The 72,089-nt window shown below is 35.3% G+C and overlaps 1 protein-coding gene and 2 pseudogenes across 1 annotated transcript; 1 reads left to right on the top strand and 2 right to left on the bottom strand.

Annotated features, from left to right (window-relative positions):
- Positions 1-21,386: 21,386 nt before the first annotated feature.
- LOC141665200 (uncharacterized) lies at positions 21,387-26,918 on the top strand. The gene is made up of 5 exons (XM_074471179.1): positions 21,387-21,428; positions 21,537-24,341; positions 24,424-24,685; positions 24,770-24,885; positions 26,536-26,918. The coding sequence occupies exons 1-2, from the start codon at positions 21,387-21,389 to the stop codon at positions 22,863-22,865; spliced, it is 1,371 nt and encodes a 456-aa protein (XP_074327280.1). The 3' UTR covers positions 22,866-24,341; positions 24,424-24,685; positions 24,770-24,885; positions 26,536-26,918.
- Positions 26,919-36,119: 9,201 nt separating this feature from the next.
- LOC141665199 (beta-galactosidase-like) lies at positions 36,120-43,019 on the bottom strand (annotated as a pseudogene).
- Positions 43,020-43,031: 12 nt separating this feature from the next.
- On the bottom strand, positions 43,032-44,613 carry LOC141665197 (protein fluG-like; annotated as a pseudogene).
- Between the last annotated feature and the right edge of the window lie 27,476 nt (positions 44,614-72,089).

Below are 72,089 nucleotides of genomic sequence, written 5' to 3'. Positions count from 1 at the left end.
AACAAATAAGAAGATGAACATGATATGATTATGAAGAAAAAAAGATCGATTCTCGTACCTTGATCAATCGAATAACACAAGAATAAACTTCTAAGATCTTCTTGTCTTCTCAAACCCTAGCCTCTAAGAGCGGCTCCAATTAAAAAGACATAGAATAGGACATAACTTGTATATATATATATTTATAGGCCCACAAGCCCACAATTAATAGAATCCTATCCCTAATCTAATTAATAATATAATTACTAATTCTATTCCAAATCAAATTGTATTAAAAATTACTATTATTACTAATTCTAATCTATTTCTAACTAATACAAATATTAAATAGATAATAATTAAAATAAAAATACGGATATTACAACTACTAACAGAATCAACAGGATAAAGTTTGAGAGAAGATTACAACTACCAATCACAAAATATAACTTACAAACCCAAAATATTATTAAATAAACAATATCGATTCCGGCTGGGAACCGACAGATAACCCATTGTATTTTTAAACGCTTCTTTCTAGGCGCGAGCTCACTCATAATTACCACTACCTGCTATGGCAACCGGAAGCCCTCAACACGGTAGGGACCACCAGGTAAGCTCTTACGAGCAGTGCGCCTAAGCCTGACCATCTTCTTGCTTAACTGTCATGGTTAGATTAAACAAAACAAATGAGTATAAAACTCAGTAAGTAACTATGTAGCAGTTCTACAATATCAAATCACAATATGCTTTACCAAACTCAGGGCATTCTACTTTATTTGATCTAGGTGGCAGATTTCCATCTTTTGGGTTAAGGAAAGGTTTTGAAGGATAATGTGGGGCTTTCAAGGAATAAGGCTCAAAGCAGAACGAAAGCCGACATTCATCACAAATCATTAAAAGATCAGAATAGATCTTTCAAAAGAGGAAAGCAACAATATTTCAATATATGGAATCAATCATATGATCAACAAATTCAAGTATCAGGGTTCTGAGCTTTAAGCTTCACAATAACATAATCAACTCTTTTCAAAGCAATATAAACCATTTCCATTTTCAAGAATCAATTTACTGAACTGAAAGTTTCAGTTCCCTTTTTTAAATAATCATTTAGAACCCTTGATTGGATCACTTTATCTTTCCATTTCATTATATACGGGTGATCAGCCTGTATCGACCTCCATTCCGGTCTTTAAGGTACCAATCGGCATAATTTCAGCCTTAAGTTGGACTAGCCCCGCTAGCCTCTTACCATGACTGGACTAGTCCCACTAGCCTTTTACGTCCCAATCCAATCCAACAGGAATTTATTTGGAAAACCTTGAGTTGGAAAAACAAATAGGTTTTCTAAAATTCATTTTATCATTACCAAGCATTTGAAATCATTCGGACTCTTTCAAGTCGAAAATCAATCTTAATTCAGATTTTAAGGAAACAAAGTTCAGGGAGTGATTCAAAGATAAACAAGGAACAATTCATAAGGATTCTGTATCAAGGATAACAAGGCACTAAATTAGAAGGATCAGCATCTGTGTAGGGATCAATAGGGTGATCGGGAAAACAGGGTTAACAAGGATAATCAGAGGGTTCAATATAATCCATGGCTTAATAGATAACTTGAACAGAAAGGACATATTATCAAAGGGTTGAATCATTAAGCTTATCAATAACAGTTTATCAAGAACAAAGGCAGGGTATCTCCAATCAATATCAAGGTTTCATAATCAAACAGTTCAATACTCTACATGGTATGAACAACATTCTCTTTATAACCATTTACACAAGTAATCAGAGTTACTTGCCTGGATTTGCTTTCCTGAAGGTTGAACTACTGCCACCTAGTAAACCCTTTCCTTTCCTAGCCTGAATGCCCTCACTCTCCGAATCTACAATAAAACCAAACCTTAATCAGATTCTCAACTCTCGTTCTCGGAACGATCACTCTATACGATAACTCGATTATATCCTTGACTCGAGTATACGAATATAGCTTATACACATAAGCACATAGCATATAGCATAAACCCTTTCTCGCAACTTTTATATCCTTAACAACCAAAGCATACTTGCTTAACCTTGGCTATTTTCAATCACACTAACATAACTCTTTTTACTACTATAGCTATCACTTATAGCTCTTAATACCGAACGATTAAATTTTCTTTTTCTTTTATTCTTTAATTCGAACCATACAAATAAAACACAACCATATATATTCAATTTCAATCTCATATAATCATGCACAACTAATGCAAATCACAAGAGTCATTTACTCAATTAACCTCATCTTTTTTAATCAAAAATCCGAATCACAAACACATTAAGAGTCAAAATCAACAACTTCTTTTAATCATCAAAATTCGAACATAAACACTACCCCATCTTTATCATGCAATCAAGTTCTCACTAGCCGTTAATATAATTGACAAAAAAACCAACTTAATTCCTCTTTTATTCCTTAGAACCTATTCGGGTTTTCCATAAATCAAACATGCAAGAATGGATTTTGACATGCAAGGTTATATATCACATTTTCCACTTGTTTTAGTCCTTAACTAGATCATTCCATTCACTTAAACACCAAAACCAAGCATTACCTAATGACTTTAGCTTTAATCAATTCATTCAATCAACAAGCATCCACTTAATCACCAAATTATCCCCTTTTAAGTTTATTTTCCATTCGGCAAGAACATGATTTACAACTCAAGGACTAAACATTGACATGCACCACTTGATCTTCTTTAAAACTAACATGCAATCACTCTTTAGGCTATATAAGCTTAGTGTTCACCAAGATCAACTTACAAAAATCACATTCCTCTTTTAATTAGCATATAGCCGAATTAAAAACTCACATGCAAACCTTAATTTTTGATTTTCTAAGCAACAATCATTTACACACATCCATTTACTTCCTAAATCAATCAATGGAATCATTTTATCAATCACATATTCGAGTTTCAACACAAAAAAAACAAAACCCTTCTTAAGCTTTCAAGAAACCATAACATGCAAAGCTAAAATCAAATTATCATATCATAGAAACTCCACCGGCTCTCCTTTGGATCATGGCCGGTGGTGGTCGAACTTGAGAGAGCCCATAACGGGTCTCCTCTCGAGTTTATGACCCCAAAAGTGCTTGAATTCACTCTCATAGTTTTGCATCAAGAAATCATTTTCCTTGAACACCACCATAGTGATTAACCAACAAAACTTCTATAAACACTTACATGCAAATAGGAATCGAAGAGTATACCGAAAATAAAGTCTAAAGGTAGCAATATCTTTGAGTTTGGATGAGATTTGAGGGTTGCATGCAAGTGAAGGAGATGAGAGATGGAGAGAGCCGAGAGAGAGAGTGAGAGTGTTCGAGAGAGAAAGAAAATAGAAGGGGAAGTGAGTGCAGGGGAGGAAAAGAAAGAAAAGGGGAAAGGGAAGTGGGTTTATATACCACTAAAAACAAGGGCAAACTTGTAATTTACTAATTCCATTTTATGCTTATTGTCCCTTTTCTTTTTACTCAAATGCAACAAAATTTAAATATAAAATATATCTCTCACGGGAAGTCGAGAATTATTGAAAATGACAATTTTAATACGTAGGCCTCGAAATTAATTTTTAACCATTACTCATAATAGATTTTTGAGCAAACGGTTGATTTTATATGAATTTCGCAAGCTTGCTTTAATAATAACATTTTCCACATAAAATCAATTTAAAAATGCAAAGACCATCAAATAAATTCACTCAGCATTTTTAAAAAGTCTCTGGGACTACTAAGAAGATAACAGAACAAATCCCATGTTTTTATCTTACTCGAATGATTTTATAAAAATGCGCGAAGGTTAATTAAACCTTTATTTAAGTCACATAATCCCTTTAAAATTCATAAAATTGTCACAGAACACATAGTCATGCACACAGACAACAATCTCACATATATAATCACGTAACGACTCAGGTCTGATCATAGAATTTATCCTTCTTTAATCTTTATCCTCTTTTACGCGTACCGGGTCACGTTCAGCCTGACGGCTCGACGCTCAGCGTTTCGATTACGCTTCTCATTATCATTATCAATCAACACGTCACTTAGGAAGAAATATTTTATTTACACATTCATTTCATTCAATTACACATAATTCACATTTATATTCTTTAACTCCTTATTAGGACGGGTTCCGTTCTACCTGACGGCCCGACACCACAGCTTAACTTCTAAGCTGACTCTTTAAATTGGAACGTTTTTATTTACGCTTTCATATTCTAATATACAGAAAAGACAATTAATCATCACTTAGTCACATAATTATAATCACATCACATAACACATACTTTATTTACTTAATTACGTCGCAAAATTCTCAGTCGTCACAAAAGGTAGTTTACTTTATAAATTTACTTTTAACATTATATGGTTCTGGGGAGAAAAAACGCATTTCTTCCTGGTATACAGTTCAATAGGTGCCTTTGGTTTCTCTCGTTGGCTTGAGGTAGTTATTACCGTTTTTAAGCTTATCTGCTGAGTATATTCCTTGGTGCACTATTTAAGCATGCTACTTCTCTCTTTCTTTTATGTGAATTTACTAATATGATTTAAACCTTCTGAAGTGCTAGGCTGTTCTATATGCAGAATTTTGTAGAGAATGGATTGAAGCATTGAGGTTGTAAGAGGATGCCTATCCAGTACTTGGTTGGTTGTATGAGGTTGAAGCATTGAATTACATAGAGAATGGATTAAAGTTTTGAGAAGATTATGCTCGGTTGATTGGTTGTTTTTAGGAAGGAAGAAATAACAATATTTAGTTTTGGCTCAAAACTTATATAAATTTTTAATCAGTCTCATGTATTCTAGTATGAGTAGGAGTAAAGATGATAATTGTTACAAAGATAAAACTTCACAAACTGTATGTCTGTATTAATAGAGTAAAATTGTATTATTTTTTATTGAAATGAAATCGATATTTGTTGCGAAAGCATGTAAGTTGACAGTTCGGTCCTTCCAAAAGTGGACCCCACCAGTGGGTCCCATAAAATTTTAAGATATTTTAAGCCTCCACCGCAACACTTTTAAGTTTCAATTGTTGTGACATGTTTGATGATGCAATGTTACAACAATGGATTGACCGTTGTTGCCGTAGGGTGTATTGGTGTGGGTGTAGCCTGTAGGTTCGAATACAATCCTTAAAAAGTGTTGTTTCCTTTTCTTTTTTTTTTATTGATAGTAACATTTTTTTTGTTTCTTAAAACGTTGCATATGTGCAATTATAGCGTAGTGAGTTCAGTAAGAATGATCAATCTTTTCTTTTAATTTGGATTAACAACTCATAACATGCTTACTGTCATGGGGTCAGATTTTCAACTCTGAATTTTCTGATCCGTGCGGCCTACTCGATCACCCCAACATTCAAATAGTCAGCCTTCTCGAGAGGTTGTCGCCCAACAACGCCAACAATCCAAACACAGTTATATAAGTATGAAATCCATGCACAACCAAGATCCAATCGTGTGTGCAAGTGTGTCTAATTACCAAGCAAATGTAAAGACACAACAGATTTACGAGCCTGAATGCCCAACCTTTTATTGACCAACAATATAAGGATGCAACCCCAAGATATACTTACAGATTTTGCCTACTGCCTAGCATATAGTACAAGTGCATAATACAATAAGAACTTGTACAGAATTCTCCTTAAATTACATTCAGAAAATGTCTATCTATATATATGAGTGCAGGTCGCGGCCCCCAACAGCCCCAACAGACCCAACAGCACCAACAGGCCCCGCAGCCCCAACTGCTGGCAGTTACTAACAGTTCCAGAATTTCAAATGCCTTCAAATTCGAATTTCCCACCAAGTCTTGAGCCCCAACTGCAAGGTAGTTATCTCAGCATTCCACTAGTGCATATCCCAGCGCTTATACATATATGTATATCACATATATAATTCAGCCCCTATGTGCCACACATGTGCCCACGTTTTGACTAGCCTCTTAGTCATTCTGGACTCCAAGCTAAACTCACAGCTCACTGTTGCCCACACATAAATCAGCCAACCAAATTTTAACCCGAGTCGCCATATCTCCCAATCTGAGTCCCCACCCGGCGACTAGTCCTTGTCGCCGCCTGGCACCTAATCAGGGTCGCCGCCTGGTGACGCTCGGTCCCAATTTCACTTGGCTGCCTAGTGAATCTGAACCCAGAATTCCAATCCAGCCTAAGGGTCTTACATTTATCTAGTACATGGTGCTCCATAAAAATATGATCTGCCACTTATCGTAAACCTGAAATACTTCATTTAAAAACTAGCATGATAACCCGTGCAAAGCACGGTTCACATTAAATTTCATCTTTTATTTTCTCAAATGTGATGATAAAATTGGTTCATTTTTCGTAACAATCCACTTCACGTGTCTTAGTTCAGTCGTTGGTAACAGTTAATCGGTGTTTCCCGACTTTAAAATATGGATTATTCGGTAAGTAATATATATTGGTAACTCTAAAATAATTATCGAGTAGTTTTTTATTTATATATATAAAAGATTGTCGCTATTATCATTATAAGATAATAAAATGTATTTTAAATATTATTGTACGAGTATTGCTGATTAAGTGTACATCTCATCTATTAAGTCTACATGAAATTATTCATAAATTTTATTTTGTAATTTCAGTCACATTCATACAGTATATGAAAAAATTATAAGAAACATTATAACATTTTGAATCATTGTATTTTTGTATTTAGTTGATTAGAATTTGATTTAGTCTTAATATATGCTTTTAGGTTAGATTTGTAAAATAAAAATTTAATGCCTAGTCGAGTGCAAAAGTTGAGGTTGTAAATTTTATAATGAAATCTCTTCATGACAATCCCATATAACTTTTCAGTAGGTCAAAAGAAGTTTTTTTATGTGTTAAACAAGCTCAAAGTACAAGAACAATATTTTTCACAAGTCTCACATTTTTAACTACTTTAAATCTTAATTATGATATTTTTAATAAATCTACTATCACTTTTATCAATCTTATGACCTTATATTTACTTCAACTTATTTCAAAGGTCTCCTACCTCCTCATTTCGGTCACTATTGGTCTACATACTACCACTTTATTATATTTTAAATTTGCTCGTCTTCATATAGGTACATTATATTTCTTTTGACCGCCTCTCTTTCAACTTTGATGACTTTAAAATTTCTTATCATTCCTCACTCATACCATATCTCATTCATATCTGATAAATATTTCATTAAACTTCTCATATTATATTGATTTTAAAGCATGGTAATCATATTTATAACTGAGATGGTGGATAGAATGACGACATATGTGATGGTATACAAGACGATCTACACTTAAAATTTATGGTATTCCATCTAATCAGATTATTTTGCTTGAATTTTAGGATATGAAAGTGTTTTGTATTTTCTTTTGATTATCAATTTTGATAATGGATCTAAATTAGAGATATGATATGTAAATTACTTTTGATTTTATTTTAAGATTTTTTAGCCTAATAATATGTTTAACAAAATTCAATTAAAATAGTCGATCTAATGTATATTTAATTTATGTAAAATAAAATATGATATTCGTGTAATTTTTTTCATATAATTTGAATTTAAATCGTACATATTCATATTGTTTATTTAATCTACATATTAAATTTTTGAAAGTAGTATGTTTTAAAGATAATATAATAGGTGAGTTATTTAGAAATGTAGTTAATGATTTTGAGAAATGTATCAAATATTGTGTTGGTACAATGGTTGTAGATATGACATTAAGTCATTCATTCCTTCAGGTGATGGGTCAACTCCAATTCAATGTATTTTTTGACATTAATATGGTTAAAGGGCACATAATTAATTTACTAAATAGGCGCAAAACTCATGTTCACATATAATAAATATAATACATGGGTTCAACTAGGGCTGAGCATTCGGTCGGTTCGGTCCAAAACCGGACCGAATAGACCGAAAAACCGAATAGTCATTTTTTCTTGGACCGAACCGGACCAAAGTTATATTATGGTGTACGTAGAATAGGCATTTCGACGTAAAAAATCTGAAAATCTTACACATGATATGATTTTTAGGCGAAAAGTGGTTAAAGTCATGACTCGTATTCAGAGGTAAAATACCAATGTTATTGCGTATGAGTCGTTATTATATGTTTCAAGTGGAACAAGATTCAGTTCGTGCTTCTGTTAGAGAGTTTACGGAAGTGCAGTAATAGAGACTATTATACAAATGAGAATTACATTTCCGAATTACATGTTCGATGAACACATTTGACTTAAATATTTTCCTTTATATTTATGTTGTATTACTACTTTCACCAGTTACATCAATTTTCTCCCATTTAATAGTTTTATTTTCGGTTCATGCATGTACTATGTCACAAACTTGCATTATCATTTCCAGACGATACAAATTGTCATGTTTTCTAATTTTTTTGAAAATACTTTTTTAATACTTACAATACATTAAGTGACGTATACATCAAATAAATAACATTTTTATATATTGTGTAGAACTGCACTTCTAAAATTTATGATTATGAGTCCTCGTCAAAAAAATCATATTCCCCTATGATACCCTTGCGGGAGCAACTAAAACCGTACATTTTTTTAAAAATTAAAATAAAAAATATCTACTAAAAATAGGATTACATCACTGTCCAACAAAAAAATTAGACCAAAATAATTTTTAAAAAATTTAATATAAGAGTAAAAAACATGACATTGGACTAAATTTTACCCCTACAATTGTACATCACTCTATGGCAACAAGGGAAAAGAGGGAAAAAAGGAATATATATATACCCCAGAACGCCATTCTATGTGTTACTGGCAGAATTCCTGAAAAAGTGACGTTTTATGTCATTTTTATTCAAATTTAAATAATCTATATATTCTTAATGACTACTCCTTAATTTACCCATTTTTCAAATGGGTATCCATAACCCATATTAAGTATAAAATCACTAGATCCATGGATATATCCACAAAATTTACCCAATGGATAAATAAATTAACCCATGGGTAAATAAATTAACCCATGACCCATATTAAGTATAAAATCTATATATTCATGGATATATCCATATAAGTTTACCCATTTTTTTACCCATCAAAACACTAAACATGGAAAAATTTTGAATTTTAAAATTTAAACATCTTATCTAAGGAAAGATTTGCATGATTTTCTCACATCTGTTACAACACTAATTCAATGATAATTATTGGTTTCCTTATTCTCTCTCATTCTTTATTTACACATTCAATTATTTTTTTTTTGAAATTCAAATTTCCTTAATTATCTCATATCCAATCAAATTACCCAATTAATATTATATGTGTGCTACTCAAGATCCACAATTTTAGCCACGAATACGATAAAACTATCTATTCAAATATATCTACCTTCAAAAATCATTATTTCAAATTATATCAAACATTTATCTCTCTCATTTTTATATTATCAATTTTTTTTCTTTTTTTTCGACTTTTTACTCTCTTTTTTGTAATTTTAGTATAATTTTTTGTATTGATTTGATATGTCGTCTCTTTTACTCTTTCTTTTTTGTAATTTTAGTATTATTTTTTTGTATTGATTTGGTATGTTTGTATAAATATTCTTAATCTACATTTATAATTTGAAATTCAAAAAGCAAGCTATTTATGGAAAAAGATTTTAGACTAATCAATCATGCATGATTTACTCCTTTATTTGTTATATTTTTAAATTTTGAATTTCATACTTATCTATAGAAACTATCACTCCTTGATTTATAAATTGAGTTAAATTATTGATATATATATACGTCTGTTATTCTTCTTCTCTCAAATTTCAAATCTCGGAATCTCATTTTCTCTCTTTCTTTTGGCAGGTTACATGTAGATTTTAATTGAGTTTCATTTGCTAATGAACAAACAGGTTAGTACATCATAGTTCTTCTTTTTTTTGTTTTTCTTTTAATTCGTCTTTGCACTTCTTTCTTTATGTAATTTTAGTGTTGTTTTTTGTATTGATAATATGTTTATACTATTTCCAAGCATTGTTGGGTTAAGAATCCTTGGAGGTCTGTTAGTTATGTCATGAGCGATTTTGTTGTTATTTTGGTATTGCTGACGATGGCATTGCACTCTGAGCATTACGTAATTTTGTAAAATATTACAAAGGTGAGTTCCTGCAGGAGAATCAGCCACATAACTCACCATCAGAACCATGGAAATATTGAGAAGGATGAATCTTGGGTTCCTGTAAAGTTTCTTCACTCTCATACTCATAACTCAAGAATTGTTTTTTCACAGTTCCTTATAATAAAATGTGCATCAATATTTTTTATTTTGGTTTCAGCTACCAGAAAAGATATACAAAAATCTGTCAGTCCACATTAAACTTCTGAGATTCAAGATTCCTTTTCCCATATTTGCATATCTTCATATCTGGTGAGAAATCATCTCTGTTTTGATAGAAGCTAACATATGTCTCTAAGTTCTTAGAACATAAAAGCTCATAATTTCTACGTATAATCTGCATAATAACATATCAGCAAAAGTCCAGGGAAGAAAGGTTCACAGTTCAACCCATATAGTGATATATTTCACCTGAGTGACAAAGAATTTGGTGGTAACGTCGACATTGTGTTGGACTGCAATGCTAGCTTTCCTTGGCTACATAGCTAATACATTTGGCTAGGAATGCTGCAGTTAATACTATTAAATTACAGTGATATTGCACCTTATATCATGTATCATGCAAATAAGTGCTGATGCAACTGGCAATGATGGAGGAAGCTAATGCTAGATGAATGAATTGAAGTTTAACTGTAATGCCATATTTCAGTGTTAGTGTAGGTGATTTTTGCTAATTTGTAATTTGTTGCTTAATGAGCTTCAATTTTCTAAATTATGACCAAGTAATGTAAGATTGTAATAGTAAAGTAAATAGTGAGTGGATTCTTCTTTAGTGTATTTGGTCCAAGAGTATGTGAGACTGCATGCTATGTTTAATAATTGTATTAGTATCTTCTTCGTGAGGTTTGAACTATCAGGGCTTGCTGTGTTCTATTTTAATATATTTAAATTGACTTTATAAAAAAAGGACGTTTTTATAGTTACAGAAATTGTAAAGTATATTAAATTTAGTACAAGTTGATTCATTTTTATATTTTATTGAAAAAATCAAATTAAAAAGTATCATAGTATATAAATAATAAATTTAGTTTATATGCATACTTTTTATTGTATTTAACTAATAAAATTATTAAGTTCATTCAAATTATGTACAAAAAAATATTATAAAGATAAAAGTGCAATATTAAACTATGAAAAGTTTGGATAAGTTATGTAACCTTATGTAATATTAATTTTGAGGTCAATTATCTTTTAATATTAAAATCTCGAATATTGAATGAATTAATGAAAATCTCAAAAAATTTAAAAAAGAGATAGTGTGATATTTTTATGCATTTCAAAATATATGCATACACAGTTTACATTTTCAAAAAAATTATATTTATCTGCATTTCAAAATCATTGTTATATTTTATGTAATTTTAATTTCTTTTACAGCAAATTATGTCGAGAAAAGAAATATTTTAATTTTATAATATTTTTTCTAAGAATTAATTTTATAATGCCTAAAATAGGAGGTGTCAATGTTAGTTGAATATAAGTAATATTAAATTGAATTATTAATAAAAAAAATTTGTTAAAAAAATAATTTTAATGCACTAATGTTTACTTTTGTAAATTGTATATATCAAATAAAACATAGTGATTGTCAATTAACATATTTTAAAATAACTTATGTAGAGTATTTATATATATATATATATTTTCAAAGTTTAAAGTGTGAGGTGTTGCCATGACGATTAATATTGAACTAAATTGTATATCAAAATTCATCTATTTTGATATACTTTTCATTTGTCTATAGTATATATTTACCTTTTGACAATTAATGTAATTTATATAATTTTTTTTTTTACATCAAACTCTGTCGAGAAAATAAATATTTTGAATTTATTATTTTTTGAATAATTAATTTTATATTGTTTAAAATTGGAGGTGTGAGTTTAAGGTGACTATCTCTAATATTAAAATGATTTTTAAACAAAAAAATTTTGTTGCAGAATAATTTTAATGCACTAATATATATTTTTGCAAATTGTATACATCAATTATAATATAATAGTTGTCAAATAACATATTTTAAAATAACTTATGTAAAGTATATATATTTATTTTTTCAAAGTTTAAAGTGTGAGGCCGGGTGATATTGAACTAAATTGTATGCAATTTTGAATATAACTATATAATTTTTATTTGTATATATTTACCTTTTGACAATTAATGTTATTTTTGTAATTTTAAAATATTTTAATTTTATTATCTTCTTTTTTTGAAGAATTAATTTTATAATGTTTAAAATTGGAAGTGTTAGTTTAAGGTGGATATCAGTAATATTAAAATAATTTTTTAATAAAAAAATTTCGTTGTAAAATAATTTTAATGCACTAATGTTTTACTTTTGCAAATTGTATACAAATTGTATACATCAAATATAACATAGTGATTTTCAATTAACATATTTTAAAATAACTTATTTCAAAGTTTAAAGTGTCAGATACCGAGTAATGTTGAACTAATTGATATGTTTAACAATTGTATTAGTGTTTTCTTCGTGAGGTTTGAACTATGAGGCTTGCTGTGTTATATTTTAATATATTAATTGACTTTGTTAAAAAATAATTTACATAAATTGCATAGTATATAAATAATAAATTTAGTACAAATTTATACATTTTTACATTTTATTGAAAAAATCAGATTAAATAGTATCATAGTATATAAATAGTAAATTTAGTTTATATGAATACTTTTTATTGTATTTAACTAATAAAATTATTAAGTTCATTCAAATTATGTATAAAACAATATTGGATTGATAAAAGTGCAATATTAAACTATGAAAAGTTTGGATAAATTATGTAACCTTATGTAATATTGATTTTGAGGTCAATTATCTTTTGATATTAATATATCAAATATTGAATGAATTAATGAAAATCTCCAAAATTTTAAAAAAGAGATAATGTGATATTTATATGATATTTTTATGCATTTCAAAATATATGCATACACAGTTTACATTTTCGAAAAATTATATTTATCTGCATTTCAAAATCATTGTTATATATTATATAATTTTAAATTTTTTACAACAAACTATGTCGAGAAAAGAAATATTTTAATTTTATAATATATTTTTCAATAATTAATTTTATAATGCTTAAAATATGAGGTGTTAAGGTGGATATCAATAATATTAAAATGAATTTTTTATAGAAAAATTCCGTTAGAAAATAATTTTAATGTACTAATGTTTGCTTTCTTAAATTGTATACATCAAGTATAAGTTGTCAATTAACATATTTTAAAATAACTTATATAGAGTATTTATATTTTTTTCAAAGTTTAAAGTGTGAGGTGTCGCCTAACGTGATGGCGGGAAATATTGAACTAAATTTTATATCAAAATTTAGCTATTATTTTGAATATTTTAATTTTATTATCTTTTTTTTGAAGAATTCATTTTATAATATTTAAAATTGGAAGTGTCACTTTAAGGTGACTACCGGTAATATTAAAATGTTGAAGAATCAAAATTTGTGTCGACAGGTATTTCAACCATCCTTATATTACTTCTATGTCATCTGTGTCGTTTTCAAACCTGATTAGCATTTGATAACGTCATATTTTTTGTTAGAGCTCTCATCTCCCTTTATAATCTAACTAAAGTAGGTTATAAGGTTAATATCTAAAACAAGTGCATTAATGCATCTGTTTATGTAGATATTTGGTTATTGTTGCAATTTCGTCAATATTATTTTGTGTATGATGTTCCATGCACGGGTAATCTTAGATTTATGTGAAAAGTTTAAACATGATATCGGTTTAAAGCATGTTGAATGGGATTTTGACTCACAACAAGAAAATGGTTATCAAAACAACTTGATAATCATCACACGCTGCTCAAACATAGGGGAGTAAAAAAATGTGGTATCACTGATACACATACTATATTATTTTTTTATTACTTATTCTTCTATTTTTTTTTATTTTGACATTATTAGTGGCGAGTTTAAATACAACATATCTTATAAATATTCTATAATTTAATTTTTTATAAGGGGAACTAATTAATATGCTTTCTATCCGGGTGATTATGTTATCGATGTGCACATTTTTATACCTATATCACTTTCATCACCCTCAAATGCAAGTTACGCGTGACCGGTTATATTGTTACATTTCTTACCGTGTTAGACACAATATTCATGAAACAAGTTTTCTAAACTCTCAATCATATTCTTTGGATTACAATTGACAGAGAATATTGTGGATACACAAACTCTCAGTCAATTAATCAATGAAAATAGTGCATATCTGTTTAAAAGTTGAAAATATTATGCAACTCTACCATAATCAACTTCATTTAACTGTACTATATATTCACATACTTGGGCTCTCAACCTATACTCAAACATCAGAAAAACATAATAGAGATACACATTCTTGATTTTCTCAAATATAAATTGAAGTTTTATATTATTTTATTAAGTTTCTCCTCTTCTTGCATTCAGATATGAACGACCATCAACATTTTTCCGTTTTGGATGCTACTCAAGTAGCTTGAAAATTGAAGGTTCGAGTGACAAGAATGTGGATATCAAGGAATAACCATAGGGAGGCAATCAGGCATAATCTTATTCTGTTGGACTGTGAGGTATGATTTAATTATATTAGTTGCATTCGAACCATTGTTCATATCTCTTGGCGCATATTCTGCATATTAACATCCTAATTTTAATCCCGATGATGAGAAATCCTGATTTCTTCTACAACAAGATATGAACAAGATCATGATATGTTCCTGAATTTCTCCTTCATCAGGATATGAATCAATATCAGGATATGAATCAGGGTTTGTTAGCATCAGGATTAGAATCATCATGTGATTACAATCTTAACTTTCAATTAGATTCTCCATGATTACAATTCACAGATAATATTATGGCTACACAAATTCTCAGTCAATTAATCAATGAAAATAGTGCATATCTGTTTAAAAGTTACAAAGATTATGCAACTTTACCATAATCAATTTCGTTTAACCGTACTATATATTCACATGTCTGGGCTCTCAACCTATACTCAAACATCAAAAGAAGGTAATAGAGGTACACATTTTTAATTTTGTCAAATATACATTGAAGTTCCATAGTAATTTATTAAGCTTCTCCTCTTCTTGCATTCAGATATGGACGATCATCAGCATTTGTCCGCTCTGGATGTTACTCAAGTAGCTTGGACATTGAAGGTTCGAGCGAACAATCCCATTTCTCACATCTATTGGAGCATACTCTACATATTAACATCCTGATTCTAATCTTGATGCTGAGAAATCCTGATTTCTTATGCAACAAGATATGAATCAGGGTTTGTCAGTATCAGGATTAGAATGAGGATGTGATTACAATCTTAACTCTCAATTATATTCTCCATGATTACAATTCACATAAAATATTATGGAAAATTCAGCATTAGTATTAGAATCAGGATGTGAATACGAATAGTATATTGTTTCATATCTATGTTTTTAGTTAAGTTTTTTAATAACATTTGCATAACACACATATGCTTGCAATCTTGTCATTAGCTATTTGGAATCAATTTGTGATTTCCATAACATCTACTGTTCAAGAGACTTCCAACAAATCTTTTAGAAAACTGGAGAATCATTTTACAAATTATAGAGCATTGATATAGATCTGTGCTGATAAAAAAAATATTTTAATTGTATAATGTTTAAACGACGAGGCGTCGCAATAATATTAAAATACTTTTGAATAAAAGTTTTCCTTTAGCAGAATCATGACTTTTGTTTTAATGCACTAATTTATATGTTTTGTATATATATTCAGGTAAAACATTATGGTTTTCAATTCAACAGTTTTAAAATAACTTATATTAGTATTTATATCTTTTAATTTTCAAAATTTTAAACTGCGAGGTGTCGCCGTAAGGCGACGCCGAGTAATATTGCACTATTTTTTTATATTTAAGTTATATATATAGTAATACAGTTAAAAAGTAATTGTCAAAAATTGATTTCAAATTCACATGTGTAAGCAATATATATAGAAATGTAACATTGTAGTTTTCAATTCAACTGTTTTAAAATAACTTATATTGAGTACTTTCATTCTTTAATTTTTCAAATTTTAAATTACGAGGTGTTGTCGTAAGGCGATGCCGTGTAATATAGAACTAATTTTTTTTTATATTTAAGTTATATATATAGAAATACAGTTAGAGAGTAATTGACACAAATTAATTTCAAATTCATATGTTTAAGCAATATATATAGAAATGTATCATTGCAGTTTTCAATTCAACAGTTTTAAAATAACTCATATTAAGTATTTATATTTTTTTAATTTTCCAAATTTTAAACTGCGAGGAGTCGCCGTAAGGCGACGCCGAGTAATATTGAACTAATTTTTTATATTTGAAATTTATATACAGAAATACAGTTAGAGGAGTGATTGACAAAAATTGATTTCGAGTTCACATGTTTAAGCAATATATGTAGAAAAACATATATGTGAAAATTAACTTTAATAGATTTTTTTAATCTCAATATACAAATATAATCCACTGTCAACTTTTATTATTGAAGTAGACACCATTGTATAATACTATACAAAATTGAAATATCTGATTAGTAATGTTTAGACAGTAATAAAAATCAACCAAGTTTTTTTATATGCCAAATCTATTCACATACTGTGTACCAATTTAATGCAAAGTTTAAGCAGAAACAAGATTGATAAAAATATTCTCATACTTTAAAGAATCCTCATGGTGTACTATTATGTTATGTAATATTTACTGGATTTTTTTAAAAAGTATTTAAATAAAAAAATATTTACTCAGTTTTGTTGTACAAATTATTAAAATATTGACTACTAAAAATGTAAAAGAGAAATGTTAAAATATGAGTTAAAAGACTTTTAATTGGTTAAAATGTGAGAGAAAGAAAACTAAATTAAAATACTGAGATTTAACGTTAAACTATAATATCAATTTTATATTTCAAAATAAATGGAACCTAAATAACTGTAATAAATAAATTAAATAAAATTAGAAGATAACCGTTTATGTTATAAAAATTACAAACTTCGTGAAAAAAATTCAAAATTGAAGAAATTAGGAGCGTGTGTGACAAAAAATCGCTAGTTGTGTCATAAAAATGAATTAAATGTATAAACATGCTATTTGTGCTATTTCTGTACGAGGGTGAGGTTCATACGCAAAAAACCAACTCTTGTGGGATGGAGAAAATTATTTATGAATTAAATAATGTTAATCATCGAATGGAAGATACCTTTTTTCTTTTGAAGAAAAACGTCTCTGTCCTCGGGAATTATATAGCCGGGACAGGGAGCTAGTACGTATTTTAACGTTGGTATAAATTATTTTAATTATTTTTTTTATATAAACATTTGATATTTGGTGTTTAACAAAAAAAGAAAAATTTTAAAAATTAATTATGAAAGTGTGTATATTATTTATCTCAAAATAAATGTCTAATATTGAAAAATAACATTATATAATTGAATGAGACAGAAGATTTAATATTTCTATTGAGTTTTTTTACGGGCATCAGTCGACAACTGCTCTTATATCATTTACTTACTGTGTCTTATTTCGTAATTGAATAAAATGAATTTTAATTTGAATTTATAAATTTTGAGTTATATGATAAAATATCTTAAACTATATATCATATATTCTAAAAAAACAATATTGTATAATTTTTTGATTGTAAAGTAAATGAATACTATAATGAAAATTGGATTAATATAATAAATCAAACAAATCAAGAAATACCGAAAAAGTATTATGTACCCAACTTTTGTGCAAATAAAACTAGTATTGTATGAAAAAACCTCAAGTATATATATATTTTTTTCTACAATGACATTTTAATTCCTTGTTTTCCATCACGGAATAAACAAAAGTAGATTGTAAAACCAAAGAACTTCAAAAACAGTAATTTACTTTAAACTAATACTTTTGTGTGTGGTGGACTGTTGGTAGTTGATGTTTAAAAATACATATTTTTTGGGTGTAATGGCTGAAAATACCTATTTTTAAAACATATGACTGAAAATACCGTTTTGGTTACGTATTTTGTAATTGGGTAAGTGTAATACGCATTTGAGAATTGGGTATCCAAGAAAATTACTAAAGATACGCATTTATAGTTTGGGTATTACCATTAGAATACGCATTTGCCAAATGCGTATCTTAAAAAAAATAAAAATAAATAAATTGGATAACATTTGACAAATGCGTATTTAGTACAAAACATGATACCCAAATGACAAATACGTATTCAAAGCGGTATTTTCAAGCTTCCAAAGCGGTATTTTCAACCATCCACTTCCGGAATGGGCTTTTTCAACCATTTACACCAAAAAATTGTTATTTTTAACATTGTTTCACTGTTGATTAATAAGAAAAGTATTTTTATGTGCGGGTACTGGGTACTGTGTAGCAGAAAAGGTAACTACGTAATTACTGCATATATTAGATTTAATTTCGGGGAATTCCAGTGCCCGTTTGGGAAATCTTAAAATAAGTAATTTATAACTTAAAATTATTAAGTGCGATATAAGTGATAAGTTGATAAATACTTATAAGTTCTATAAGTGTTTGAATAAATTTACTTATAAGTCAAAAGTTTTTTACTTAAATGAATTAAAATAAATAATTATTAAATACAATTATCTTAGTTCATGAATCTTAAATTAGAAAATATTTAAAAATTTATATTTTAAATCAAAACTTTAGAAAAAAGTGAAAAAATGAAAATAAGTTAGAAAAAAGTACGTCACTTTAGCTTTTAAATTGGGTCGACAAACACTCGTCAATAAGTTATTACGAGTTTATAAGCCTGACTTATAAGTATACGGCCAAAGAGACCCTAAATTAGCCCTATTTCACGAGTATCGAATCACTCTAATGCCCCTGTATCAAACTGTTAAAACCTAAATTACACTACTGTAAAAACGAAAATTTTACTGCAGCAACCCATTACTTTTCATGGGAGAAAAGATAGATCCACAAAAGAAAGCCGAACTACTTACCCTTGAAACCACCCTAGACTGTTTAAGTTATTCTCAAGCTTCATTTACCGGTTGCAAGCAGCCGGTTGCCGCTCATAATAAGTACTTCAAACATTACACTCTCCAGTATAATTTCGGTCTATCTCCCGGTGAATCTCATGGAACAAACAGCAACTATATAAGCATGACCCATTATCTCCGATCGCCACCTTTTTAGCTCTCCTCCTCATTTCTTATTCAATATCAGTAACGAAAGATTGTGCATCGGAGATTGCGTTCGTGACCGGAAGGTGCACATCTTTACGCTCAGTAATTCGATTGTTTTGGCTATTTATTTTTGCTTAGATAATCAAATTGATTACCGAATGATTTAATCAGAATGCGTTTCGATAATCAAATTGATAACTGTGTTATTGATAATATTAAACTATATTTTTGGATCATTTCTAATCAGTTATGAATTATCGCTAGGATTTGCCTTACTGTTTTTGATCATAATATATTACGAGAATTTCTGGACCAGGTTTTCGTATCAAAACAAGAGGTTATATAATCCTATGATTTAATCATAATGCATTTGTTTTCGAGAATTTTGAGACTAGATTTTTGGATCATTTGTATACACTTGTGAATTATCGCTAGGATTTGCCTTACTGTTTTTGATCATAATATTACGAGAAATTCTAGACTAGGTTTTTGTATCAAAACAAGAGGTTATATAATCTCGCAGAGTATAACTAGTGTTTTAATGGAGTAAAATGCTAAAATTAGACAAATAATGTCAGTTTTAGTTTCATCACAATGCACAAGTTTTATATGATTGCTTCAATCGTTTTTGTATCATTCTCGAAGGTAATCATGTTTTGTTAATTAAATGTTTCCTGAAGACAGTGTTAATTATACCATTACAGTTCTGTAAATCCAATCGTGTGATGTTTTTTGTCAATGAAATGTGCTTTAGAGTTGTAGCTTAAGTTGCTTTAGAAATGACTTGATGTATTATTTTGTCAATGAGATGTGCTTTAGATGTTTTTTTGATGTCAGACTTTGATTTGTTGTTAAAAACGAGATGTATATTGCTTGTTTAATTTGTTGCCTAAAGTTTGTTTTCTCAATAGTAATTAATCTTGTAAAAGGTAGCTTGCATAATTTTAGTACTAGTACTAGGTAGCTTGTATCACTAATCAATTTGCTTGCATATTAGTGATATACTAGTACGTGCTTCTTTTCATTTTCACCCTTGCAAATTGATCCTGTTTACCTCAACGCGTAACTGTTAGAATCCTTATTGTATTTAAATCAATTCAAAGGTTTGGAGGAAGTATAATCATGATTATTGTTGCAAGTCATGACTGATGGTTTCTTAGCGAACCTTTAATAATCATTGATGCAAACCAGAAGTCTGGCATCTCAATGCAGACTCTTATAATAATAATAATCTCTAGAATAGGTTTTCGTATCAAAAGAAGAGGTTATAAATTCTCGCTAAGTTCATTACTCTTGTGTTTGTTGAGTAGAATGTTAAAGTTATACGGATAATGTACTAGTTTAATGATTGCTTTAATCGTTTTAGTATCAATCTCGAAGGAAATTATGTTTTATTAATTATATGTTGGCTGAAGGCAGTGTTAGTGACACCATTACACTTCTGTAGAAATCTACAAATTGTGTAATATTATTGCGATGTGGAGTAGTTAATGTAAATTCCGTCTTACGAATCTACATTTTCTACAAAAAGATTACTTACTATGAGTTGTTTTTTAAGACTTCGAATTGATGTCTGAATTTATTATTTATTGCTACATGCCTGTTTTCAGTGATCAATCCTAGGTTATGTATCGTACAATGGTGTTTGTGATTATTCGCAAGCAATTGCATTTGGTTTCGCACTGATGTGCTTGCTGAATTTACTCAGCCAGGTGCTGATTTAAATACATATTAGATGTAGTCCTGTGCTAGTAATAGAGTGTTCCATTGCTGTTTAAGTTTTTCGTCAATAAGATGTGCTTTAGAGTTGTAGCTTAAGTTGTTAAAGAAGTACAGAAAAATTATTAATTAATATTTTTCTCTTCATAATTATTAATTAATATTTTTGGTGCAACATGGAAAATTTGGAGGACGTCGTTAAAAGTCTTATTAATGATGATGTACTTGGTGGTGTAACGGAACGATGTCAAAGTGACACTATAGATGCCTTTAATACCTTTCTCTGCAGACACGAATCAAAATTACGTATGTAAAAATTAAATCTAACTGCTCAGTGTATCTTTTATCTATAACTGCTGTTAACTTACGACTCTTTCCTCCTAGGTTTTGATAAAGTATCTTGGATGTGTTTAGACCAGCCAGATCATCAGACACTCTCGCCAGCTTCGACACACACGCCAGCTCGGACACACACGCCAGCTCAGACACCCACGCCAGCTCAGACACTCTCGCCAGCTCAGACACACACACACACCAGATCAGAGTCCAGTACAAGGAAGAAGGGAAACAGAAATTCTGGGAAACCCTGATCGTGGAACTCCTTTGCAAGGAAGGTCAGGGAGAGCTGATACTTCTCGGTACAATTTTCGTCCTCGAAAAGCCATAACTAAGGAATTGATTGGTAAAGCTTTAAAAGGGTCCCCAAGAAAAGGGTACACAGGAAGGAAGAGAAAGACATGTGCAAGACGAGCAGCCAGTGGAGATACACATAACCAAAGGTCAGAGGCAGTTGTAGGTAGTGATCAGCAGTTTCCAACTGATACTATAGAACAACCACTGAATGAATCAGACCAAGGGAGAACGTTAGAGGCTGCTGTAAGTGGTAATCAGAAACAGCTATCTGACACTACAAAAGAGCCATTGCAGGAATCAGTCGAACGGCGTAAGACGTTTGATGGTCATGGCGGTAAAGCTTTAAAAGGGTACCAAAGCAAAGGGTACACAGGAAGGGAGAGAAGGGCATTTGCAAGACGAGTAGCTAGTGGAGATACGCATAACCAAAGGTCAGAGGCAGTTGTAGCAGTTGTAGGTGATGATCAGCAGCTTCCAACTGATACTTCAGAACAGCCACGGAGTGAATCAGACCAAGGGAGCACGTCAAAGGCTGCTGTAGGTGGTAATCAGAAAAAGCCACCTGACACTACAAAAGAGCCATTGCAGGAATCAGTCGGACGGCGTAAGAAGTTTGATGGTCATGGTGGTAAAACTTTAGAAACGTACCCAAGCAAAGGGTACACAGGAAGGAAGAGAAGGGCACGTGCAAGACGAGCAGCCAGTGGAGATACGCATAACCAAAGGTCAGAGGCAGTTGTAGGTGGTGAGCAGATTCCAACTGATACTACAGAACAGTCACTGAATGAATCAGTCCAAGGGAGAACGTCAGAGGATGCTGTAGGTGGTAATCAGAAACAACAACCTGACACTACAAAAGAGCCATTGCAGGAATCAGTCGAACGGCGTAAGACGTTTGATAGTCATGGTGGTGATAACGAGGCTAGTGAAGCCCCCCTTGTAAGTATCAAACTGTTATGCAGTAATAATGTGATGCTTTTGTTGCACTATATCTGTCATTCTATTTTACACCCATCAATAATATCCTTACCCTTGCTAGGACTATGCGGGACTGGAAAGGGATTTGGAAGTTTACAACCACAATGTTCTGGACCAGTTAAGGAAACTTGAAAAGTTAATTAGAATTCTGGACAAGAAGGTGGACAAGTAATAGAATCCTGAATTAGTCGGACGCAGCTCAGTCAAAAGCAGATCAGGCAAACGCAGTTTAACGTCTCGCATCAGGAGGAGTTCCAAATATTGATTAAGCACATCATCAATAAGATCTTTTTCAGGTTCAAGTGACTGTACATCTTTCCAATTCAAACCGCAATCTTTAAGGTCCAAGGTTTTATTCTTGAAACAGCATTCATTAATTAAAGCCTTGTCCTTTTCTTTAATTGGTTTGCTAAATTTCTTTAGATCTCCTAGGGAGAGATGCCATTGTTTCCAGCCAGTGGAGATACGCATAACCAAATGTCAGAGGCAGTTGTAGGTGGTGAGCAGATTCCACCCATCAATACCGGAGACAATGGCATCTCTCCCTAGGAGATCTAAAGAAATTTAGCAAACCAATTAAAGAAAAGGACAAGACTTTAATTAATGAATGTTGTTTCAAGAATAAAATCTTGGACCTTAAAGATTGCGGTTTGAATTGGAAGGATGTACAGTCACTTGAACTTGAAAAAGATCTTACTGATGATGTGCTTAATCAATATCTGGAACTCCTCTTGATACGAGACGTTAAACTGCGTTTGCCTGATCTGCTTTCGACTGAGCTGCGTCCGACTAATTCAGAATTTTATTACTTGTCCACCTTCTTGTCCAGTATTCTAATTAACTCTTCAAGTTTCCTTAATTGGTCAAGAACATTGTGGCTGTAAACTTCCAAATCCCTTTCCAGTCCCGCATAGTCCTAGCAAGGGTAAGAATATTATTGATGGGTGTAAGATAGAATGACAAATATAGTGCAACAAAAGCATCACATTATTACTGCATAACAGTTTGATACTTACAAGAGGGGTTTCACTAGCCTCGTTATCACCACCATGACCATCAAACGTCTTGCGCCGTTCGACTGATTCCTGCAATGGCTCTTTTGTAGTGTCAGGTTGCTGTTTCTGATTACCACCTACAGCATCCTCTGACGTTCTCCCTTAGTCTGATTCATTCAGTGACTGTTCTGTAGTATCAGTTGGAATCTGCTCACCACCTACAACTGCCTCTGACCTTTGGTTATGCGTATCTCCACTGGCTGCTCGTCTTGCACATGCCCTTCCTTCCTGTGTACCCTTTGCTTGGGTACCTTTCTAAAGCTTTACCACCATGACCATCAAACTTCTTACGCCGTTCGACCGATTCCCGCAATGACTCTTTTGTAGTGTCAGGTGGCTTTTTCTGATTACCACCTACAACATGGTGGCTTTTTCTGATTACCACCTACAGCATGGTGTTTCGATCTCCAATACAGAGTATGTCCTTATTCCGGTGTGCGACCAGCATCATTTCATTGTTTTCATATTTGATATTGCAAACTGGGAACTACTTTTATTGGATCCTTTTCCGTATCCTTCTGAACGTCTCCATGACAAAGCTGCAAACTTTGTGGTAAGACTTCGTTAATAGTTTTTTGGTCTTGTTTGTACTTGAATTTCTGTTAATATTGATCTATCTCTTTGCTCTTCTTTAGACTATGGCCCTTAATCACATACTGAAGATGAAGGCTCCAGATCGTTTCAAGGCTATTGCACCAAAGTTTTATATCCCTAGTGACATACCGAAACAATTAAACGGTCACGACTGTGGGGTACTAGTTTGCAAGTACATGGATGCCTTTGCCCAAGGTCTTGATATTGGAAAGATGTCATGGAATCAAGATGAACTAGATAGTTTCAGATACCGAATTGTTAAGGAGTTGGTTATAAAAAGGCGATGCCGTAATATGTTCAGCAGTAAGAATATAAGACCAGAGTGATTTTTTTCTTACTTTCTTTTTTGTAAATGTCTGAAATAAAATATCACATTCATTATTACAGAGAGCTCGGATGCACCAAGAAGAACAGAGCATGTGGTTTCTGGTGAAGATGGTCCAGAAGGTAATAGAAAAGAAGATGCAAGGAAAAAAGATAATGGAGATAAATTTTAAAAGCAGGTAACAGGAAGGTTCTGCTACTTCTTAAGTTAACTGATTATTAAGTTTGTTGGCAAGTTTAGTTTGGAGTAGATCCAGTAAGGTATTGTGTTATGACATTTTCAAGAATTTGTTCACTGGATTATTAAGTTAATTGCAGCAAAACTGAGCTGAATACTTAGCTGAAAGAGATGAGAGGTTTGAAGTAGAAAAGTGCATTCCTTATAAAGAAGCACTAAAATAAAGTTTACTTAATTCAAAAAAGGGTGAATTTTTTACAAATGGAAAGTTATGGCTTTTGTGGGACTTGAATTTTTGATAGTCGAAAAATATACATTTTGTATACTAGATAATTACCAACCTTACAAGAGTGCCTCAACATTTCTACTTTAAAAGTCCTTATCCACCAATTTAGTGGAGGTTGCCTTGCCCTAGCATCCTAGGCAAGAGTTATAGTGTCTTCTCGAGTCTACGTAATTTTGGCTGTCATCATTGGCATGTTGTAATATTTGCCTCATGATTTCATAGTGTATTATGTGTACGTTATTTTGGCCGTCGTCATTGGGCTGTTGTAATATTTGCCTCATGGTATTATAGTGTATTAAATATTCCATCTCAAATAAAGTAATCTAGGTGTTAAACATATACATTAGGACTGTTGAAAGTGCTGCAGTGTTCACTCATCATTCCTTGAAAGTACAATCATTCTTTGAAATGTTGTTCCTTTTCTTGCGTCTTTAATCTAGTTGATAATAGGTTGTGGATTGATAATGGACTGCTGGTTATTTTTAGTTAATGTTCTTTTTAGATGGGTTAAATATCAAAGTGGTCACTCAACTGAAGGTCATATATCAGTTTAATCATTAAACTTAACGGGGTATCATTTGGATCACTAAAGTAATAATAAATATCAAACAGATACCTCAAAATATGTGCTCAAGAATTAAAATTTATTTTATGGAGTTCTAAACATTTTTTTAAAATCTTATTACAACCAAATGAAAAGTTATGAATTCATAGTATTTTAGATGATTTTTTGAGATTTTTAAAAATTTATCTACCAATTATTTTTATTTAAATAAAGCAAATGACTACAAAATTAAAAATAAATAGTAGATAAACTTTAAAAAATCTTATTATATTATAGAAAATACTAGAATTCATACATTTTCATTTGGTTGTAATAGGATTCAAGAAAAATATATAGAACTCCATAAAATAAATTTTATTTTTCGATGCACATATTTATGTATGATATTTATTATGACTTTAGTGATTCAAATGATACCCCGTTAACTTTGATGATTAAACTGATATATGACGTTCAGTTGAGTGAGCACATTGATATTTAACCCCTTCTTAGATGTGGTCGTGAATTTAAATTCAATGTAGGTGAAAAGGTTGAAGACCTTGATTGGAACAAATTATCAGGTGGTTTATATCTAATCTGTTATAAGAATTTTAAACTGCATGTCTTGGCAGTGTGCCGGAAAAATTTCTTTACTGGCAATGCATCAAACATCACACATCTTATCTGTTACAAGAATGTTAAACAGCAGTAGCTTTTTGTTATTGCCAATGTGCGGGATTTTTTTTCCATTGGCAATGTCAATTAATATACTTGTTATGTAATTAGCTTGTAAACACATTTATATTTATTATTTGGTTCAGGTACGGTGCTTGAGAGCTTCTTTGGCGGAAATGCTCGCAGCGATTACGTGATTGTTACAAATCTTTCGTTGATAAATAAACTATTTTCCCTTTTTGCTTCTTCTATGTACTTTGGATTTATACCCGATTGTTAGCGATTTCTTGAAGACCTCAATCGGAACAAATCAGTGTTCACATCTAATCTTTTACACGTTTAAACTGCATGTAGCTATTTGTTCTTGACAATGTGCCTGCAATACAACATACTTTACCACAATATCTTACGTTTAAAAATGAAATATTGTGCCTTTTGTTGCTGCTTCAATGTACTTTGAAATTAGTTGTAGATTTTTACTGGAACGTTGGTAATTGCAAAATATAATATATTCTATATTCTATTGTTATTTATAGTTGTAAATTTACAATGCACGAGATTATGGACTTGTGTCTTTAAACAAATTCTTAATACATGTTTGCTTCATGTTCCGGAACCGTTCCCTGACATTTTCTTCCCTAACGGTCAACAACTATCCCCACAAAAGATTGTGTGTTGCTTGTTCCGGTTGTAGGAGAGGATACATACAACTTCAGCCCCGCCAATGTTGTGATTAGGTTCCATAAAATCATCAGAAAAAAAGAACCGGACCAAGGAATATAGTGCTCCAAGACGAAATTAAAGGCATCAATGTCTCTTTAGATCTTATACGTGGGATGGAGGATGGATGAACTTCTCCTTCGAAATGTAGGATATCGCTCTAAATCCTGTTCAAAATCCAGGACATCACTCTATATCCTCTACGAGTCATTACAATGAAGCTGCACTCGTGCTTTTGTGGATCATCTGAGCTTGTAAACTTGCTTTCATCTCTACATCAAACCAAGTACACAGCTATAATCTTTAGTATGTCTTGTTGTGGCGGTTAACTTTTTATGTACTAGCTCTCCTCACAAAAAAAAAAGATGGCCACCGGCTGCTGCCAGAAAATTCTTGCTGCATCCTCCTTTACACAAGTAAACAAAGAACTATGGGGTTTAGTTATAAGAAAATGACAATTATGGGTTAATATCATGGTTATAGATTTTGAAAATCAAAACAAATTCGTTGAGTTACTTATTTATGATTTATCCGGTAATTTTAAAAATTGGATGATTCATCCGTAATTTATGGACAATTTTTAAAAAATCGGTCTCTTTCTATAAAAGAAGTTGATATTATATTGTAATTATTCTATAAATATCTCATATATTTATACTAACACTACAGATATATATATATATATATATATATATATATATATATATGAGAATTAATCAGGAGCCAACGTTGGTTGGGAGACAGACAGCCAACCCACGTCAATGAAACATTACAGGGGGATGCAATATTTCAATGCGGGTCTTGATTACCGCAATGAATCATTGCGGCATGTCGCCATGCACAGGGAACATTGCGCACTCCGCAATATTTCATTGTTGGGCAGACCCCCAGTTTTTAATGTCCCAACTGCCCCTCTCTTTAGCTTTTAATGCTTTTTTAGCTTATTCTAATATTTAACTTATTTATATAAGTATAAAAATAATATTAATGTTCAACAATAATTAATTTTTTAAAATATGTTAACATTAAATATAAGTAGTAGTAATATTTTAAAATATTATCAATTTTAATAATAAATTTATCAATTTTATTTTTTCTGTACTTTTTCTTTAAATTATCCTATGAATTATTTTAGTTTAAAAAATAATATTATTAATTTTATACTTTTTAGTGAATTGAGTTATTTTAGTTTAAAAAATTTATCAACAGTCAAACTTATTTTTTGTGCAAAACTTATTTTATGTGCCAATATTAATAAGAATTGACTTATTTTATGTGCCAAAACACCGCAATGAAACAATAGCGGACACTCCGCAATGCTTCATTGCGGCAACAGTCAAAACTAATTTTTTGTGCAAAACTTATTTTATGTGCCAATATTAATAAGAATTGACGGGTCAACAGAGCAGAAGCTTGACCGACACACCCGCAATGCTTCATTGCGGCAATTTCAACAGTCAAGTGAAATTTTTTTAGCAAAATTTTTTCTGTGCTAAATTTAATTTTGTCAATTTTAAAATTCAGATTTTCACCTATAAATAGTCCTGCCTCATCTCATTTTTTTTCAACATTCACTTCTCTATTTTCATTCTACATTTTCTCTTCAACATTATCTTCTCTATTTTCCGAAAAATGGATTTCTACTATGATTTTGACAATAATAAGATAATTATCGATGGTGTGGATTACGACGGGCCCGAAGGAGAAGAAGACATGGCAATAACTCTCCGCCGTATTCAAATGGCGCTTGAGCGCAAGAAAAAAAAGGAAAATGAAACTAAAGCGAAGGCGGAAAAGTCGAAGAAAAAGAAAGACGGCGATAAGGGTGATAAATGCGGTTCTTCCAACACCGTTAAAGTTTGATCATTCTCGTCGACATAAAATGTTATTATGTATTTTTTTGAAAAAATATTTGAATGTACTCCATTTATATTTGAATGAAATAAATTATTTAATGTTTTATTTTTCTTGTACTTGTCCAATTTATTTTATCAATTTTAAATTTTAATAAACAAATATAATGCTAAAATTTGAAAATGTGAAAAACTAAAAAAATGAAAATTTATCGAATTTTCGTTATCTATAAAAAATATAAAACAACCTAGCCCCCAAAATGTTAAACATTTCTTGGTAACAAATTATATAAAAATAACTCGGCCACCTGCCGCATTTTATTTAAGAAATAATTTTTCTTAGTTATTATAATCATTATATTTTAACATCCATATAGTTGGATCGTCAAAATTTGCATTTTATAACTTACATGTCAAGAAATATCATTTGACATAACTATTATGCAAAATTTTCACAAAACTATGTAAAATAGTTGCATATTATAATTAATTTACTTTTATAAACATTTATATTTTCAAAATAGCATTTAACATATTAAATGAAATATAATAAGTCTAGAAACTATTTTTTATAATTTTTTTGGATTAATTTTCTAATTAAAGAAAATAACAAAAATAAACAATCCAACCGCAATGTTTCATTGCGGCGGACACTTCCACCCGCAATGAAACATTGCTGGGTACGTTGTACAGTTTTTTTTAAACTGCAAATATTTACAGTTGTTGGCTTGTGGGTTTGTACAGTGCCCCAATGTTTCATTGCGGCAGTCGCAATGAAACATTGCGGCCGTACATTTAATGCACACACCTACCTTATTTTTTCTATATTTTTGATCTTATACTGCTGTTTTTACTGCTGCTTAACATTCTGCTCAAATTTATTCTTCTGAAAAAAAAAGGTTAGTATTCAATATTTATGGCTTCTTATTTATTTGATTATTCAAGTTCATCTAGTGATCATAACGATTTTAATTATGTTACCCCCCCCACACAAAAAAGAGGGTTTATTGTAAAATCTTTAATGATGATGAAGTAATAGATGTTGATAGTATTGAAGATAAAGTTAATGATCCGAGAAAGCGAAAAATGCATAGTGATGATGATGTTGGTTTCAGTTGGAAGAATCACGATGTTCACGGTGATTCCGATGATAGTAATGATTCTTTTAATGGCGATGATGATGATAAAATTAATGATGAAAGTTTTATTGGAAATATGAATGATGTAGTTCCTTGTGTTGGTATGATATTTGATTCGTTGAATGAAGCAGAAAGTTTTTATCGAGGTTATGGTCGAAGTATAGGGTTCGAGATAATTATTTGAAGTAGTCATAAGCATTCAAGAAATGGTGGTATATCGTCACGTTTGTATATATGTCGAAAGGGTGGAAGATTGGGCCCAAAACCCTTGGAAGTTGAAGATAGGGATAAAGGGAAACAACCTCGAGATGCTATTCCTCGAACTTGTTGTCGTGCTCGAGATGTTATTCCTCGAGGTGTAATCGTGTGTATAAGTGTGTGCATAGCTATAAATCGTTTGTATACCTGATGAACAAGAAGATCAGTGGAGTGGTTGTGATTGAAATTGTCTCAAATCGCTTCAATGTCGCTGATGGTCGTGTATCTGTTTATAAATCATTTTTTGAGTGTCTGTTTTTGAGTTTCTGCGTGTATATGCGAGTATCTGTGTCTGTGTGTAAGGGAAAACGACTACCGCAAAGAAGCATTGCGGAGCCGCAATGAAACATTGCGGAGGTATAATATATATGTTTATTTGAAATTATTAATATTTAACATTATTAATATTTTCAAATATTCAAATATTTTCATTTATTATTAAAAATATTGAATAATTAAAATATTAAAATATCAAAATATTTTCCTTTATTATTTTAATATTTATTATTAAATATCTGAATTTATTAATTTCATTTAATATTTTAATACTTTTAAAATATTGAATATTAAATATTAAATATAATATTTAATTTACTATAAAAATATTTTATAGTATTTTTTAATATACAATCTTTAATCAGAAATATTAAGAATAATATCTTATTAAATTAATATTTATGTAGATAAAAAAGTATTAATAAATGAATTAATATAGATAAAGGGCAGAAAGGGAAATGGAGCATGTGGGCCGTGCCGCAATGTTTCATTGCGGTCGTCGCAATGAAACATAGCGGCAGTAGCGGATCCCAGCCATTCATTTTTTCTTCAACGGTCCTGATTTGTTGGTTGTAAGTGGTCCCTATCCAACTATGGCTGTGGATATGGACCCTATATATATTAAATATATATGGGTTATTCTAATAAAAACCATTTTAGAATAGAAACTAGAAACCAAATATTTTTTTTTTTAAAATTACTTCGAAACATAACACATATGGTATGCAAATCGATCGTTGAGAGATGTAGAAAAATACGGTGAAATCGGATTTTAAAAAAAAACTAACGGTTTGACGAAAAAAATCAAATTAAAAACGGAGGCGAAAAACTGAAATTGGGCGTGAGAGTGTGCAGAGTAGTTGGGTGGGGTGATTTAGGGGACCATTAGATTAGCTATATCTAATGGTTTAGATTGGTTCCTAGTTTCTATTTTAATTTTAGTTTGTATTTGATCATTCCCCTATATATATATATATGTCAGTGTTTACTTCTTTTTTTAAATCTATTAGGAGTATTAATTTCTTGAATTAAATTATATAATCCCTTAGGTTGTGTCATGCGTGTATATAAGAATTGTGCTTTAAATTTCTAAAAAAAAAGAATCGTGCTTTGAATTTTGTGGTGTTATTTATTGAAGCCACTTAGAAATTTAACTCTTAACCCCTAACTAGCCTAGAAAAAATAGCAATAAATCATTTTAACCCGGACCGTTTTAGGATGATTCTGTTTCCGCAGCGGGGTATGTGGAACCATCTGACTGCTGCCTGTTACGGCTGAAACACTGTGTTCATCTTCTACTGACATGTACATACTCGGAAACAATCATCAGAAGGGTACTACAAGGGTTCTGTTCTCGATATTATGCCAAGCTTCCATACGTGGAATCAACTAAGGGAATCATGTTAAGCCCCCTGTCTTGTAAAATGCAGGCATTGTTAGCATTGCATGTTTTTAACTATCAGATATATGGAGACAAAGAGATGGTTCTAATCACAGGCTCACACCTGAAGCTTTCATAGCACTAATCACGAATGATATAAGGATGTACAACTTCTTCCTCCACTTGGCCTCAAAAGCGCCTTCAAAAACTTATAAGACATGTTATAACTTATGCTTGCTGTGTAACAATTCTGGAGTGTTAAACAAACTATTCAACATATTAAACTAATTAAACGACAGGAATGGAAGAGAGAGTTCATAAAACGAAAGAAAGGAATAAAAGTTTTTGCATGCCCAATTCCAAACCCTTTCTCATATTTATCTACTATCGTATCTGAACTAACCACGTGGCACCGTGACATTGGTTTATCCAACAACAAAATGACAAGCTTTAATAAAACAGTAAAAAATATCTTAATACTGCAAGTTACTAAAAGATCCTTAGACAACTTTCTAAAAATAACAGTTCCGGTTCATTTAAACTGTTACATGTTGAGAAAGAAGGTGGATTTTTGTTGGGTTTTAATGATCGGGAAGGAGGCGAGAGATGAATGCTGTTGTGTGTATGTTGTGTGTTGATCGGAAAAAGAGAGAGTTTGAAAGGCGTAGGAGGAGAGATTAGACAGAGACAAGGGTGAGTGTGTTAAGTGCGTGAGTGTGCCAAAAAAGGAATCGAAGTGAGATGCCGGAGAATCTGACCACCGGACTTGGGCTAGCCGGCCGTCGTTTGTTAAATGAATGGAAATATGTATGTTAATTTATTAATATATATCCATTGAAATGAAATTTCAGATAATTATTTAATAAATAATTTATTAGATGGATATTAGTGAATTACCCAAACTATCCCTAATAAATTAAAGGCGTTAGTTCAAATTTGACGGCATACACATTTTTGAAAGGTAAAATGAAATTTCGGCCATCGTTTCGTGAATTTGAAAATCCGATCAATATTTTAAAAATACGTGTATACCTTAGTCACACCTGTAATTTACTCTTATAAATATATTTTCTACTGTAGTTAATCTTAGATTTTTGTACATGTATTTCTTGATATATAAACTGTTTCTATTTTTGGTTTAAGATTTCATAAATTTGGGTTTTTTATAGATCATATAATGGTCAATTCTATATATTAAATGTATCATCTTAAAAAATAAAAATTCGGAAATAATAATTTTTAATTGTTGGTTTATATTCTTTTCTTTTTGTGAAATGTAACATTTTTTTTGTTATTTTAACATCCCGAGTTGCTTTAATAATAATAGTGATTTATTATTTGTAATAGGAATTCAAAAAAAAAAATTCAAGTTTGTAGCTCACAAACTAGGTATATAACATTTAAAATATTATAGATTTAAATTTCAAGAATTGTAATTTTCTTGTTCTGCTTTAAACTTAAGTCTTTTTTAATTTTCAATGTAACAAACTGCGTATCATTGTTGATGTTTAAATAATTGATTTATGTATTAATTTGTTTCAACTAGCACTTAAGGTGTCGTGTTTACCCGTGTCTTGTTTACGGTTCCTTATATTTATAAACAATTATTTGTAAAAAAATAATCATGCTATTAATAAATCTATACTATACTATAATAATCGGAATGAGGTATACTTTTGTTCAACGGTTATTCCCTAATTTTAATTTTTAAAGAAAATAAATAAATAGTATTATATATCCATTAAACTATTAAATTGTTAAACTACTAAATATAGTTTCCTTATCCTACTAAACTACGAATACAACATTTCGTATTATTATAAAATAAATAAATAGTGTTATATATCCGCTAAACTACTAAATTGTTAAACTACTAGACAAAATCTACTTGTTATACTAAAGTTATTCCATTATTTTTATTATAAATTTATATACTATACTATAATAACCGGAATGAGGTATAATTTGGTTCAACGGTTATTCCCTAATTTTAGTTTTTAAAATAAATAAATAAATAGTGTTATATATCCATTAAACTATTAAATTGTTAAACTACTAAATATAGTCTCCTTATCCTAATAAACTACGACTACAACATTTCCTATATTAAAAAAAAATATAAATAGTGTTATATATCCGCTAAAATACTAAATTGTTAAATCACTAGACAAAATTTACTTATTATACCAAAGTTATTCCATTATTTTTATTATAAATTTATAATTATTATAAATTTACAAAAATATTTTAAAAATTAGAATATGACACAATAAATAAAAAATTTAAATATTAATAAAAACTCTTGCATCGCACGGGATTTAAGTTAGTAATTTATAGATGAAGAAAAGTTCATTTGTTAGTAATAAGGGTTATGTAAGACATTTACAAATATGAAATAGTAAATTCAACCATGATTAGTTTAAAATGATAAAAAAATTTAAATATAGGATATATTTGTAGATATAATAAATAGGACATCTTTGTAAATCAATTTTCAAAATGGGATATATAGAAGAATACTTAAATGTCATAATTTGAGAGAGAATGACTCTCAATATCGTGCCCCAAATGTCACTTAAAAACAGAGTTTCACGTTCTTTTTTTAATGAAAAGCGGAATTGCGTGTTTTGTTTTCATTATTTTTTAAAATTGAAAACACAACTTCAATTCATGTTTAGAGGGGTAAAACGTAACCTCAAATTTAGGTTTTCATGTTAATGCAGGTTGCATTTACGTTTTTTACCCAAAATACTAGATAATGTTATATTTTCAAGTTTTAAATTTTTTTTAACGAGTATTTTGTTTTATATTATATCCGGATCTATAATTATTTTAATATTCTTAAAACCCAAATTGACAATTGGTTAAACCTAAAATATTAAAAATAGTGAATGATTGGAGTTTGGTTATTAGGGTTTCGGGCCTAAAGATTAAATAAAGATTAAATTAGGGTTTAGGCTTCTAAGCACTAAACCCAATCCATAAATCCTAAATCGGTGTATTTTTTATTAATTTATTTTTTAATATTCTAAAATTCAAAAGGGAATTGATAAATCTGTAATGTTAAAAAAATAATTAAAAATACGGCCTACAATTGAATTTTAAAAAATTAATTTTAAATTTTAATTTTTTTAAAAGCCAATAAAAAGATATGAAAATATAAAATATTAATTGAAAATAATTAAAAACATATTTTTAAGTTGTCTTTTATTATTAAAAATATAATATAAGTGTTGTTTAAGGTTTTCAAATATGAATTGAAGTTATGTAATAAATTAAAGAAAAAATAAAAAAAGAAGAAAATGTTGAAAACCTATTTAACTAAAACATGAATCGAAGTCGAGTTACAGAGTGATAATTATGACCAATTTTTCACAAAATAATATTAAGGATTATTTGACTTAAAAAGTGATGTTTGGACCCTTTATTTTTTGTTATTTGGGATCAAAATTTTCATTTAGTCTAATATGTTAGATGTCAAAAGTGATGTGTTTATTTAATTAGAATGTAAGTTGGATCTTAAAGCACTAAATAATTTAGTAATAAGTAATCATTATCTTCCAACATGGATCTTCAAATATTGAATTTCGGCATTCGATAATATACCTTGAAAACGAAAAAGTCGGCAACTGAGGATTCTTGGTTATAAACTTATAACTAAATTAACAAAATATGTTCTTGGTAGAACGATATTATTTTCAGAAGCTTGTCATTAGTGTAGAATAACTATTTCAATACAGTAGGTTGAATAAATTTACAAATGCCCAAGCCAGGAGCTTTTTAACTACTTACACAGCATAACACATGGTCTCTTGTCGTGTCTATGTGCTCATGAGAGCCCCCTTGGCCATCTTGACTTGGCTGCCGAAAAGAATGTGAGCGAACTACTCTACTAACAACAATTAATCTTCTCCGTGATTGTCTTCAAAATTATAGGCTCAAAATTATAGGCTTTGACGCACATGGTGTGTTGTACTAGTTTCATGTGCCAAAGCCAAATCAAATGGTTTTGGACGTGTAGCAGTCCTAAAATGGTGTGTGCTTGAAGGTTTCAAAGAATTAGTCTGGTAGTTACTATTACTTGCTTTAAGATGTCAGTTGTATCAACTGCAGATCACCTCTACAGAAAGCTTCTTCATAGTATTAGGACACAGATCTCCTCCAAACACCCCAGGTGTTACTCCCACTGAGCATGCATTTTGACCAATGCAGTTCAAATAATTTCAAACAAAGTCTGTACTCTCCAGGGACTAGTTTGTTATCATTATGGTTTATGAACTTCCTGTAAAAGTATAGTAATTTATATGAGAGAGTTGTGTCAAAGTTGGTCATCCTACATGGCAACCAAAAAAATAGTGGGTCATCTTACTGATTCGGATATGTGTAGCCAGTATTTTAACTTCAAAAAACATGTGAGATTAGCAAGGCGGAGATTTATTCATACCCTTTCAAAGGCATCATAGGATTTATGTGCATCACAGCTAGCCTCGAGGAAGCTTCCACATGCGCCTTCTGGTGTTCCAAAACTGGCAAACTTGATCGACGTGATTTTCTGACCAGGTGCGCACCAGAGGTGGGCTTTTAGCCGTAAGGGTTTATTTACTTTACCGGAGTGCTGCATTTGCCAATTCATTAGGGTTGGTTGCCACTCGTAGATATCAGCACATACACTTACTAATTCTCTCTTCACTAAAAAGATCCCAAATGGAATACCACCCAACTCTTCGAATACAACCAACAAATTTCCTGTTGGCTTCAACCAAGAACGTGGTATGTGATACCTGAAATCAAAATCCTCATCAAGTCAACTAATATGATCACCTGGAATATAAAGAGAAAAGTTTCTAGCACGTAGTTTGCACTTACCATCTTTGGGAATCCTCACCGCAATTACTGAGGCGCTTCTTCTCATCATACCAACCAGCATAACTACAACCACCACAAGTACCAAAAGCTTTGTATGCAGGCCAGTGGCGTCCAATGCATCGACCATTTATCTAAATTTGGCCTTTACCCATCGTGTTCATATCTAAATCAAGAGGCTGGTCTCCATCTGGAGCATCAAAAGTCGTCTGAAAAATGACAGAATATGTCAGCATCATGGCAGTGAAAATATAAGTTGTTGGATGACTGAGTACATAGGTATGCGTTAGATCTCATTGCTGAGAAATTGCACATAGCTGACCTTGTACCACATTAGTGGTTGATCTTGAGGGTACCAAAGAACCTTCAGCCCACTCTGTAGTTGAACTTCCACCTAGTGAGTGAAGACTCAGGGCTTCTCCATTTAGACCCACCTATTTCACAAATATGAAGTCAGACACATTGTTTAGCATAGTAGTTTGGTTAGTAATAAGATGATAAGACAGACTTTGTAAGACCAGTTCTGCCATGTTAAGTCTCTTCTGCCTTCATTAAGCTCAAAGAGTGAAACTGGTCCTAAAACTTCAGCATTCCATGTCTCGAAATGCGGACCAACATTCTATAACCAGACAGAAAATATAGAATTAGTAAACTTCCATTCATTAGGTTTGCAAACACAATATCCCTACCTTGTTGCTTCCTTTAATTCTCCTCATTGAGTGGCTAAGTGTGGCAATTGTCTTATGTGTCTTAAAAGATAGAGGAGAACTTACAGGAAGCCCAACAGCAATGCTTAGCAACGAGATCTTGTTGACCCTCGCTCTCAAATTTACACGACTACTAAAAGTTATTTTCTGGTTTTCAATGCTTCCATAGACGGTTCCTGTGATAGATGAATATAAGTGCAAAAGATTTAGGGTTTTTTTTGAAAAATATCTGAGGCTAAAAACATTTTTGCAAAAATATTGTCACTTTTTTAAAAAAATTGCAAAAATAATTTTTAAGGTTGCTTTTAGTTGCTGCTGCCCCTGCGGGCCCACTGCCCCATCAGCAGCCTGCCCAGTCAGCTGCCACGTCAGCATTGGGTGGGATCCAAGTGCCACGTCAGCTACCACATCAGCATTGGTTGAGACCCGAGTGTCACGTAAGCTGTCATGTCAACATTGGTACAGTCAGCGTACAGTCAACATAGGTACAGTCAGCGCACAGTCAGCATAGTATAATTATTAAATAATTAAAATAGTATATTTGCAATTAAGATAGTATATTTGCAATGAATTTGAAAAGATAGTATTTTTGCAAAAAAACTCAGAAAAGTTAGTATTTTTGGTAAATTCTCAAAAATTTAATAGTTAACGGGAAAACTATCAAGATGATATAACATTGCTTCCCCGTGTTACAAATGAACAAGTAATGTAAGCATATGCTAAAATCTGTCATGCACTGTTATTTCTTCAAAAATAAAAAACCATTTCTTTTAAATGTATATAATTTATGGAATCAAGGATGTGACTAACAATATCATTTCCACTTTTTTCAGCTTGAAAGATGTAACATTTATAATGAGTATATGATATATCACATTTCATCCTATACGAAAGTATTACAACGTGATAAAACATACCCACAAAGGTCTAGAAAAACTGTACACCTGTTAGTTGATCGTTAATAAAAACATGCAAAGCATGCCCAGCTGAAAGGACGGTTAAAACAGGCCACTCTGTCATGTATCACAAGTAATCGGAAACATCTCTCGTGGTATTTATTTGTTCCAGCAATCCAACTGTTGTTGATATATTGTCTGCATAAGATGTTGTCTCATTGACTTCCAATCCAATGGTCTGCCAACAAGACTCATCTTCATTTGCGCACTTTGCGCACTTATCTGTAAATTAAAAAGATACGTAACTCCCTGAGATTTAAGAAAGGTAGAAGAAATACATGGGGTATTTTTTTTCCTGTTGAAGTCAGGAACTGAATGAAGTGCAAGTAGTGTTGAAATACAAAAGGTTCTTTCTAACCCTCGCTGCGTTGTAAACATTACTTTACATACCATGTAATAATTAATGAAGGATTCACCCTTCAGTATAAACCTTGCAACTGAAAATGCCAAGTCTTCAGCTGGACGGTAAGGAACCGCACCTCCGAAATTAGTAAACCTACAGTAGCATTAATAAGATACGATTTTCGGAGATTACCTAAAACTACAAGCACTCTTATAAAGTCAAGGCACTAAGTAAAAGGTGTTGAGCTTGCTGAGCATGCCTAAGTCCACATTCTAATTGGAGTTATCTACTTGCTTATATTCTAACAAACTGCCCCTTCCACAAACGATGTGGGACAACTCCTAACAATCTCTCCCTTCACACATCGGGCCCGACACTTGTCGATTCTGCCTCCTTCAATGCGATCAGGCTCCCCCTCAACCCATACTGAAAGTCCATCTGGCTATCTGCTCCCCCTAGGCCCATACTGGAAGGCCCGTCTGCCTTTTCCTTGAGCCCATTCCGGGGCAAGCTCATCTGCCTCTTCCTAGGTCACTTCTGGTGCCCATCTGAGATTGTTATGGACCGTTTATAACCTGAAACTCTGATACCACTTGTTGAGCTTTGGTAAACATGCCTAACTCCACATTAGTATGATATTGTCCGCTCTGGGCCGAGCCCGCACGGGTTTGTTTCTGGGTCACTCCCAAAAGGCCTCATATTAATGGAGTTATCTGACTGCTTATATTCTAGCAAACTGCCCCTCCCACAAACGATGTGGGACAACTCCTAACAATCTCCCCCTTCACACATCGGGCCCGACACTTGTCGATTCTGCCTCCTTCAGTGTGATCAGGCTCCCCCTCGACCCATACTGAAAGTCCATCGGGCTATCTGCTCCCCCTAGGCCCATACTGGAAGGCCCGTCTGCTTTTCCTTGAGCCCATTCTGGGGCAAGCCCATCTGCCTCTTCCTAGGTCACTTCTGGAGCCCATCTGAGATTGTTATGGACCATTTTATAACCTGAAGCTCTGATACCACTTGTTGGGCTTGCTGAGCATGCCTAACTCCACATTAATATGATATTGTCTGCTCTGGGCCGCGCCCACACGAGTTTGTTTCTGGGCCACTCCCAAAAGGCCTCATCCTAATGGAGTTATCTGGATGCTTATATTCTAGCAAACTGCCCCTCCCATAAACGATGTGGGACAACTCCTAACAATCTCCCCTTTCACACATCGGGCCCAACACCTGTCGATTCTTCCTCCTTCAGTGTGACCAGGCTCCCCCTCGACCCATACTGAAAGTCCATCCAGCTATCTGCTCCCCCTAGGCCCATACTGGAAGGCTCGTCTGCTTTTCCTTGAGCCCATTCTGGGGCAAGCCCATAACAAACCGGAATGGGCTCCAGAACAATCTCAGATGGGCTCCAGAAGTGACCTAGGAAGAGGCATATGGGCTTGCCTCAGAATGGGCTCAAGGAAAAGCAGACGGGCCTTCCAGTATGGGCCTAGGGGAGCAGATAGCCAGATGGACTTTCAGTATGGGTCAAGGGGGAGTCAGATCACACAATCAGGAGGCAGAATCGATAGGTGTCGGGCCCGATGTGTGAAGGGGGAGATTGTTAGGAGTTGTCCCACATTGTTTGTGGGAGGGGCAGTTTGCTAGAATATAAGCAGCCAGATAACTCCATTAGAATGTGGCCTTTTGGGAGGTGCCCAAAAATAAACCCGTGCGGGCTCAGCCCAAAGCGGACAATATCATACTAATGTGGAGTTAGGACGACTTAGCAAACTCAACAAAAGGTACATACACGATAAGCAAGTTTAAATGCAAATTTACCAGCCGGTCCAGTTTTCGGTCCACATCTTTGGTTTATATTCCTTGTTAGGAGAGAAGCAGTAACAGTAGAACCATTGCAAAAATTGATCTGTATATAACAACATTGTGTTAACATTGATTATAAGCATGTAACTAGAGTAAAATAATCATACTGAAGAAGTAGATATAAGTTTGCAATCAATATAAACAATCCGTTGAATGTTGAATGTCTTAAATATAAGAATACTAGACCTGATAACATGTACCTCGGAGATAAGATAGAAAGAAAATAATATTGTTTATACATTCTATTACTATATCTGATAGCATACATTATACATATTAACATAAGGCACGACAACTTGACTATCTGTCCGTCATCATATTTTTAAGTCCAGTGAATAATGTATATACAAATCATCATACATGAAAAGACCAAATCTCGTTATGTGAAATAACTTGATTTGAGTTTTGACCACAGAAACAAACAAACCGTCGCCAATTGAGTTCTCCATGGGAAGGGAGACCAAAACATGAAAACCATTAACTTATAGGCTTAGAAAATGACACAGAAAAAGGTGAAAATCATTGCAAAAAGTAGGGAAATATATAGTGGGATCAAGATCATCGTCTTGCTTGCACATAACCCACGAAACTCCTGTATTTAGACCAACGACCATCTGGGCTGCCTATTTAGTATAAGCTTCACCAGGAGCACCAAGTTCATATTCTACGGGTCCATATTCATCCTCAATCTGTTGTATATAACATATGCACACAGAAAAGTAATGCTGAGAATCAATCTTTCTTGGACCATACATTTTGTTATATTGAGAAATTGGTATAACAATATTCTGGAGGTTTGCTGAAATCACGGAACAAAATATGATTATTTAGCTAAGAACGCGAAGAATACGAAATGGATTTTGATGAATGTTGTAGCGTGATTTTGATGAATGTTGTAGCTGATCTTGTTCGTTGATTCAAAGAATGCCAAGAGAGAAAATGTTTTTCTCTCTTATTTTAGAATATTGACCATCCGTAAATAAGAGACCTACTTACCCTATTATAGGGGTTCAAGACACACGTATTTCTTGGAGGACAAGTTACCTAGACGGGTTAGAGTTTTGTCCGGTCCATCAAAGCCCAGGTTCGTTGACCGTTGGATAGTTCATAGAAAGCCAATGTTATTCCGTGGCTCAAGCCTAATTAGGTTATAATAGGTTGTCATGGCATTAGTCGAAAATATCTCATTGATGAGGCACGAGAACACCTAGAGACCTCACATGCGAGCCCTTAGAGTCTGGTCATGTGATGTGGACCCAGAAATATGTAAGTAGTGCTGACCTCGAAGGGGTCCTTACAAGCGTAATATAGTTCCACAAGATTTCCATGATGTGCCCCAATAGGGTCATGTAGTCATAAATTGTTGTAGTAATATCTCCTGTGCAGTTGTCATATGAGTAAGGACTCCCACTTGTCTCTTCAAGTCTTTTTGCACTATGAGGTGATGATTCCCCTCTTGTTAATATGGGAGTAGGACTACCCTGCTGTTGATGGGGAGGCAACCCGATGCACCTGATAATATAATCGTATGAATTCTCATATTGATATATCCCCACGTGTCAGCTAATGAGGTCTTGATCAACGTAGCGATACACGGTCTCTGATCAATATACCAGCATGAGAGTTCTAACTTTACTTTCGGATCCAATTATTTTAGCCCAATAATTGTAACAATCCTTGTTATGGGTCTGTTTAGAGCCCATATCAATTTCCTAGTATAACAACTACTCCAAGTTCTTCGGTGCAGCTGTAGCGGAGAACTAAATATTTTTTATCTTCAAAATTTCTTTGAAATTATTCCAGACTCCTCCCAAAAGTAATATTAAAATAATTGCTGAATTATTTCATACTCCTCGCAGGTGTAGTAATTTATATCTATATATATATATATCACGAAGTGGTGCCAGCTCTTGTTCGGATTTTCTCACATATGCGAGGACTCCTTGCTTGTTATTTGTTAACAAACGAGGTGGAGTAGTCTTGTGAAGGGTCCACAACTTATTTATATATTTAATAAACAAGTTCATTTAAGTGAGTGTACATGAACCGTTTCTTCCGCCTTTTACTTTTTTTTTTATTTTTCCAGCCACACCACACGAGCCTTTATCTTTTATTATTTGGATAACTAACCCTTGTAGGCCCCAAATTGTTTTTGTACTTGAACTTCACTACCATATCAATCCAATTTTGGCTTGATATCTTTATATTTTTATCCGCCTCGCTTCGCGCACGAACTTGAGAGGAGTCCTCGCTATACTCTTTTTTCATTCGAGCTGACCACTTCGCAAATCCCAGTTATTCTTTATTTTTTTTTCTGCACATCAACCAAACCAACGAGCCTTTGAATTTTCTTTTCTTTTCTTGATTTTTCCCGCGGGCCCGCAGTAATTGCACTCTATGTTGTCTTCGTGGTAGCCTTTTAGTTTGCCACAAGTGATAGTAATTGATGAAATTGGCACAAAACTTGGAAGCAGCGGCCGCAAGCACAATTACACGAAGAGGAATCCAGTTAGTTGCATTCCTTTCAGTGACGTCCGAGACTTCATTTTCTAGCTTTGAGGAGGGGTCAGATGCAATATTTTCTGAAATTACAAATTGTGTAGCAGCATCAAGCTTGTAAAATTGTTTTGCATTATCTACAAATATGTCCTTGACTGCTTCAAGAGCTTCAGCAATTGATAAATCACCATCCGCACAGGCATCACGTAAGACCGAGAAAACAACTTCGCGTGCTTGTTTTGCGCCTACGTAAAAAGTTTCCGGAAACATGCAGCCATCTGTGCTGAACATCACCTTTTTAATAGGAGTTAGTTCCAGAAGTTCTTTAACTGAGGTTATCATACCATCACCTTTGAAAACGGGTAGGATGCATGTAAAAGAACTATTCGAGACTTGCTGTATCTTTTATCCTCAAGAACACTACGGAGGTGAAGTGTATTGCAAAGCCTCAGGTCCAAATCCTTGTCTCCAAACCCTGTGTGTATCTGCATCGGCAAGTCAAAAGAAAGCGCTACTTCCAGGCTCCACATAAATATAAAATCAATTAAGTGCTTATTCATGATGCGTACAGGAGTTCCCGCATGAAGAACATCAGCAAGACCCTCCTCTGCCTCCTTTCGTCTGACATCTGTATTTATTTTAAGGCCACTGCGGTATGCAGCTATGCTTTTCAGACCGAAAACTTTATTCGCGAGTGAATTCAACTTCCCCAAAAAAATTATCGTAAATGTATCTAGATTCCATATTATTCCATCATCGAGGATCTGCTCAGCTAGACGTTCAATTATTAATATTCTACCAGTATAAGGTACATATTTGCAATGCCACTCAATATCTAGCTTTTAGTCGGCTTCAAGGCCATCGTTAGTGAGTAAGGTGGAAATCCTTGCAGCTTGGAAGCACTTCGCACTGATTCTTTATAATCCAGTAGTATTTCGATAGTATTGAATACCATGCAAAGATGACTCTGAGCCATACAATTCACTAATATCCTTCATGCATCTCTTGAAGATAAGAGTGTGAGGTGCAAAACATAAAGCGTCACCGGTGGCTTTAGCAAAGCAATTTAGAAAAGGAACGGTGGAGTTGAGTGCAACTGTGTCGTGGGCGCGTGCATCAACTAACTCCACTTTGATGCATAAATTTTATTCTAACTAATGGTGTCTATTGCTAGTACAAGGTGGCAAGTGGGTCGTATCCACATGAAGAGAGATTCTATCAATTTCGATTCAATTACTATCAATTGTTTCAAGGACAAATCGATTATAATGATTTTAACTAACTAATAATTGAACTAAATTAACACTACTTAACAAGACACTAAATAAGGAATATTAAAACCTAGGGCAATCAGGTCCACCATGCTTATAAATAACCGGCTTCTAAGCTGCAACAATAAATGTGATCACATAACAAAGGATATCAATTTTTAAATGATGAGCTTGTATCAGATATTAGTGACAATGATTATAACAGTGAGGATGAAAGGATGGCTGCAAATAGAACTGATGAAGAATATGTCACTTATCCTGTTAGATATATTTGATAATGTCATGTGTAATATGATTTGTGTTTAGTTTTCAGATCTTACCTTACAGGATAAATCAATACTTAACTGGAAATCAGCACTTATACTGAAGACATAACTTAAGATATCAGAACTTAAGTTATCAGAACTTAAGGTTCAGAAGATATTTATCAGGAGATAATATCAGGACTTAAGATGACTTTCAGATGAGGCAGGTGGTTGATTGAAAGGAAAGAAGATCGAGACTAATACAGAAAGAATTGCGGCCGATTGAAAGGAAAGAAGATCGAGACTAATACAGAAAGAATTATGCATGAAGAAAGAATTCTATGAAGAATAGAATACTTAGAAGAAAAGATAACTAGTTGATATATTTTAGGAAGCAGAATTATATTCCATATCAATTAGAAGATTATCTTGTAAATGTGTAGTATATAAACACAACCATAGAGTTTACACTATAAGTGTTACGATTATCGAAGTTATTATTCTTTGTAACTCTAGCAGCTATCGTGATAATTTGTTCATCACTGAGAGAGGACAGTTCTATATTGTAACAGAGTTTATTGTGTTGAATAAAATCTGTTTTCTGTTACTTGAGTTCTTATATTCGATTTGATTGTGATAAACACTATATTCAACCCCCTTCTAAGTGTGTGTGACCTAACAAGTGGTATCAGAGCTATCTGTTAACACACAAACAGTTTAAGATCCAAAAATAATCATGTCTGAAGAAGAAACTCCAACCAAGCCCACCAAAACTGAAGAACCTCCAAAAACCATAACCCATAGTCGATATGAGACTATAAGAGTTCCCATATTGAAACCTTCTGAGTATTCCATATGGAAAGTAAAGATGGCTATGTTTCTGGAAGCTACAGATCTAGAATATCTCGACAGGATTTATGAAGGACCACATATGCCAACCAAACTCTCTGTGGAAGTTGCAGGTCAGCCAGCAAAGTCTGTACCAAAGGAGAAAAGTGATTACACTGCTGAAGATATCTCATCGATTACAAATGATGCAAAGGTAAGACACTTGCTGCATAGTGCCATTGATAATGTCATGTCAAACAGGGTAATTAACTGCAAGACTGTAAAAGAGATATGGGATGCTTTGGAAACAAGGTGTCAGGAAACTGATTCAATCAAGAAGAATAGGAAGACAATACTCACTCAAGAGTATGAGCACTTTAACTCAAAGCCTGATGAGTCATTAACTGATTTATATGACAGATTTGTCAAACTCATGAATGATTTGTCACTAGTTGACAAAGAGTATGATATTGAAGATTCAAATCTTAAATTCCTGTTAGCTCTTCCTGAAAGATGGGATTTAAAGGCAAGAATAATAAGAGACAACTATGCCCTTGAGGAAACAACTCTTGATGAAATTTATGGGATGCTCAAGACTCATGAACTTGAGATGGAACAAAGAAGCAAGAGGAATGGAAGAAAGTCAAGGATAGTTGCCTTTGTGGCTGAGGAGGAAAGTCCCAAAGAAGCTGCCTCAAGGAAAGGCAATGGAAAAGCTCTCATCACAAAGTCTGATACTGAGTCATCAAGTTCTGATAGTGATGATGACTCAAAAACTGAAAGTATACCTGAGATCGACCCTGATGAGGAGATGATGAAGCTGTGTGCTCTTATGATGAAAGGGATCACAAAGATTGCATACAGGAAATTCAGGAAAGGAAAGAAGTTTTTCAGGAAATGTGCAAGTTCTGATAAAAAATGTTTCAGAAAATCTGAAGGCAAAGGAGGAAAATATGACAGAGGAGATTACTCAAATGTTAAATGCTACAACTGTGGTGAGAAAGGCCACATATCTCCAGATTGCAGAAAAGGGAAAAGTGACAAAGGCAAGGCTCTTGTCACAAAGAAGAAAAGCTGGTCAGATGCTTCAGATTCTGAGGATGAGGAAAACTACGCCTTAATGGCAAATGCTGATAGTAGTTCTGATACTGCTGACTTAAAGGTACCTCAAACTACTTATGCCTTTCATACTGATGATATTACTGAGTTGAGAAGATATCTTAAAACCATGTTCATTTGAAAGATTAACTTCTGAAAATCTTGCTTATAAAAAGAGGAATGATTATTTAGAAAAAGATTTAGTCATGTTCCATCAAACTCAGAAAGATAGAGATGATTCCTTTTATGTTAGGGATGAAGTGTTAAAAATGAATGAATCTCTAAAAACTGAGTTAGAAAAGGAAAGAGAGATTATCAGGACTTGGACTAACTCTGGTAAAACAACTCAGGATATTCTTAGTAGTGGAAACTGGAAAGAGGGCTTAGGTTATGGAGATGATAAGAACAGTAAGGGAACTGTAGAAAATGAGCCTATAGTTGTTAAACAAAAACCAAAGGTAAATCCTGTTAAGTTTGTAACTGCAAAGTCTGATATTGAGAATTCAGAAGTTAAGGAGAAAGTTACTTCTGACAAACCTAAACAGGATAAGCCAACTGAAGTTAACATAGGCTTAATGACTAAGAAGCAGCTTAAGCATAAGCTGAAAGATGTTAAGAATGTAAACAAGGTAAATTCACCTAGGAAAAATAGGAATGGAAAGGAAGGTGTGAATAAAAGTAACAATTATAAGCCTGTTCCTAATGCTCCTAGAAAAATATGTCATAACTGTTGAAACTCTAACCATCTGGCTTCTTTTTGCAGGTTGAATAAGTATATAAACTCCTTACCTTCAAAATCAGGAGTTAAGAGTCAGTCTGTTAGATATAGGCCACAAAATCCTTGTTTTCATTGTGGTGGTTTTTGGCATTCCATTTATACTTGTAAGGAATATCATAGTCTGTACTATGATTATTATCAATTAAAATCCGCTGCAAATGTTAACAAACTTAAAAAGGCCAAAGGATCCAAGCAAGTCTGGGTCCTTAAAACTAATCATTAGTGGTCTTTGTGATTGCAGGGCAACAGAAAAAACATCCTAGTTTTGGACATTGGATGTTCAAGACATATGACTGGAAATAAAGCCCTGCTATCAGACTTTGTGGAGAAAGCTGGCCCATGTGTTTCTTATGGAGATGGCAACATTGGAAAAACTCTGGGATATGGCAATATCAATCTTGGGAATGTCATCATTGAAAAAGTAGCTCTGGTCTCAGGACTTAAACACGATCTGCTAAGTGTGAGTCAAATCTGTGACAGAGGTTATCATGTAGATTTCTTTGAAGAACACTGTGAAGTTGTAAGTAAATTTATAGGCAAAGTTGTTCTGAAAGGATACATGCAATGTAACATTTATGAAGCCAAGCTTTCAACAAGTACTGATGATTCTGCAATCTGTCTGTTGAGTAGAGTATCAATTGAAGAAAGCTGGGATTGGCACAAGAAACTCTCTCATTTAAATTTTAACAATATAAATGAACTAGTCAAGAAAGATCTTGTGAGAGGACTGCCAAAATCAGTATTTGCTCCTGATGGCCTTTGTGATTCATGTCAGAAGGCAAAACAAAGAAAATCTTCATTCAAGAGCAAGACTGAATCATCAATTCTTGAGCCTTATCACCTACTACATGTTGATCTATTTGGTGCAGTTAATGCCATGTCTATTGCAAAGAAGAAATATGCTATGGTCATAGTGGATGAGTTCACCAGATAAACATGGGTGTATTTCTTGCACAAAAAAGTAAAACTGCATCTATCTTGATTGATCATGTCAAGTAACTGGATAAATTGGTCAAAGATTCTGTGAAGATCATAAGAAGTGATAATGACACTGAGTTCAAGAATTTGATCATGGAAGAGTTCTGCAAAGACCATAGAATAATGCATGAATTTTCTGCTCCTGGAACTCCACAGCAAAATGGAGTTGTTGAAAGAAAGAATAGAACTCTCATTGAAGCTGCACGAACTATGCTTGATGAAGCAAAGTTGCCAACCTATTTTTGGGCTGATGCTGTGCAGACTGCCTGTTTTACTCAGAATGCAGCACTCATCAACAAGTATGGAAAAATGCCATATGAGATGGTGAAGAAAAAGAAGCCAAATCTGAAGTATTTTCATGTATTTGGATGCAAGTGTTTTGTTCTTAAGACTCATCCTGAATAGCTATCCAAATTTGATCTAAAAGCTGTTGAAGGAATTTTTGTTGGATATCCACTTTCCACAAAAGTCTTCAGAGTCTACAATTTAAGAACAAGGGTTGTCATGGAATCTATCAATGTCTCTTTTGATGATAAGAAGATTACTGAACTTGAAGATTTCAATGATCATGATCAGTTGAGATTCGAAAATGAAGTTTTAAATTCTGATTCTGTAAATCCTGATACTGCAAACTCTGACGGATTAAACTTTGATGTTATTGAAACTGTGGTGACTATGAAAGAAAATGCACTTGTGCAGGGGGAGCATACTGAAGATCTAACCACATCTCAAGAAGCATCAGAACCTATAAAAGGCTCTTCAAGTACTGATGGGTCAAGTTCTAATAATTCTGGAAACTCATGTACTGATATTTCTGGAAACTCAAATAATGAAAGATCCAATTCAGAGAGCATAATTTCAGGGGGAACATCAGAAAATGTAGATGAAGACAACATGGATCATGGAGGAGCATCCAGTTCTAGAGAAAACTATCTATCTGCAAGGAAGTGGACTAAAGCACATACACCTGACTTAATTATTGGAAATCCTGATGCAGGTGTCAGAACTAGAACATCTACATCAAATGAATGTCTTTATCATTCTTTTCTCTCTCAGATCGAACCAAAGAAAGTGGAAGAAACTCTTCAAGATGCTGATTGGGTGCAAGCAATGCAGGAAGAGTTAAATGAATTTGAAAGAAATAAAGTCTGGACCCTAATGCCAAGACCAAGGAACAGATCAGTTGTTGGTACAAAATGGGTGTTCAGAAACAAAACTGACAGTGACGGCATAAATACAAGGAAAAAGTAAGGCTGGTTGCAAAAGGATACTCTCAACAAGAGGGAATTGATTATGATGAAACATTTGCACCAGTTGCTAGATTGGAAGCCATAAGGATATTTTTGGCTTATGCTGCTCACAAGAAGTTTAAAGTCTTTCAAATGGATGTGAAAAGTGCTTTTCTTAATGGAGAATTGGGAGAGGAAGTATATGTTGAACAACCTCCAGGCTTTGTAAATCCCAAATTTCCAAATCATGTCTACAGGCTTGATAAAACACTTTATGGCCTTAAGCAAGCTCCAAGAGCATGGTTTGAGACTTTAGCTCAGTTTCTTCTGGAAAGTGGATTTAACAGAGGAACTATTGACAAAACACTATTCTACCTCAACCATGGAAAAGACTTACTTTTGGTGCAAATATATGTTGATGATATCATTTTTGGTTCTACAAATGACAGACTTTGTAAGAAGTTTGCCAAACTGATGCAGTCAAGATATCAAATGAGTATGATGGGAGAACTTAACTATTTTCTGGGCCTTCAAGTCAAGCATAATGAAGAAGGAACTTTTATTTGTCAATCTAAGTACACCAGAAATTTGTTGAAGAAATTTGGAATGCAAGACTGTTCAAGTGCATCCACTCCCATGGCCACTGCAACAAAATTGGATAAAGATACTGGTAAATCAGTAGATATTACTGATTACAGAGGTATGATTGGCTCACTACTCTATCTAACTGCAAGTAGACCTAATATCATGTATGCTACCTGTCTTTGTGCAAGATTTCAAACAGATCCAAGAGAACCTCACTTAACAGCTGTGAAAAGAATTTTAAAGTACCTTAAGGGTACAGCTGATCTGGGATTGTGGTATCCTAGAGAATCAGACTTTAAGCTAATAGGTTACTCAGATGCAGATTTTGCAGGATGCAAAATTGACAGGAAAAACACAAGTGGAAGCTGCCAATTTCTTGGAGGTAGATTGGTTTCTTGGTTTAGCAAGAAACAGAAGTCAATTTCCACATCAACTGTAGAAGCAGAGTACATTGCTGCAGGAAGCAGTTATGCACAGATTCTTTGGATAAAGAATCAGTTACTGGATTATGGGTTAGAATTCTCTAAAATCCCTATTTACTGTGATAGTCAAAGTGCTATTGCTATGACAGGTAATCCAGTTCAGCACTCAATGACAAAGTACATCAGCATTAGGTACCACTTCATAAGGGAACATGTGGATGAAGGTACAGTGGAATTGCATTTTGTTCCAACAGATCAACAACTAACAGATATCTTCACAAAACCACTGTGTGAAGCTACTTTTACAAGATTGGTAAATGAACTTGGAATGGTTTCAGGTTCTTTTTCTAAATCTGCTTAGTTTATGTTCTGATATATCACACTTTATGATCACTATTTACAGATATTACTATCTTTGTGTATTATGTGCTTAATTAGAAATTTTCTAAGTGCTGATTATTGTCTGATGTGAATTTCTAAACTCTGATAGTAATATGAATGTTTATGTGACTATTCAATCCAATGAGGATAACTGTGCTAGATGCTAACGTAGTCTTTAATATACTAAAGATCCCATGTTTGAAGTAATTGTTTATGTGGAAATCTTTTAACACAAGCAAATTCTGATATTGAGCTTAGTTAAGTTTACTTTGTGTATCTTATTACTAAGTCAAAAACTAGAATAGTGCTTCTTATCTGTTAAGTTCTGATGTTAGTAAATCTAGTGGATGTACTGAGTGCTGATAAGCCTCACTTATCAAAAAAAAGAAAAGAAATAAAAAATCAGGTACTCCTTTGAGATCTAGAGTAAAAATATGGAAGGGAAGACCCAAGTGCATTGCTAGTATTAAGTAATATGCATTATAAAAGCAATATAAAATTTTCTTGGTGACTTTTCACACTCTATGATTACTGGAGAAATACTCTGATAACAACATAAATTCTGATAAGCAGTCGTGACTCACTTATACTGAGAAGCCACTGTAAAATAGAATTTCAAAAGATGCATAAAATGAGCACAAAACAGTTGAGGTGGACTCATGCATGAACTCATTTTAAAGTAAACCTCAGAATAATGACAGATTTTGAGCAAAGTTCTTAGTTATGCCTTATTTCTAAGATGTACTGAAGTGAATCAGACTTTACTCCTTGTCTGATATTTAGCTTAATGCACACACTTACACTCCATATGAATGATGAAAATTACTGTGGTGATCAACGTTGTTTTAGATGAACATTTTATGTGTCAGATTGCATAAATTCCGAGGACAAGTTCTGATGGAAATTCTAATGAAACCATATCAATATTTGTGTGAAGAATTACAGGAATACACATTCACTTTTCGAGTTAAGGAGCCATATTCTGATGACTTTTAAATCATGATAATAATCAAGTTTTGATGCTGACGTGACAGTATTTATTTACTTGATTTATTTTTGGTCATTACTTGAACGATAATATTTTTACAGAATATTGGTTAATATGAGATAAAACAGTCATAATTGTGGGTTAGTGGTTAACGTGTATGTCCTGAAAAACTGCATGTGCACGGTAATTATTGCTTATTTTACGTGCCCATTAACTCTCATTCTAACCGTTTACTGACTGTTCAAATGGTGCCCGATGTAAAGTGTATCCCTTGCTTCAAAAATATGACTGTTGAGTGGAGAGAGTATATATATGAGAGATAAAATATTTTTTAATATTTTACTTACTTTTCTATTCTAAATCTCTTTTACTTTCTCTCTCTCTCTCTCTCTCTCTCTCTCTCTCTCTCTCTTTTATTTTCTGAAGCTGTTTTCTCTCAGGACTTTTTACAAACACTTTGCAAACATTCTCTTATTCACTTAATTTCTTACAGAGATGGCACCAAAAGACATAATTTTTGATGGCGCTAAGTTTGTTCCTAATAACTTCTCCGCTATTCTTAGCAAGTCAGAAGCCCCATCAGAACTTCACTTCATTCAGGACTTTCTTGCTAGTTCTGATATTGGGTACGCTCTGACCGAACCTGAAGCAGTCTCTGGTACTCAAGTACTGGAGTTCTGGAGAAGCGGAGTATATGATGATGGTGGTGCTCAAGGGTCCCCAAGTATTATTTGTTCATCAGGGGAGGATGAGTATGTAGTGACATTGGCTACGGTCCGACAAGCACTGCAGCTGCCTGAGAACTGTGTTTATTCTACTGTTGAAGAGCCAGTTCTTCAAAACATGATGGCCAGTCTGGGGTATGAGAGGACAATGGCAAAGCTGGGTCAGTTGAAGAGATCTTTCATAAGGAGGGAATGAAGTTTCTTCTTTGACTGCATAATCAAGGCTTTTGCAAACAAATGCTCTAATTTTGATGCAATCCCCATATTCAACCAACAAATCGAGTATGCTCTCATAAATCAAACTGATTTTGACTATGCAAGTGCTGTCTTAGGTTTTATTGGGGATAGAATGACAGAAGATAGAAATACTGTTTATTTTGCTAGATTCTGTCAGCTTATCTATAGTTTTTGTTGTTGTAATAAGCCCCGATCTGCTAGTGAATTAATTTCATCATTCAGACTAGTTAAACGAGCTTTTAATGACTTATTATCTACTGATAATAAGAAGGTTGTGTTAAGACCCCTTCTAGTTCCTTTATCTGTCAAATAAGCCTTAATAACCTACGATCCAGTTAAATATACTGCATTATATCCTGATGTTCAACCATCAGAACCTCGTCCATCAGCACCTACCACCTCTACACAAACACCTCAAAATTCTCAACCTCAACCTTCAGATCCTACAGTGCAGCCTTCATCTTCCAAACCTAAGAGGACTAAGAAAGTACCTCAGACATAACAGAAGAGAAGGAAAATCATTCTGCGAGATAAATCCGATGCTGAGGAACATGTTCCTATATCAGAACCTGTTATTATAGAAGCTGAGAAGATTTCTTCTCAGAAAGATGCTATAATTGGGAGTTCTAGGCCCCTCAAAAGGCTTAAAAAATTAAATTCTGATGATAAAACTCCTACAGTGTCTCCACTAAAGAAACAAAGAGCTCATAGGAACATAGTTGAGTCAGATTCAGATGTAGTGGAAGCAGCTAAGGAAGGGGATCAGGAATCTCTGATCTCAACAGAACCAGTTTTTATTGAATTACTTCCTTCTGCACAACCAGAAACTGCAAAACCAGAAACTGCTCATGATAAAATGCCTACACCTTCTATGTCGTACATACTGAAAAACCGGGTATAAGTGCTGAAATTGATATTCATAACCTGATTGTGCCTGAGGTTTTGTACTTGGAAGCTCCACAAATTCAACTCACTCCACCAACAACATCACTTTTGAATGTTGATCAGAACCTGGCTGCAGATCAGAATTTAGAGGATGATGCTGAAGCCTCTATAGCCTAACATACTGCTGTTTTACCAGAGGATGCTGATACTGCAGGATCTACAAATTCTGATGCTGCCAATGAATAAATTACTGGTGAAGCTGCTGCCAATTTAGATGCTGATACAGCTGGTCCATCAGGACATGCACCTCAACAAACTGTTCATAAAGCTGATTTAGTCAAGAAGTTTGTTACAGGGGAAGCACCAGTACCTTGGAGTGAAACTCCTAGAGGAAAGGAGTGGAGACTAAATAATGGAACTCAGTTAGTTTTGTTCCTTCTGAAAAGATTCTTGCTGAGTATCTTGCAAAAGCTGATGAAATGCTGATAAATGATGATTTCAAGGCACAACTGAGAGTTACTGCATTGAGTACAAGGCACCTTCAAGGTCAACACTCAATAACTCATGACAAGGTGAATAAAATTCAAGAAAACTTGATCCAACAAGATATGAATCTGAAACTTGAAAAGAACAGATTTTTCAAGCCAGCCTTTGACAAAATTGCCTACATTGAGAAAACTCAGGAGAAGCAACAAGCTCAAATTGAAGAAATTCTGAAGAATCAAGCGTCTCACCAAAATCAACACAATGAGATCCAATCCTCAGTGGAATTGCTTGTCTCTCTTCTACTACCTGCTGATGCCAAAAAGGGGGAGAAAGTGATTAAGTCCAAATGCAAATCTATTCAGACACTGAAAGGAAATGATGATGAAAATCATGACCATGGAAACTCTAACAAGGGTAGAGGTCAAGGTCAAGGCAAAAGATTTTCATCAAGTAAAGTTGGAACTACAAGTCAAAGAACAAGTTCTGATACTGGGAGAAGAATAAGTTCTGATACTGGTAAAAGGATAAGTTCTGATGAACATCTGGAACTTGATGAGGAAATTTCAAGACAATTATTTCTGAAAGAAAATCCAGGAATGGACTTTGAGAGTCTAAAGGAAGAAGAAGCTAGACTTAAGTTAGAAAAAGTCAACTTCAAATCTAAAGCTTCTGTTGTTGAAAAGAAACTTCCTAAGGCTAAAGGCATTGTGATAAAAGAAAGGACAAATCCTGAGGCAATTAAAGCCAAATCACAAGTGGAGATAGATCCAAGGTCCAAGGGCAAAGAAAAAGTTGATGAACCTGTAAAGGTTTATATGCCAGTTATGGATGAAGAAATAATTGATGAAGAAGCAGATGCTAATCTTACTCTGATGCATAAGAAGATTTTCCAAACAACCTCTGACATGGATCATGTTGTTCAGAGTCAAGATTTAGTAAGTTCTGATATGACAGTGAAACAAGCAACCTCTGACTTAGCTCAAGTTGGCTTGATATCAGAAGATAAGGAAAAGGAAACCTCTGACATTGTTCATGTTAAACCATCAAAGATACTCCTACCAGGATTCACCAAAGCTAAACAAACTCAATCTTTGAAGACTGCAACAAGTAGTTTTGGAGCAAGAGTTGTTACAAGAAAAGAAGCAAAAGATAAATCTGGATTGGGTAGTGCTGATGAAAGAAGAATACAGAACACAACCAATGATCCAACTTCTTTAAGTGAACCAGGTGTTGGAGCAACTCCTGAAAGATTGAATCGACTTGAATCTGTACAAATGGTTTATCATACCTTCTTGAAAGAACATATCTTGTTATATTTTATGACAGATGGAAGGGTATACCATATTAGGCAGAATGCTATACCACTGAAGTATTTTGAAGAACTGGAACATGTTCTATTCTTACTTCAAGTGAAGAACAGATTAACAGATAGTGCTGTAAATTATTTGAAGACTCAAATTCAAAGACAGAAGAAGCTTTACTCTGTAAAGTCTGACAACACATATTGTCCCAAGTACAGAGATCACAAGGGTGATATTGTCGATATGAAGCCTAACACTGCTAAGATTATAACTACTTTTCTGGGTTATAAGGCTGTGGAATTCAATCTTGAGTCTGACAAGGCATATTTAATTAGACTAGATCAGGAGATAAGAAAAGCTAAGATAAATGATCTCAGAGCAGCTATTTTTCAAACTGGAGAAGATACAGCTGAATTGAAGAATGCTAAAAGGAGGATGGTTAATGAACTTGAATATGCTGAGAGATGTTTGTTAAAGAACTATCTCAAAACAACTCCAGATATCAAATAGATCAGTAATTGAAGCCAAGTCAAAGATCTACAACTACTTAAATTCTGAAGTTTTTACAGACTGAAGCTGTTATCAAAAGTTAAAGATGGTAAAGCTGAAAGGACTGTAAGTTGTAGTTATCTAGTCAAATTCTCATGCATTTGTACTTAATATTTTTGACATCATCAAATATCTGTTGAACTTGTATATTATGCTAATTTACAAGTTGGGGGAGATTGTTAGATATATTTGATAATGTCATGTGTAATATGATTTGTGTTTAGTTTTCAGATCTTACCTTACATGACAAATCAATACTTAACTGGAAATCAACACTTATACTGAAGACATAACTTAAGATATCAGAACTTAAGTTATCAGAACTTAAGGTTCAGAAGATATTTATCAGGAGATAATATCAGGACTTAAGATGACTTTCAGATAAGGTGGACGGCTGATTGAAAGGAAAGAAGATCGAGACTAAGACAGAAAGAATTGTGCATGAAACTTGGAAGAAAAGATAACTAGTTGATATATTTTAGGAAGCAAAATTATATTCCATATCAATTAGAAGATTATCTTGTAACTGTGTAGTATATAAACACAAGCATAGAGTTTACACTATAAGTGTTACGATTATCGAAGTTATTATTCTTTGTAACTCTAGCAGCTCTCGTGATAATTTATTCATCACTGTGAGAGGACAGTTCCATATTGTAACAGAGTTTATTGTGTTGAATAAAATCTATTTTCTGTTACTTGAGTTCTTATATTCGATTTGATTGTGATAAACACTGTATTCAACCCCCTTCTACAGTGTATGTGACCTAACATATCCTATGTTCAATGAAAGGACAGATATGAAAGATCCAAAGTTTGAGCTAGGCATGTTGTTCTCCAGTGCACAATCATTTAGGTCCGCAGTGCAAAAAATTGTCATAGTGAATAGAAAACCAGTTTTTCAATGCAGAAATTTTGGCAAAAGGATCAAGTATAAATGCAAGGGTGAAGGCTGTAAGTGGAGTATATTTGCCTCTGTACTACATGATACAAAAACTTATCAAGTGAAGATATATTTAAAAATTTACACATGTCAAACAACATTTAAATAGAAGTATGACTTGAAAGTGGATAACAGAGCACTATGAAAATGAGATAAGGATGAACCCTACTTGACCACTTGGTGCATTCCATAAGAAGATACCACACACACTTTGTTTGTAGTCATGGCTGGTGGAGTAAACCATCTTATCATGTAGCCAAAGTTAATTGCATGGGAGTGTTCGATAGGTTTATAATGAGAGCATATGTTGGCTGTGTGATGAGAAATAGGCGAGGGGGCTGGATCAGGGGGGGCTGCAGGTATGATAGGCTTTGTGGTACCAGTTGGTGGAGAGCTTTGGTCCATTTTCTCTGGGATCAAGTTGGCTTGGGAGAAGGGTGATTCGAAACATGTTGTTGTGGAATGTGACTTTCAGGAAGCAGTAAATGCGGTTACTAATCCTCTTGATCAAAAATATGGAGAATGAGGCATAGGACTCGTGCCATATTGAGCATGTCTCCAAAGCTGTAAATGAGGCTTCTACTATGCTTGCTAACTCCCAACTTGATGGTGAAGGTGGAGTGATGGAACTTGCTAATGCCCCTGGTTTCATGGCATCCGTTCTTGCTGCTGATATTGCATAATTTATACTTATGCTCAATTTCATTTCATTTCTATTTATAATTTCCATGTCTCTGTTGATGGTGCTTTCATTTATATGCACCATTTTTTATTGTAATGTTGGATTCTTCAATGATCTATCTACTATCATTTTCTTCTTAAATATCAAAAGTGCAATATAGATAATAGCAATTCATTAACATAACAATGCTCATAAGAGCTACATTGTGAATTAAACATTACAAACACAATGCTTTCCAGATAAATTATAGACAATTAACAAAACAACAATGACCAACACAAATTTCATATACACACTAATTTTCCTGGGCACATATGCTTCAATTGGGGCATCATTTTGCTGGACTATCTTCACCTTCTCTTTCTCTTCTTCTTCGTTCTCTATTTTTCTGAGCAAGCCACGTATCACTTCACGCCCATGATCGCAAATCGGACCATCAACCCATCGGGAATATTTGCAACCCCTTCTACTATAAACGCAGATCATAAACCTTTTCCCAGCATTCCTCTCCGTTTAAGTTGTCCGTTCAACCACCAACATTTGACAATTACAATATCCCCCATTCAACAGTTTGAACTACTTCATGAACAAAACCCCCTTGTTATGTTTATAGACCAGCAAACAACAATATAGCCGTTAGGGGTACCAAAAGATAGCAGTTACGCTTTCATTCCAGTTGTACATTAACTCTGTTGAACTGAAACTAACGAAAGTACACAAGATGCTAGAATCTTGTAACTACAATTACACACATTTCTAGATATTGAACTAGAGGTACACAAAGTGCACAATGGGGAAACTAGAAGTACACAATATACATTTAACTCTTATAATATTTACACATAGTGATACATAGGAAAAAAATAAGCTCTATATTTATGTTATATGCGTGTGTTTGTCTTCATTTAGTAAGGGTTTTAATGGTGGATCCAAACTCCATAAACACCTGATTTTTAAAAGTTTAAATCATGGTTAGTTGCTACATCTTAGGTCTAGTTTTGTGTGTTTTAATGTTTTAAGCAATAAAAATGCCATGATCATGTTGGTCCAGTGTATCTTATTATCATATGCAGAGAAAAACTTGTTTATATAGAAAGTATGCCAGAGATGGCCTCATCCATTTGAACTAGAGGGAAGAAATGGTGTTGGTCATGAGGCCAAAAATCAGACAACTGAAGCAAAGAGAATGATGATTTTTTGTGATGATACCCGGGTTCTGCTTTATCTTCCTAGCCCCTGATTTGTTACTATCTCTATCTGATAACTCCGGTGAGTGGGGCCTGACTTGTGTGGATTGCGCACACATGTCCAGGGGAGGACCACCTTCAGGGCGTCCTAACGGCCTTCTGACACGCGTCGTGTTTGTCTGATATGTTGGTTGTTGATAGCTGTCACCGTCACGTGCCCACGTACCCTTCCTTGGCAGGTTGTGGAGTGTGCATGTGCTTGCTGGGACCCCCCTCAGGGTGATCCAGGTCATGGGCTGGATCCAGGTTGGCATGTGATCCAGGTTCTGGTTCTGGGCTGGATCCAAGTAGGCAGGTGATCCAGGTTCTGGTTCTGGGCTGGATCCAGGTAGGCAGGTGATCCAGGTTCTGGTTCTGGGCTGGATCCAGGATATGGGCGGGACACTGGTTGGGGGATGACCCAAGTCTCGGGTTAGACCTGAGCCTGGGCTTCTCCGCTTGATTGAACTGTGTGAGAGGGGTCTTGGTACATCAGTGGAGCCTGTATTACCCTAGATCCAGGTTGGGCCCTAGCCAGGTTGCTTATACCCTATCATTTGCCCCCACTCCCTTATGCAGATTTTCTGGATGAGGGAGTAGAGTTGTATCACATATCTATTGCTTTAGGAGACAAAATTCTGCTCCCCTGTTGCCCCCTAATCCGGGTCTGGTGTTGAAGGGATAGATTCGGATTAATGTAGGTGGCCTTTTGTTGCCTTAGAAAAAATTCTGCTATTTGTTGCCCCTCCATCCGGATCTAGTGTAGTAAGTGCCAATCCGGATTAAGGTAGGAGAATTTTGTTGCTTTAGAAAAAATCTGCACCTGGTTGCCCCCCAATCCGGATCTGGTGTGGTAGATGCCAATCCGGATTAAGGTAGAAGAATTTAGCTATTGTAGTAGATGCCAATCCGGATTAAGGAAGTGAACTTTGTTGCCTAGAAAAAATTATGCTCCTTGTAGCCCCCCAATCCGGATTGTGTATATAGGAGACCATTCTGGATTAAGGTAGGTGGATTTGGTTGCTTATAGAAAAGTATGTTCCTTGTAGCCCCCCAATCCGGGTTAGGTATATAGGAGACCAATCTGGATTAAGGAAGTGAACTTTGTTGCCTAGAAAAATTTATGCTCCTTGTAGCCCCCCAATCCGGATTGGGTATATAGGAGACCAATCCGGATTAAGGTAGGTGAACTTTGTTGCTTATAGAAAATTATGTTCCTTGTAGCCCCCCAATCCAGGTTAGGTATATAGGAGACTGATTCGGATCTGTTGTAGTAGAGGGAGAGATCCGGGTTGACTTCGAGTAATTTCTGATCCGAAACCTGCACCTTGTTTACAATGATCTGGGTAGGAGCCCTTGATCCGGATAGCTGGGAGGAATTTGTAACGTTTTTCAGCCTTTCCCCCCATATTTTTAAATTTTTGACAGTTACCCTCCTAGAAAACCTTCCCATAATGATTATGGGGTTTAAATGTGCATTTATATGTGTGTAAATACACATATATATGTATACATATTATTGTTATTATTATTTGTTTTTTTGTAACTATTTCTGGACCCAGTGAGACCCTGCCACGTGGCAGGGGTGGTTCTCCTCCCCACCTCTATAAAAGCCAAAACTTCCCTTTTATTTCTTTTTTATTCTCACAAAAATTGAACAGTCACTTGCTCTTCTTCTTTTCTCTCTCAAATTTCTCAGATTTCCTTCGAAGGTTTGGAGTGCTGCTCGAATTTTCATTACCGTTTCGTCTTTTGTTGTCTTCGTCTCCGATCAATCTGTAAGCCCTTCTCTCCTTGGTTTTTCTTTCCGATTTCTCGTGGATTTTCTCCAAGTTTTTGTATGCTTCGGATTAATGGTAGATCTATTTGTTATTTGGTTTGTTTTGTAATGGGTTTGTGCGTTTTTGCTTGGGTATGCATAGATCTGCTCCTTTTGTTGTGTTTCTTACATGAAAAATTAGGTTTTGGGTTCGATTTGGGTTATTTTTGGTTGGATTTTTCTGGGTTTGCTATGCTGTTCTTCGTGTTCTTGGGGAAAAATATATGTATGTATATGTAAAAAGTGTATAATCTGCTTTTTGATTCTCAAGTTGGTTGTTTGTGGGTTTGGGTTTTAGTTTAGATCCGGGTAGGGGGTATAAGATCCAGATCCGGGTAGCTATTTGGGTAGAATTATATTTGGGGATTTCAATTTGTGTTTTGTTGCTCTAGATCCGGATCTGGGTGTTTGCCATCAGGATCCGGGTCCATGGCTGTTAAGTTTTAAGTTTTTGGCTGCTTTGGACCCGGATCTAGGTGTTTGTCATCAGGATCCGGGTCCATGGCTTCCACGTTTCTTGGCTTGTAGTTAACATGGTCCGGATCGTTGATGTTTTTCCGGGTTGGACTTGCAATGGTGGTCCGGATCATTAGGTTATGGTAAAACTAACATAACGTACTGGATCCGGACCGCTTAGCAAAACAAATAAAATTTGTAGGGCCCAAGCTAACTGACCTTCATTTTATTAGGTATATGGTCCGGACCAAGAAGCGAGCTAGGAGAATCTTTAACTGCTACCCATCCTTTTCTGGAGACAATAGTGAGTCGGATTCTTCCGGAAGAGAACAGACCCGGGGTGAGATGGTGAAGAAGAGGTCCAGATCCGTGGAAACAATTACAAGCTTCCGGTTCAAGAGGCTCCCGAAAAATTCAGTTCTTTTCACCCCTGAGGGTCATTGGGCCGATATCAAGTATCATTTTGTCAGAAAACCCATTGAGCTCGAGAATAGTATATATTATGGCAGGGTTAGGTATGAAAAGCAGGAGGATGGCCATCCCGGGGTTTACGACCAGAGGGCTTTGAAGGAGGGTTTTGCTACTTTTCTGATTAGCCAGGACCACTATCAGCTGAAGCTTTTACGCGGAGGCTAACCCGGATGACATGGACACAGCAATCCGGGCTGTGTTTTAATTAACTCCCGATATCGCTTGGAGGTGGCCGGCTCCTCATGAGAGGATTTACCACCGTCCTTCTGATGGCTTCGTCCCGGCCACATATTTATCAAACATTTATGCAAACATATATATAAAATTTCTCCAATGCAAATCACCCCGAACGGTATAAAGTCGATGACTTGGTTTATAGCATGCTGTAAAAAATACGGACTCTTTCCTACCTTTAAGCTTTTCCACCAAATCTTCTACCTCTCAAAATCCAGCCAGAAACCCTTTTATAAACTCAGGTTCCGGGCTGCGGAGTGCGGTTATGGCCCGGGTGTAGCCAAACCGGTTATGCATCAGACTTCCATGAAGTACTGGAACGGGGAATTAATAATGCTGAAGGGTTTTGACTTAGCTTTCCTTCCTTATTTCACCCTTGGGGGCGTTCAGACCAAGTTTAATCCCGCGATCATGAAAGGGGAGGCCGTTACCCAGATTAAGAGATTTTGCGACTGCCTCGGGTTTCAGCCGACCCGGGATACGTTTATGAATCACAAGTTGCTGTTTCAACTCGGCTGTAAGTTGCACACCGATCCGGGTTTTTTCCTTTCCTGTCAATCTGGATTCTGGTCTTTTTTGAATTAACTTAATTTGTTTAGGTAAAATGCTCGCCTTTGGTTCGGGTCTACTGGACTGCATATTGATCTGGATCTAGACTTTATTTGCTGGACTTTAATCCGGGTTTATTGCTTCGCTCGTTGATCCGGATCTTGGCTTTTTATGACTTGTAATTTGTTTAGATAAAGTGATTGCCTTTGGTCCGGATCACTTTCTTTGCTCGTCGGTCTGGATCTTAGCCTTATTTGCTGGCCTTTGATCCGGGTTTACTACTTTGCTTGTTGATCCGGATCCTGTCCTTAAATGCCTTGTAATTTGTTTAGATTTGGTCCGAATCACTTTCTTTGCTTGTTGATCCGGATCTTAGCCTTATAAACCTTATAATTTTGCTTGCTTGATCCAGACCGTTTAATGTTCCCCTTTTTTTAACTTGGTTGCTTTTCCCTCTTGTGCAGGTTTGCCGCATTACAATCCTTCTTTCAGGGCAATAATGTCTTCTTCCGCTTATGCTGCTGCTTTCAACTCCTTAGGCTTGGCTTACAAGACTTCTAAGGGAGCTCCCGGATCCAGATCTGGGTTTGCCGATATTGAGGGGGGAGCTGAGTCCTCTATTCCCCAGAACATCCTGGACCCGGGAAATGAGTCTGAGCCTGAGGTCCAGGAAATCCTGGGTGGTGACGACCCTCCAAGGAAGAAAAGAAAGTCCGTCCCGACCAAGCCCCCTCGGGGAAAAGCTGTGGTCTCCAACCGGGTCGTCTGTGACTCGGAAGGGAAAGGCCCGGATAGAGAAGTCGTGAAGATAGGAACCTAGTCTCTGGTCGACCTGGCCGGGTTCATGTCCAGTATCCCTTCAGAATATGACTGGGAGGAGGTTGAGGGGTACAACATGGATGCCGCCTTGAAGAGGATAACCGGGAAATGGGGGCAGGTAATTACTGAATTTCTATATTTTTAGTTCCGGGTTGCGCCCCCTAACTTTATTTCTGTACTTAGTCTCTATCTTTTCCTTTTCCAGCTTGGGAGCGCCATATCTATCTGCTCAGATGTTGCTTTTACAGAGATCTGGGAGGCCAACAACCGGACTAATATTGAGAAGTTACGGGCTGATGGTTTACAGGGTGAGCTGGAGGAGGCCAGGGAGAGTTTCCGGACAGTTGAATCCGGGTTGAACGAGAAGCTGAAGGGGGAGCAGGACCGGGCTGAGGGTCTTGCTAAAGAGGTGGAGAAGCTGAAGGCCGAGCTTGCTGTCAAGGAAGATTTGAACAAGGAAGCAATAATCGCTGAGTTCAAGGCCAGTGATGTTTATGACTTCGAGGTGGCTCAGGCTGGAGTACCCGAGGTTCGCAGAGCTTGGCTTGTTGCAGAGAGGCACATAAAATCTGACCCTCTGGCCAACTGGGACAGTTTCATTCAGGAGTTCCTTATTGCGAAGCCTGCTGCTGAAGAGGGCAAGGGTGAACCGGAACCATATGACGGCCCCAGCCCCAGCTTCCTCTAGATCCGGACCAGCTTTGCCAAGCTTCTCGGGCCCAGCCCCTGTAATTTCCCTTTTCCAAGGATTCATGATTTCCGTATTTGAATTTGAACAATTTGTAATATTTGGATTTGTTCCGGGTCAGGCATTGATCCGGATTATGCTTTAGATTTTACTTTCTCCGCCTTTTATTTTCCTTTCATTTTAGAAAATATTTTCTGCTTATCTTTTGGTCCAGGTAGGACACCTCACCGACATTTTTGCTCTCATGAGCCGTTCGGATCCTGGCTTTTAACCCGGGCTGTGGATATGCCCCCCAACCCGGATTGGCTTTATATTCGGGTGGTTCCGGGTATGAAGCCTTTTCAGGGTTGACATTGCTTTTCTTGTGGTATATCAATCCGGGTATGGTATTATTCCGGATTGGTTAGTGCTTTTTTGCTTTATGTACTTAGAAATCAATCTGAGTGCATGATGGTTGTGGCAACCCGGATCTGGAATCTTATCCGGGTTATTTTTGCTTATAATATTGCTTTTAATCCTGGTATTCTACCAATCCGGATTGATGATTGCTTATTTTGCTTTATGTATTGAGTCAATCTGAGTACATAATGGTTGTGGCAACCCGGATCTGGAATTTTATCCGGGTTGTTTTTTTCTTATAATATTGCTTTCAATCCGGGTATTCTACCAATCCGGATTGATGGCTGCTTATTTTGCTTTGTGTACTGTCAATCTGAGTACGTAATGGTTGTGGCAACCCGGATCTGGAATCTTATCCGGGTTGTTTTTTGCTTATAATATTGCTTTCAATCCGGGTTAATGGTTGCTTATTTACTTAGAAATTTTTCTAAGTAAATAGTGGTTGCTTTTATTTTTTGCTTCAAACCCGGTTATAAGACTATACCCGGATTGTTTTCTGCTTTCTTTACTAGTAATTTAAATGTAATAACTTTCTGAGAAAGGAAAATTCTTTTCATTGACTTGAAATTTTCTTCATACAAAATATAGGAACATAGATTGGTTGCTTGCCATAGGCTACAAGTTTTTGGTTGCTTTTGGTTGCTTCTTCTACTGGTAAAATTTTCTGAGCTTGAGTCCATGCCAAGTGTTTGGGATCTCGGATTCATCCATATTCATGAGCTTGTATGTGCCTGGCCTTAGAACTTCCTTGACTTTGTATGGGCTTTCCCACCTTGGCATTAGCTTCCCAGTGTTGGTAGGGTCTGAGGCTTCCGTGTCTCGAAGAACCAGGTCTCCAACTTAGAAGTTTTTGACCCGGGACTTCTTACTGAAGTGCTCTTTAGTTTTTTCCTTGTACTTCTCCATCCCTGCCACCGCCTGGTCTCGGACTTCATCAATTATCTCAATATTTGTTTTGAGCCCCTCCTCATTTGCTATTTTATCAAAATTAATTGCTCGATGAGAGGGGGATCCTACTTCGATTGGTAGCATAACTTCAGTTCCATAAGCCAGTTTGAAGGGGGTTTCTCCTGTGCTTATTCGGGGGCTTGTTCTGTATGCCCAGAGTACATGAGGCAGCTCTTCTGACCATTTGGTTTTGCTTTCCCTGAGCCTCTTCTCGATCCCCCGGAGAAGTATTCGATTGGTTACTTCAACTTGGTCGTTCCCTTGAGGGTAGGCTACAGATGATTTCTTGTGCCGGATACCCCGCTCTTGAAGGTAGGATTCAAATTCCGATCCAACAAACTGTGGCCCATTATCCGAGACCAGTACTCTGGGGATCCCGAATCTCATCAAGATATTGTCCATGAACTTGATGCAATCTTGCTGGTTTATTATTCTCATTGCCTTTGCCTCTACCCATTTTGTCATATAATCAATTGATACTAGTAAGTACCTGAGGTCTCCTTTGGCCCTGGGGAAGGGCCCCATGATATCAATGCCCATACAACAAATGGGATTGGTGACAAGACAGAAGAGGGTAGGATTGGGCTCATCCGGGTCATATTGCTGAAAAGCTGGCATTCCTTGCATTTTTTCACGAATTATATTGCATCTTGGTGGATATTAGGCCAATAGTACCCTTGTCTTATGATTTTATGAGCTAGGGCCTTTGCGGATATATGATCCCCGCATATTCCTTCATGAACTTCCATAAGACAATACTGTGCCTCCACTGGGCCTATGCACTTCAGGATTGTGGAGGAGAAGGTCCGGCGATAGAGTATACCCTCTTTGATGAAGAATTTTGCAGCTTTGGCTTTTAACCTTTGAGCTTTCCTTTTGTCTTCTGGGAGCTCTCCCTTCTCCAAGTAGTTGATGAATGGATTCATCCAATTCGGACTGTTGTCTATTTCCATGACCTCTTCAGATTCTATGCTTGGTCTCTGTAAGTCTTCGAAGTAGATGGAGCAATCCAGATTTGACGAGTTTTGAACAAGTTTTGATAGTGTATCATCTTCTGAATTCTCCTCTATGCAGATTTGAATGACTTGAGTTTTTGGTATCAAGGCGAGGTAGCTTTGGACCAGATTTGCTTTACTACGATCTGCGAGTCGCTGTAGATTTTTAGATCCTGGATCCTGAGGGTTTTGGCTAGCTTCAATCCTGCTATCAGGGCCTCATATTCCGCTTGGTTGTTTGTTGTTGAAAAGCCAAATGAGATTGCTGTTTGGATTGTGAATCCTTCAGGGCTCTTTAGGATGAGCCCGACTCCTGATCTTTCATTTGTTGAGGAACCATCAACCTTGAGAGCCCAAGCTCCTATGTCTTGATCAATGTTTCTCTCAGGGTCAATGCTCATGGGCACAAGCTCTTCTTCCGGGAAGTTGCATTCTATGATGAAATCAGCTAGAGCCTGGGCTTTGATTGCTGTTCTTAAAATGAAACTCAGATTAAATTGACTTAGCTCAATCACCCAATTTACCAATCTTCCTGAGATATCTGGCTTGTGTATTATCTTCCTTAAGGGTTGGTTAGTTACCACCCGGATCTCCCTTACCTGGAAGTAGTGCCTGAGCTTTCTGGATGCCATGACCAAGGCAAAAGCAAACTTTTCTAGCCTTGGGTATCGGGTCTCCGCATCTTTTAGCACTTAGCTCACATAATAAACTGGTTGCTGTTTGCCATTCTCTTTCCTGATCAGGGCTGCTCCAACTGCCAGGGCCCCTGCTGATAGGTAAAGGGATAGGGGCTCCCCGGGTTGGGCTTTGGTTAAGACAGGTGGTTGAGAAAGGTACCTTTTAATTTCCTCAAATGCGTTTTGGCATTCCGGGCTCCAATTAACTTCTTTCTTGTTGGTTGCTCCTTTTAAAAGGTCAAAGAATGGCAGGCATCTCTCGGCTAGCTTTGAGATGAATCTTCTAAGTGCTGCCAGTGCAGAGTGCCCCTGCTAGCTTCTGCACATCCTTTTGTGTTCTGGGTGGCTTCATCTCCTGGATTGCCTTTATTTTTTCTGGGTTGGCTTCAATTCCCCGGTTGCTTATCATGAATCCAAGAAATTTTCCTGCCCCTACTCCGAATGTGCACTTTTCTGGATTGAGCCTGAGTGAGTATTTTCTCAAGTTGTCAAAGCATTCTCTCAGGTCTCCTATGTGATCGAGGATACTTGTGGACTTTGCAATCATGTCGTCGACATAGGATTCCAGGTTCCTTCCAATCTGGTCTTTGAAGATTTTATTCATTGCTCTCTGGTAGGTTGTTCCCGCATTAGTCAATCCAAAAGGCAGCATCACATAGGCATAGACCGCCCTGTGGGTGATGAAAGTTGTCTTTAGGATATCCTTGGGATTCATCTTTATCAGGTTGCACCCCGAGTAGGCGTCCATAAAACTCAGCATTACGTGCCTGGATGTTGCATCGATCAATTGATCAATATTTGGCAAGGGGTAGGGGTCTTTGGGGCATGTGCTGTTCAAGTCGGTGTAGTCGATACACATTCTCCATTTCCCGTTTACCTTTTTCACGATCACAACATTTGTCAACCATTCCGGGTACTTGACTTCGCATATTATCCCAGCTTTGAGTAGTTTCTCAATTTCTTCATCTATTGCTTTCTGCCTTTCTGGGGCAAAATTTCTTCTCTTTTGCTTGACTGGTTTCCTCTCTGGGTTGACGTCCAAGATGTGCATTGCTATGGATTCATCCAACCTGGGCATGTCTCTTGGTGTCCAAGCAAATATATCAGAGTACCCTTGGAGTAGTGATACCGGGTCTTTTCTGAATTTAGCCTCGAGCCCAGATCCTATCTTTACCTTCTTAGAAGGGTCGCTCGCATTGATCAGAATTGTTTTCGTTTCTACAACAGCCTCTATCTTGGAGTGATCCATATTTGATACCAACTGCTGGATCCGGGCGTCTGCATTCTTCTTCGTATAGATCTGACCCTGGGCTGTCATCTCTTTGTGGTTGCTTTTCCCTACTTCACTTGTTTTAGGGTTGGTTGCTTGCACAGTAGGGTTGGCCTGGCCGAGGCCTAGGCTCAATTCAATCTCTTCTGTGACTTAGTTGCTTTTTTGCTCTTCTGAGCTTGGTTTGGTTGCTTTTGGATCTGGAAGGGATTCTATGATCTGGACTTCTTTTCTCGCATCATCCCTTGAGTGGGGGCGATGTTTCTTAATACTTTGCTGTTTTCGAATACCAGGGTCTTCCTCTTGTTATCTTGATGAGTTTCCGCCATTACCAGAGCTTGGCTATAACATCTTTCCGCGGTCTCATAATCTCCCTTGATTTCTCCTACCCCGGTTGGTGTTGGGAACTTTATTTTTAAGTGTGATATGGAGGTGATTGCTTGAATCCTGGTTAGGGCTGATCGGCCGATTATGCCGTTGTAGGATGAGGGAGTGTTGATCACGTAGAATTTTATCACATGGGTGAATTGGTTTGGGGATGATCCAAATATCACTGGCAAGTACAAGGTTCCCTGGATCGGGACCAAGTTGTTCCCGAACCCGTATAGAGGGTCTTCTCGGCATTCATTATGCTCCCAAGCTTCATCCGGTCCACGGTATGCTTGAAAAGTATGTTTACTGAAGATCCATTATCTATCAGCATCCTTCTTACTTCATTATCAAAGATGTCAAGTGTCACTACTAGAGTTTCATTGTGGTTCGGGTTGACCCCTTCGTAATCTTTGCTGCTAAATGAGATCAGCATCTCCGGGTAGGATTGGATGGATAATACTTCATTACCTGAGCCTGGGCTCCTAGGGGGAGAGTGTGACCCTCCTAGGACCACATTCACTACATTCTTTCCTTTCCTTTGCCTTTCTTCTTTCTAATTTGTCTCCCGGGAGATGTACTGATTTAGGTTTCCTTTCTTAACTTGATCTTCAATGAAGTATTTGAGAGAGAGATAATTTTCAGTTTTGTGCCCATAGGTTTCATGATAGTCGCACTGCATGTTGTAAGGCCTGCTCTCCGGGGGAGTCTGCATGGGCTTTGGGGGATAATAGAATGGCTTTCCCTTGATCTCCTTCATATTTCTTCCCGGGTCCTGTTTAGTGGTGTCCAGTCTAGCTCTTGCCTAGGCTCTCTGGCTTGCCTAGGTGGACCGGGATCGCTTTTAGATTCCGTCTTAGGACCTGATCTTTGAAATATTGGAGTGTTTTGCACAACATTGGTATGCTGCGCTTGGTTGCTTTGTTTAAACTTCTTCTCCTGATGGTAACCCCCTTTCGGTCTGTCATCAGAAGTTTTGTTCCTGGTCCCTCCATTCCGAGTCATTCTCATCGCCTGAAGGACGTCTGTCTCTTTTATGAACCTGGCTGTCATAGAGTAGGCAGTAGCTAGGCTTTGTGGCTCTTTGTTTATCAGCTCTACAATATACCTCTCATTGTGTTCCGGGTCCAGGTTCCTTCGAAATATGTTTAGAGCCTCCCTCTCATCAAGATTCGAGACTTTGTTGACGGCTTCCTGGAATCTCCGCATATAAGTTGAGAGCGCTTCATTATCATATTGGCGGATTGTTTCCAGGTAACACATGTGCATTTCATGTGTCTTATTGGCTCTGAATCTTCTAAGGAAGGCTCCCCTGAACTCTTTCCAGGAGTGAATGCTTCTTGATGGGATCCTGCTGAACCATCTTTGAGCCCCCCCTTTGAGGGTCGAGGCGAAGAATCTGGACTCGGTTAGGTCGTAGTAATATATCTGGGCTATTTGTTCGAAGTAATTGAGGTGCTCTTTCGGATCCCCCAATCCATCAAAAGAGTCAAAGTTGTAATGCTAGAGATTTTTCTGTCGGGGGATGGCTTCTAGGGAGTGATTGAAGGGTGTGAGGGTCTCCCCAACCTCCAATCCGGAATCTTTTTCCATTATTCTTTGGAGCTCATAAATCATGTCTTTCAAGTCCTTCTGCCCCTCCTCTTCGTCGTCAGAAATGACCTCGGGGGTAGGGTCCCTCCGGGTCCTTTTGCCTTTTGTCTTAGCTAAGAGTCTTTCCTTTTCCAGCTGCATCCTTTTCTGAATTTTTAGCTCAAATTTTGCCTCTTCTTCTTTTCTTATCTGTTCCCTCATTTCTTCCAACTTTTTCTTTTGGTGGCTTCTGTCTCCTTCTTACTAGGCTCTTTTTAATTCTTTTTTTGCCTTAGTTCCGATTCGGTCGAAGATAGATCTCCTGGATTGCTGAGAATCTTCGGACTCTTCTTGCTCATCATCTTGCTCATATTCTATCTGAGCCCGGGCTTGTTCATCTCTGTAGAGCCTGATTGCTTCAGCTAGTTCATGGCTTGTTAAGTTGGACATATGCTCCTCTGCCACTGGAACATTTGTATACTTATACTGATTGAGCTCTATGACATTTCTGGCATCCCGGGGTGTTACTAACCTTTCCAAGACCGGGGTATGCTGCGTCAATGGTTGCTCCTGGAGGGTCTCTCGGTCTCCCCCAGGTTCATGAGCCTGAGAGTGGTCCTGATCCTGGACCTGGGTACTGGCGGAGGGCCTACCAACCGTACTTTTTCCTGCTCTTGCCTTTACCACAATTGTACAAACAACTGACCAAGATTTGAGGCTAAAAATGTGGATCTAAGTTTGCTTTTTTGAAGATTACAAAAAATTTCCAGAATAATACCAAACAAACTTTCTGGGTTTTGCTAATAATACTATTGAACAAGAACAGCAGGCTCTAGGACACAAAGACAATATGCAAACTAAAGCAGATCTGGGTTTTAAAACTATCAAACCCCAGGCTTCAAGACTATCAAGATTATCAAACCCTAAAAAATCAAAACTAACAAACGAGAGCGGGCTCACACAAACGTGGCCTAAAGTAATGAGCTCACACAAACGTGGCTAAAATGAACAACATTCATATTCAAGAGAGGGTATGATTGCTTTTGTTCTTACAGGTTTAAGATGTGGACTCTCTTAAGAGTTTGCTGATGAAGGTGAATCCAGGGGCACTGAGACCCAAGGATGGAGAGCCCCTCCTTCTAGGGTCAAATGATAACTCCGGTGAGCGAGGCGGGCCCTTTCGACGCCGAACCTGGACCTTCTGGGTGTTAATGAGGTGTAGCTGTTGTTTGGGAGCCTGCAAAATAACACCGGAGGGGGGTTCTGTCCCGCGGCGCCTCCGGTGTAAGAATAAGTATCTGGTTGGGGAAGATAAAGATAGAGAGGCTAAGGTTGTTGTGTGTGTGTATAGGCTGAGTGCATGAGAGTGTGTGTAATGAAAGTATTTTCTAACCCCTAAACCCTTCATCTTTGGGGGTATATATAGCCCACAGGTAGGGTTTAGGGGTTGGTACCTCTTGATCTCGGTCGTTGGTTCTTGGAGGCGGAGGACGCCTGACTTGGGTGGATTGCGCACACGTGTCCAGGGGAGGACCACCTTCAGGGCGTCTTAACGGCCTTCTGACACGTGCCGTGTTTGTCTGATATGTTGGTTGTTGATAGCTGTCACCGTCACGTGCCCACGTACCCTTCCTTGGCGGGTTGTGGAGTGTGCATGTGCTTACTGGGACCCCCCTCAGGATGATCCAGGTCATGGGCTGGATCCAGGTAGGTAGGTGATCCAGGTTCTGGTTCTG

The sequence above is a fragment of the Apium graveolens genome, chromosome 6 (assembly GCF_009905375.1).
Source record: "Apium graveolens cultivar Ventura chromosome 6, ASM990537v1, whole genome shotgun sequence".
NCBI lineage: Eukaryota > Viridiplantae > Streptophyta > Magnoliopsida > Apiales > Apiaceae > Apium > Apium graveolens.
This window is presented reverse-complemented; position numbering and strand designations above follow the sequence as displayed.

What these genes read in the sequence shown, in the direction of transcription:
- LOC141665200 (XM_074471179.1), top strand. Translation starts at nt 21,387, where the DNA reads ATGCCTTTAATACCTTTCTCTGCAGACACGAATCAAAATTAC. An exon ending in CAGACACGAATCAAAATTAC is followed by an intron (nt 21,429 to 21,536) that starts GTATGTAAAAAT and finishes GGATGTGTTTAG; the next exon opens with ACCAGCCAGATCATCAGACA.